Here is a 72,089-nt window from a genome sequence, read left to right on the forward strand (position 1 = left end):
TCAGAATGTGATAAAACCATTTCCAGCCACTAAAAAGCATTTTCTTTTTGTTTTAGACAACATTTCATGCACTGTTAAACATGTTAAAGCAAGTTGCAAGTGAAAATCTATGTCTCTGACTGAGTTTGCATTACTGCTTATTTTGACCTCTGCTGGCTCTGAAAAGCTAATTTTCAACGTTCAATTCAGAATGTGATAAAACCAGTTCCAGCATCTAAAAAGCAATTTCTTTTTGTTTTAGACAACATTTCATGCACTGTTAAATATGTTTAAGAAAGTTGCAAGTGAAAATCTATGTCTATGACTGAGTTTGCATCACTGCTTATTTTGACCTCTGCTGGCTCTGAAAAGCTCATTTTCAACGTTCAATTCAGAATGTGATAAAACCATTTCCAGCCACTAAAAAGCATTTTCTTTTTGTTTTAGACAACAATTCATGCACTGTTAAACATGTTAAAGCAAGTTGCAAGTGAAAATCTATGTCTCTGACTGAGTTTGCATTACTGCTTATTTTGACCTCTGCTGGCTGAGAACAGCTCATTTTCAACGTTGAATTCAGAAAGTGATAAAACCAGATCCAGCCACTAAAATGCATTATTCTTTTTGTTTTAGATAACATTTCATGCACTGTTAAACATGTTAAAGCAAGTTGCAAGTGAAAATCTATGTCTATGACTGAGTTTGCATTACTGCTTATTTTGACCTCTGCTGGCTCTGAAAAGCTCATTTTCAACGTTCAATTCAGAATGTGATAAAACCAGATCCAGCCACTAAAAAGCATTTTCTTTTTGTTTTAGACAACATTTCATGCACTGTTAAACATGTTAAAGCAAGTTGCAAGTGAAAATCTTTGTCTCTGACTGAGTTTGCATTACTGCTTATTTTGACCTCTGCTGGCTCTGAAAAGCTCATTTTCAACGTTCAATTCAGAATGTGATAAAACCAGTTCCAGCCACTAAAAAGCATTTTCTTTTTGTTTTAGACAACATTTCATGCACTGTTAAACATGTTAAAGCAAGTTGCAAGTGAAAATCTATGTCTATGACTGAGTTTGCATTACTGCTTATTTTGACCTCTGCTGGCTCTGAAAAGCTCATTTTCAACGTTTAATTCAGAATGTGATAAAACCAGTTCCAGCCACTAAAAAGCATTATCTTTTTGTTCTAGACAACATTTCATGCACTCTTAAACATGTTAAAGCAAGTTGCAAGTGAAAATCTATGTCTCTGACTGAGTATGCATTACTGCTTATTTTGACCTCTGCTGGCTCTGAAAAGCTAATTTTCAACGTTCAATTCAGAATGTGATAAAACCAGTTCCAGCCACTAAAAAGCATTTTCTTTTTGTTTTAGACAACATTTCATGCACTGTTAAATATGTTTAAGAAAGTTGCAAGTGAAAATCTATGTCTATGACTGAGTTTGCATCACTGCTTATTTTGACCTCTGCTGGCTCTGAAAAGCTCATTTTCAACATTCAATTCAGAATGTTATAAAACCAGTTCCAGCCACTAAAAAGCATTTTCTTTTTGTTTTAGACAATAATTCATGCACTGTTAAACATGTTAAAGCAAGTTGCAAGTGAAAATCTATGACTCTGACTGAGTTTGCATTACTGCTTATTTTGACCTCTGCTGGCTGAGAACAGCTCATTTTCAACGTTGAATTCAGAAAGTGATAAAACCAGATCCAGCCACTAAAAAGCATTTTCTTTTTGTTTTAGACAACATTTCATGCACTGTTAAATATGTTTAAGAAAGTTGCAAGTGAAAATCTATGTCTATGACTGAGTTTGCATCACTGCTTATTTTGACCTCTGCTGGCTCTGAAAAGCTCATTTTCAACGTTCAATTCAGAATGTGATAAAACCATTTCCAGCCACTAAAAAGCATTTTCTTTTTGTTTTAGACAACAATTCATGCACTTTTAAACATGTTAAAGCAAGTTGCAAGTGAAAATCTATGTCTACGACTGAGTTGGCATTACTGCTTATTTTGACCTCTGCTGGCTCTGAAAAGCTCATTTTCAACGTTCAATTCAGAATGTGATAAAACCAGATCCAGCCACTAAAATGCATCATTCTTTTTGTTTTAGACAACAATTCATGCACTGTTAAACATGTTAAAGCAAGTTGCAAGTGAAAATCTATGTCTCTGACTGAGTTTGCATCACTGCTTATTTTGACCTCTGCTGGCTGAGAACAGCTCATTTTCAACGTTGACTTCAGAAAGTGATAAAACCAGATCCAGCCACTAAAATGCATCATTCTTTTTGTTTTAGACAACATTTCATGCACTGTTAAACATGTTAAAGCAAGTTGCAAGTGAAAATCTATGTCTATGACTGAGTTTGCATTACTGCTTATTTTGACCTCTGCTGGCTCTGAAAAGCTCATTTTCAACGTTCAATTCAGAATGTGATAAAACCAGATCCAGCCACTAAAATGCATTATTCTTTTTGTTTTAGATAACATTTCATTCACTGTTAAACATGTTAAAGCAAGTTGCAAGTGAAAATCTATGTCTATGACTGAGTTTGCATTACTGCTTATTTTGACCTCTGCTGGCTCTGAAAAGCTCATTTTCAACGTTCAATTCAGAATGTGATAAAACCAGATCCAGCCACTAAAAAGCATTTTCTTTTTGTTTTAGACAACATTTCATGCACTGTTAAACATGTTAAAGCAAGTTGCAAATGAAAATCTTTGTCTCTGACTGAGTTTGCATTACTGCTTATTTTGACCTCTGCTGGCTCTGAAAAGCTCATTTTCAACGTTCAATTCAGAATGTGATAAAACCAGATCCAGCCACTAAAAAGCATTTTCTTTTTGTTTTAGACAACATTTCATGCACTGTTAAACATGTTAAAGCAAGTTGCAAGTGAAAATCTTTGTCTCTGACTAAGTTTGCATTACTGCTTATTTTGACCTCTGCTGGCTCTGAAAAGCTCATTTTCAACGTTCAATTCAGAATGTGATAAAACCAGTTCCAGCCACTAAAAAGCATTTTCTTTTTGTTTTAGACAACATTTCATGCACTGTTAAACATGTTAAAGCAAGTTGCAAGTGAAAATCTATGTCTATGACTGAGTTTGCATTACTGCTTATTTTGACCTCTGCTGGCTCTGAAAAGCTCATTTTCAACGTTCAATTTAGAATGTGATAAAACCAGTTCCAGCCACTAAAAAGCATTATCTTTTTGTTTTAGACAACATTTCATGCACTGTTAAACATGTTAAAGCAAGTTGCAAGTGAAAATCTATGTCTCTGACTGAGTTTGCATTACTGCTTATTTTGACCTCTGCTGGCTCTGAAAAGCTCATTTTCAACGTTCAATTCAGAATGTGATAAAACCAGTCCCAGCCACTAAAAAGCATTTTCTTTTTGTTTTAGACAACATTTCATGCACTGTTAAATATGTTTAAGAAAGTTGCAAGTGAAAATCTATGTCTCTGACTGAGTTTGCATTACTGCTTATTTTGACCTCTGCTGGCTCTGAAAAGCTCATTTTCAACGCTCAATTCAGAATGTGATAAAACCAGTTCCAGCCACTAGAAAGCATTTTCTTTTTGTTTTAGACAACATTTCATGCACTGTTAAATATGTTTAAGAAAGTTGCAAATGAAAATCTATGTCTCTGACTGAGTTTGCATTACTGCTTATTTTGACCTCTGCTGGCTCTGAAAAGCTCATTTTCAACGTTCAATTCAGAATGTGATAAAACCAGATCCAGCCACTAAAAAGCATTTTCTTTTTGTTTTAGACAACATTTCATGCACTGTTAAACATGTTAAAGCAAGTTGCAAGTGAAAATCTATGTCTATGACTGAGTTTGCATTACTGCTTATTTTGACCTCTGCTGGCTCTGAAAAGCTCATTTTCAAAGTTGAATTCAGAATGTGATAAAACCAGATCCAGCCACTAAAAAGCATTTTCTTTTTGTTTTAGACAACATTTCATGCACTGTTAAACATGTTAAAGCAAGTTGCAAATGAAAATCTTTGTCTCTGACTGAGTTTGCATTACTGCTTATTTTGACCTCTGCTGGCTCTGAAAAGCTCATTTTCAACGTTCAATTCAGAATGTGATAAAACCAGATCCAGCCACTAAAAAGCATTTTCTTTTTGTTTTAGACAACATTTCATGCACTGTTAAATATGTTAAAGCAAGTTGCAAGTGAAAATCTATGTCTATGACTGAGTTTGCATTACTACTTATTTTGACCTCTGCTGGCTGAGAACAGCTCATTTTCAACGTTGAATTCAGAAAGTGATAAAACCAGATCCAGCCACTAAAATGCATTATTCTTTTTGTTTTAGATAACATTTCATGCACTGTTAAACATGTTAAAGCAAGTTGCAAGTGAAAATCTATGTCTATGACTGAGTTTGCATTACTGCTTATTTTGACCTCTGCTGGCTCTGAAAAGCTCATTTTCAACGTTCAATTCAGAATGTGATAAAACCAGATCCAGCCACTAAAAAGCATTTTCTTTTTGTTTTAGACAACATTTCATGCACTGTTAAACATGTTAAAGCAAGTTGCAAATGAAAATCTTTGTCTCTGACTGAGTTTGCATTACTGCTTATTTTGACCTCTGCTGGCTCTGAAAAGCTCATTTTCAACGTTCAATTCAGAATGTGATAAAACCAGATCCAGCCACTAAAAAGCATTTTCTTTTTGTTTTAGACAACATTTCATGCACTGTTAAACATGTTAAAGCAAGTTGCAAGTGAAAATCTTTGTCTCTGACTGAGTTTGCATTACTGCTTATTTTGACCTCTGCTGGCTCTGAAAAGCTCATTTTCAAAGTTCAATTCAGAATGTGATAAAACCAGATCCAGCCACTAAAATGCATCATTCTTTTTGTTTTAGACAACATTTCATGCACTGTTAAATATGTTTAAGAAAGTTGCAAGTGAAAATCTATGTCTATGACTGAGTTTGCATTACTGCTTATTTTGACCTCTGCTGGGGCTCTGAAAAGCTCATTTTCAACGTTCAATTCAGAATGTGATAAAACCAGATCCAGCCACTAAAATGCATCATTCTTTTTGTTTTAGACAACATTTCATGCACTGTTAAATATGTTTAAGAAAGTTGCAAGTGAAAATCTATGTCTATGACTGAGTTTGCATTACTGCTTATTTTGACCTCTGCTGGCTCTGAAAAGCTCATTTTCAACGTTCAATTCAGAATGTGATAAAACCAGATCCAGCCACTAAAAAGCATTTTCTTTTTGTTTTAGACAACATTTCATGCACTGTTAAACATGTTAAAGAAAGTTGCAAGTGAAAATCTATGTCTCTGACTGAGTTTGCATTACTGCTTATTTTGACCTCTGCTGGCTCTGAAAAGCTCATTTTCAACGTTCAATTCAGAATGTGATAAAACCAGATCCAGCCACTAAAATGCATCATTCTTTTTGTTTTAGACAACATTTCATGCACTGTTAAATATGTTTAAAAAAGTTGCAAGTGAAAATCTATGTCTATGACTGAGTTTGCATTACTGCTTATTTTGACCTCTGCTGGCTCTGAAAAGCTCATTTTCAACGTTCAATTCAGAATGTGATAAAACCAGATCCAGCCACTAAAAAGCATTTTCTTTTTGTTTTAGACAACATTTCATGCACTGTTAAACATGTTAAAGCAAGTTGCAAGTGAAAATCTTTGTCTCTGACTGAGTTTGCATTACTGCTTATTTTGACCTCTGCTGGCTCTGAAAAGCTCATTTTCAACGTTCAATTCAGAATGTGATAAAACCAGATCCAGCCACTAAAAAGCATTTTCTTTTTGTTTTAGACAACATTTCATGCACTGTTAAACATGTTAAAGCAAGTTGCAAGTGAAAATCTATGTCTCTGACTGAGTTTGCATTACTGCTTATTTTGACCTCTGCTGGCTCTGAAAAGCTCATTTTCAACGTTCAATTCAGAATGTGATAAAACCAGTCCCAGCCACTAAAAAGCATTTTCTTTTTGTTTTAGACAACATTTCATGCACTGTTAAATATGTTTAAGAAAGTTGCAAGTGAAAATCTATGTCTCTGACTGAGTTTGCATTACTGCTTATTTTGACCTCTGCTGGCTCTGAAAAGCTCATTTTCAACGCTCAATTCAGAATGTGATAAAACCAGTTCCAGCCACTAGAAAGCATTTTCTTTTTGTTTTAGACAACATTTCATGCACTGTTAAATATGTTTAAGAAAGTTGCAAATGAAAATCTATGTCTCTGACTGAGTTTGCATTACTGCTTATTTTGACCTCTGCTGGCTCTGAAAAGCTCATTTTCAACGTTCAATTCAGAATGTGATAAAACCAGATCCAGCCACTAAAATGCATTATTCTTTTTGTTTTAGATAACATTTCATTCACTGTTAAACATGTTAAAGCAAGTTGCAAGTGAAAATCTATGTCTATGACTGAGTTTGCATTACTGCTTATTTTGACCTCTGCTGGCTCTGAAAAGCTCATTTTCAACGTTCAATTCAGAATGTGATAAAACCAGATCCAGCCACTAAAAAGCATTTTCTTTTTGTTTTAGACAACATTTCATGCACTGTTAAACATGTTAAAGCAAGTTGCAAATGAAAATCTTTGTCTCTGACTGAGTTTGCATTACTGCTTATTTTGACCTCTGCTGGCTCTGAAAAGCTCATTTTCAACGTTCAATTCAGAATGTGATAAAACCAGATCCAGCCACTAAAAAGCATTTTCTTTTTGTTTTAGACAACATTTCATGCACTGTTAAACATGTTAAAGCAAGTTGCAAGTGAAAATCTTTGTCTCTGACTAAGTTTGCATTACTGCTTATTTTGACCTCTGCTGGCTCTGAAAAGCTCATTTTCAACGTTCAATTCAGAATGTGATAAAACCAGTTCCAGCCACTAAAAAGCATTTTCTTTTTGTTTTAGACAACATTTCATGCACTGTTAAACATGTTAAAGCAAGTTGCAAGTGAAAATCTATGTCTATGACTGAGTTTGCATTACTGCTTATTTTGACCTCTGCTGGCTCTGAAAAGCTCATTTTCAACGTTCAATTTAGAATGTGATAAAACCAGTTCCAGCCACTAAAAAGCATTATCTTTTTGTTTTAGACAACATTTCATGCACTGTTAAACATGTTAAAGCAAGTTGCAAGTGAAAATCTATGTCTCTGACTGAGTTTGCATTACTGCTTATTTTGACCTCTGCTGGCTCTGAAAAGCTCATTTTCAACGTTCAATTCAGAATGTGATAAAACCAGTTCCAGCCACTAAAAAGCATTTTCTTTTTGTTTTAGACAACATTTCATGCACTGTTAAATATGTTTAAGAAAGTTGCAAGTGAAAATCTATGTCTATGACTGAGTTTGCATTAATGCTTATTTTGACCTCTGCTGGCTCTGAAAAGCTCATTTTCAACGTTCAATTCAGAATGTGATAAAACCAGATCCAGCCACTAAAAAGCATTTTCTTTTTGTTTTAGACAACATTTCATGCACTGTTAAACATGTTAAAGCAAGTTGCAAGTGAAAATCTTTGTCTCTGACTGAGTTTGCATTACTGCTTATTTTGACCTCTGCTGGCTCTGAAAAGCTCATTTTCAACGTTCAATTCAGAATGTGATAAAACCAGATCCAGCCACTAAAAAGCATTTTCTTTTTGTTTTAGACAACATTTCATGCACTGTTAAACATGTTAAAGCAAGTTGCAAGTGAAAATCTATGTCTCTGACTGAGTTTGCATTACTGCTTATTTTGACCTCTGCTGGCTCTGAAAAGCTCATTTTCAACGTTCAATTCAGAATGTGATAAAACCAGTCCCAGCCACTAAAAAGCATTTTCTTTTTGTTTTAGACAACATTTCATGCACTGTTAAATATGTTTAAGAAAGTTGCAAGTGAAAATCTATGTCTCTGACTGAGTTTGCATTACTGCTTATTTTGACCTCTGCTGGCTCTGAAAAGCTCATTTTCAACGCTCAATTCAGAATGTGATAAAACCAGTTCCAGCCACTAGAAAGCATTTTCTTTTTGTTTTAGACAACATTTCATGCACTGTTAAATATGTTTAAGAAAGTTGCAAATGAAAATCTATGTCTCTGACTGAGTTTGCATTACTGCTTATTTTGACCTCTGCTGGCTCTGAAAAGCTCATTTTCAACGTTCAATTCAGAATGTGATAAAACCAGATCCAGCCACTAAAAAGCATTTTCTTTTTGTTTTAGACAACATTTCATGCACTGTTAAACATGTTAAAGCAAGTTGCAAGTGAAAATCTATGTCTATGACTGAGTTTGCATTACTGCTTATTTTGACCTCTGCTGGCTCTGAAAAGCTCATTTTCAAAGTTGAATTCAGAATGTGATAAAACCAGATCCAGCCACTAAAAAGCATTTTCTTTTTGTTTTAGACAACATTTCATGCACTGTTAAACATGTTAAAGCAAGTTGCAAATGAAAATCTTTGTCTCTGACTGAGTTTGCATTACTGCTTATTTTGACCTCTGCTGGCTCTGAAAAGCTCATTTTCAACGTTCAATTCAGAATGTGATAAAACCAGATCCAGCCACTAAAAAGCATTTTCTTTTTGTTTTAGACAACATTTCATGCACTGTTAAATATGTTAAAGCAAGTTGCAAGTGAAAATCTATGTCTATGACTGAGTTTGCATTACTACTTATTTTGACCTCTGCTGGCTGAGAACAGCTCATTTTCAACGTTGAATTCAGAAAGTGATAAAACCAGATCCAGCCACTAAAATGCATTATTCTTTTTGTTTTAGACAACATTTCATGCACTGTTAAACATGTTAAAGCAAGTTGCAAATGAAAATCTTTGTCTCTGACTGAGTTTGCATTACTGCTTATTTTGACCTCTGCTGGCTCTGAAAAGCTCATTTTCAACGTTCAATTCAGAATGTGATAAAACCAGATCCAGCCACTAAAAAGCATTTTCTTTTTGTTTTAGACAACATTTCATGCACTGTTAAACATGTTAAAGCAAGTTGCAAGTGAAAATCTTTGTCTCTGACTGAGTTTGCATTACTGCTTATTTTGACCTCTGCTGGCTCTGAAAAGCTCATTTTCAACGTTCAATTCAGAATGTGATAAAACCAGATCCAGCCACTAAAATGCATCATTCTTTTTGTTTTAGACAACATTTCATGCACTGTTAAATATGTTTAAGAAAGTTGCAAGTGAAAATCTATGTCTATGACTGAGTTTGCATTACTGCTTATTTTGACCTCTGCTGGGGCTCTGAAAAGCTCATTTTCAACGTTCAATTCAGAATGTGATAAAACCAGATCCAGCCACTAAAATGCATCATTCTTTTTGTTTTAGACAACATTTCATGCACTGTTAAATATGTTTAAGAAAGTTGCAAGTGAAAATCTATGTCTATGACTGAGTTTGCATTACTGCTTATTTTGACCTCTGCTGGCTCTGAAAAGCTCATTTTCAACGTTCAATTCAGAATGTGATAAAACCAGATCCAGCCACTAAAAAGCATTTTCTTTTTGTTTTAGACAACATTTCATGCACTGTTAAACATGTTAAAGAAAGTTGCAAGTGAAAATCTATGTCTCTGACTGAGTTTGCATTACTGCTTATTTTGACCTCTGCTGGCTCTGAAAAGCTCATTTTCAACGTTCAATTCAGAATGTGATAAAACCAGATCCAGCCACTAAAATGCATCATTCTTTTTGTTTTAGACAACATTTCATGCACTGTTAAATATGTTTAAAAAAGTTGCAAGTGAAAATCTATGTCTATGACTGAGTTTGCATTACTGCTTATTTTGACCTCTGCTGGCTCTGAAAAGCTCATTTTCAACGTTCAATTCAGAATGTGATAAAACCAGATCCAGCCACTAAAAAGCATTTTCTTTTTGTTTTAGACAACATTTCATGCACTGTTAAACATGTTAAAGCAAGTTGCAAGTGAAAATCTTTGTCTCTGACTGAGTTTGCATTACTGCTTATTTTGACCTCTGCTGGCTCTGAAAAGCTCATTTTCAACGTTCAATTCAGAATGTGATAAAACCAGATCCAGCCACTAAAAAGCATTTTCTTTTTGTTTTAGACAACATTTCATGCACTGTTAAACATGTTAAAGCAAGTTGCAAGTGAAAATCTATGTCTCTGACTGAGTTTGCATTACTGCTTATTTTGACCTCTGCTGGCTCTGAAAAGCTCATTTTCAACGTTCAATTCAGAATGTGATAAAACCAGTCCCAGCCACTAAAAAGCATTTTCTTTTTGTTTTAGACAACATTTCATGCACTGTTAAATATGTTTAAGAAAGTTGCAAGTGAAAATCTATGTCTCTGACTGAGTTTGCATTACTGCTTATTTTGACCTCTGCTGGCTCTGAAAAGCTCATTTTCAACGCTCAATTCAGAATGTGATAAAACCAGTTCCAGCCACTAGAAAGCATTTTCTTTTTGTTTTAGACAACATTTCATGCACTGTTAAATATGTTTAAGAAAGTTGCAAATGAAAATCTATGTCTCTGACTGAGTTTGCATTACTGCTTATTTTGACCTCTGCTGGCTCTGAAAAGCTCATTTTCAACGTTCAATTCAGAATGTGATAAAACCAGATCCAGCCACTAAAAAGCATTTTCTTTTTGTTTTAGACAACATTTCATGCACTGTTAAACATGTTAAAGCAAGTTGCAAGTGAAAATCTATGTCTATGACTGAGTTTGCATTACTGCTTATTTTGACCTCTGCTGGCTCTGAAAAGCTCATTTTCAACGTTGAATTCAGAATGTGATAAAACCAGATCCAGCCACTAAAAAGCATTTTCTTTTTGTTTTAGACAACATTTCATGCACTGTTAAACATGTTAAAGCAAGTTGCAAATGAAAATCTTTGTCTCTGACTGAGTTTGCATTACTGCTTATTTTGACCTCTGCTGGCTCTGAAAAGCTCATTTTCAACGTTCAATTCAGAATGTGATAAAACCAGATCCAGCCACTAAAAAGCATTTTCTTTTTGTTTTAGACAACATTTCATGCACTGTTAAATATGTTAAAGCAAGTTGCAAGTGAAAATCTATGTCTATGACTGAGTTTGCATTACTACTTATTTTGACCTCTGCTGGCTCTGAACAGCTCATTTTCAACGTTGAATTCAGAAAGTGATAAAACCAGATCCAGCCACTAAAATGCATTATTCTTTTTGTTTTAGATAACATTTCATGCACTGTTAAACATGTTAAAGCAAGTTGCAAGTGAAAATCTATGTCTATGACTGAGTTTGCATTACTGCTTATTTTGACCTCTGCTGGCTCTGAAAAGCTCATTTTCAACGTTCAATTCAGAATGTGATAAAACCAGATCCAGCCACTAAAAAGCATTTTCTTTTTGTTTTAGACAACATTTCATGCACTGTTAAACATGTTAAAGCAAGTTGCAAATGAAAATCTTTGTCTCTGACTGAGTTTGCATTACTGCTTATTTTGACCTCTGCTGGCTCTGAAAAGCTCATTTTCAACGTTCAATTCAGAATGTGATAAAACCAGATCCAGCCACTAAAAAGCATTTTCTTTTTGTTTTAGACAACATTTCATGCACTGTTAAACATGTTAAAGCAAGTTGCAAGTGAAAATCTTTGTCTCTGACTGAGTTTGCATTACTGCTTATTTTGACCTCTGCTGGCTCTGAAAAGCTCATTTTCAACGTTCAATTCAGAATGTGATAAAACCAGTTCCAGCCACTAAAAAGCATTTTCTTTTTGTTTTAGACAACATTTCATGCACTGTTAAACATGTTAAAGCAAGTTGCAAGTGAAAATCTATGTCTATGACTGAGTTTGCATTACTGCTTATTTTGACCTCTGCTGGCTCTGAAAAGCTCATTTTCAACGTTCAATTTAGAATGTGATAAAACCAGTTCCAGCCACTAAAAAGCATTATCTTTTTGTTTTAGACAACATTTCATGCACTGTTAAACATGTTAAAGCAAGTTGCAAGTGAAAATCTATGTCTCTGACTGAGTTTGCATTACTGCTTATTTTGACCTCTGCTGGCTCTGAAAAGCTCATTTTCAACGTTCAATTCAGAATGTGATAAAACCAGTTCCAGCCACTAAAAAGCATTTTCTTTTTGTTTTAGACAACATTTCATGCACTGTTAAATATGTTTAAGAAAGTTGCAAGTGAAAATCTATGTCTATGACTGAGTTTGCATTACTGCTTATTTTGACCTCTGCTGGCTCTGAAAAGCTCATTTTCAACGTTCAATTCAGAATGTGATAAAACCAGATCCAGCCACTAAAAAGCAATTTCTTTTTGTTTTAGACAACATTTCATGCACTGTTAAACATGTTAAAGCAAGTTGCAAGTGAAAATCTTTGTCTCTGACTGAGTTTGCATTACTGCTTATTTTGACCTCTGCTGGCTCTGAAAAGCTCATTTTCAACGTTCAATTCAGAATGTGATAAAACCAGATCCAGCCACTAAAAAGCATTTTCTTTTTGTTTTAGACAACATTTCATGCACTGTTAAACATGTTAAAGCAAGTTGCAAGTGAAAATCTATGTCTCTGACTGAGTTTGCATTACTGCTTATTTTGACCTCTGCTGGCTCTGAAAAGCTCATTTTCAACGTTCAATTCAGAATGTGATAAAACCAGTCCCAGCCACTAAAAAGCATTTTCTTTTTGTTTTAGACAACATTTCATGCACTGTTAAATATGTTTAAGAAAGTTGCAAGTGAAAATCTATGTCTCTGACTGAGTTTGCATTACTGCTTATTTTGACCTCTGCTGGCTCTGAAAAGCTCATTTTCAACGCTCAATTCAGAATGTGATAAAACCAGTTCCAGCCACTAGAAAGCATTTTCTTTTTGTTTTAGACAACATTTCATGCACTGTTAAATATGTTTAAGAAAGTTGCAAATGAAAATCTATGTCTCTGACTGAGTTTGCATTACTGCTTATTTTGACCTCTGCTGGCTCTGAAAAGCTCATTTTCAACGTTCAATTCAGAATGTGATAAAACCAGATCCAGCCACTAAAAAGCATTTTCTTTTTGTTTTAGACAACATTTCATGCACTGTTAAACATGTTAAAGCAAGTTGTAAGTGAAAATCTATGTCTCTGACTGAGTTTGCATTACTGCTTATTTTGACCTCTGCTGGCTGAGAACAGCTCATTTTCAACGTTGAATTCAGAAAGTGATAAAACCAGATCCAGCCACTAAAATGCATTATTCTTTTTGTTTTAGATAACATTTCATGCACTGTTAAACATGTTAAAGCAAGTTGCAAGTGAAAATCTATGTCTATGACTGAGTTTGCATTACTGCTTATTTTGACCTCTGCTGGCTCTGAAAAGCTCATTTTCAACGTTCAATTCAGAATGTGATAAAACCAGTTCCAGCCACTAAAAAGCATTATCTTTTTGTTTTAGACAAAATTTCATGCACTGTTAAACATGTTAAAGCAAGTTGCAAGTGAAAATCTATGTCTCTGACTGAGTTTGCATTACTGCTTATTTTGACCTCTGCTGGCTCTGAAAAGCTCATTTTCAACGTTCAATTCAGAATGTGATAAAACCAGTTCCAGCCACTAAAAAGCATTTTCTTTTTGTTTTAGACAACATTTCATGCACTGTTAAACATGTTAAAGCAAGTTGCAAGTGAAAATCTATGTCTATGAATGAGTTTGCATTAGTGCTTATTTTGACCTCTGCTGGCTCTGAAAAGCTCATTTTCAACGTTCAATTCAGAATGTGATAAAACCAGATCCAGCCACTAAAAAGCATTTTCTTTTTGTTTTAGACAACATTTCATGCACTGTTAAACTTGTTAAAGCAAGTTGCAAGTGAAAATCTTTGTCTCTGACTGAGTTTGCATAACTGCTTATTTTGACCTCTGCTGGCTCTGAAAAGCTCATTTTCAACGTTCAATTCAGAATGTGATAAAACCAGTTCCAGCCACTAAAAAGCATTTTCTTTTTGTTTTAGACAACATTTCATGCACTGTTAAACATGTTAAAGCAAGTTGCAAGTGAAAATCTATGTCTATGACTGAGTTTGTATTACTGCTTATTTTGACCTCTGCTGGCTCTGAAAAGCTCATTTTCAACGTTCAATTTAGAATGTGATAAAACCAGTTCCAGCCACTAAAAAGCATTATCTTTTTGTTTTAGACAACATTTCATGCACTGTTAAACATGTTAAAGCAAGTTGCAAGTGAAAATCTATGTCTCTGACTGAGTTTGCATTACTGCTTATTTTGACCTCTGCTGGCTCTGAAAAGCTCATTTTCAACGTTCAATTCAGAATGTGATAAAACCAGTTCCAGCCACTAATAAGCATTTTCTTTTTGTTTTAGACAACATTTCATGCACTGTTAAATATGTTTAAGAAAGTTGCAAGTGAAAATCTATGTCTATGACTGAGTTTGCATCACTGCTTATTTTGACCTCTGCTGGCTCTGAAAAGCTCATTTTCAACGTTCAATTCAGAATGTGATAAAACCAGTTCCAGCCACTAAAAAGCATTTTCTTTTTGTTTTAGACAACAATTCATGCACTGTTAAACATGTTAAAGCAAGTTGCAAGTGAAAATCTATGTCTCTGACTGAGTTTGCATTACTGCTTATTTTGACCTCTGCTGGCTGAGAACAGCTCATTTTCAACGTTGAATTCAGAAAGTGATAAAACCAGATCCAGCCACTAAAATGCATTATTCTTTTTGTTTTAGATAACATTTCATGCACTGTTAAACATGTTAAAGCAAGTTGCAAGTGAAAATCTATGTCTATGACTGAGTTTGCATTACTGCTTATTTTGACCTCTGCTGGCTCTGAAAAGCTCATTTTCAACGTTCAATTCAGAATGTGATAAAACCAGATCCAGCCACTAAAAAGCATTTTCTTTTTGTTTTAGACAACATTTCATGCACTGTAAAACATGTTAAAGCAAGTTGCAAGTGAAAATCTTTGTCTCTGACTGAGTTTGCATTACTGCTTATTTTGACCTCTGCTGGCTCTGAAAAGCTCATTTTCAACGTTCAATTCAGAATGTGATAAAAACAGTTCCAGCCACTAAAAAGCATTTTCTTTTTGTTTTAGACAACAATTCATGCACTGTTAAACATGTTAAAGCAAGTTGCAAGTGAAAATCTATGTCTCTGACTGAGTTTGCATTACTGCTTATTTTGACCTCTGCTGGCTGAGAACAGCTCATTTTCAACGTTCAATTCAGAATGTGATAAAACCAGTTCCAGCCACTAAAAAGCATTTTCTTTTTGTTTTAGACAACATTTCATGCACTGTTAAATATGTTTAAGAAAGTTGCAAGTGAAAATCTATGTCTATGACTGAGTTTGCATCACTGCTTATTTTGACCTCTGCTGGCTCTGAAAAGCTCATTTTCAACGTTCAATTCAGAATGTGATAAAACCAGTTCCAGCCACTAAAAAGCATTTTCTTTTTGTTTTAGACAACATTTCATGCACTGTTAAATATGTTTAAGAAAGTTGCAAGTGAAAATCTATGTCTATGACTGAGTTTGCATCACTGCTTATTTTGACCTCTGCTGGCTCTGAAAAGCTCATTTTCAACGTTCAATTCAGAATGTGATAAAACCATTTCCAGCCACTAAAAAGCATTTTCTTTTTGTTTTAGACAACATTTCATGCACTGTTAAACATGTTAAAGCAAGTTGCAAGTGAAAATCTATGTCTCTGACTGAGTTTGCATTACTGCTTATTTTGACCTCTGCTGGCTCTGAAAAGCTAATTTTCAACGTTCAATTCAGAATGTGATAAAACAAGTTCCAGCATCTAAAAAGCAATTTCTTTTTGTTTTAGACAACATTTCATGCACTGTTAAATATGTTTAAGAAAGTTGCAAGTGAAAATCTATGTCTATGACTGAGTTTGCATCACTGCTTATTTTGACCTCTGCTGGCTCTGAAAAGCTCATTTTCAACGTTCAATTCAGAATGTGATAAAACCATTTCCAGCCACTAAAAAGCATTTTCTTTTTGTTTTAGACAACAATTCATGCACTGTTAAACATGTTAAAGCAAGTTGCAAGTGAAAATCTATGTCTCTGACTGAGTTTGCATTACTGCTTATTTTGACCTCTGCTGGCTCTGAAAAGCTCATTTTCAACGTTCAATTCAGAATGTGATAAAACCAGTCCCAGCCACTAAAAAGCATCATTCTTTTTGTTTTAGACAACATTTCATGCACTGTTAAACATGTTAAAGCAAGTTGCAAGTGAAAATCTATGTCTATGACTGAGTTTGCATTACTGCTTATTTTGACCTCTGCTGGCTCTGAAAAGCTCATTTTCAACGTTGAATTCAGACTGTGATAAAACCAGATCCAGCCACTAAAAAGCATTTTCTTTTTGTTTTAGACAACATTTCATGCACTGTTAAACATGTTAAAGCAAGTTGCAAATGAAAATCTTTGTCTCTGACTGAGTTTGCATTACTGCTTATTTTGACCTCTGCTGGCTCTGAAAAGCTCATTTTCAACGTTCAATTCAGAATGTGATAAAACCAGATCCAGCCACTAAAAAGCATTTTCTTTTTGTTTTAGACAACATTTCATGCACTGTTAAATATGTTAAAGCAAGTTGCAAGTGAAAATCTATGTCTATGACTGAGTTTGCATTACTACTTATTTTGACCTCTGCTGGCTGAGAACAGCTCATTTTCAACGTTGAATTCAGAAAGTGATAAAACCAGATCCAGCCACTAAAATGCATTATTCTTTTTGTTTTAGATAACATTTCATGCACTGTTAAACATGTTAAAGCAAGTTGCAAGTGAAAATCTATGTCTATGACTGAGTTTGCATTACTGCTTATTTTGACCTCTGCTGGCTCTGAAAAGCTCATTTTCAACGTTCAATTCAGAATGTGATAAAACCAGATCCAGCCACTAAAAAGCATTTTCTTTTTGTTTTAGACAACATTTCATGCACTGTTAAACATGTTAAAGCAAGTTGCAAATGAAAATCTTTGTCTCTGACTGAGTTTGCATTACTGCTTATTTTGACCTCTGCTGGCTCTGAAAAGCTCATTTTCAACGTTCAATTCAGAATGTGATAAAACCAGATCCAGCCACTAAAAAGCATTTTCTTTTTGTTTTAGACAACATTTCATGCACTGTTAAACATGTTAAAGCAAGTTGCAAGTGAAAATCTTTGTCTCTGACTGAGTTTGCATTACTGCTTATTTTGACCTCTGCTGGCTCTGAAAAGCTCATTTTCAACGTTCAATTCAGAATGTGATAAAACCAGTTCCAGCCACTAAAAAGCATTTTCTTTTTGTTTTAGACAACATTTCATGCACTGTTAAACATGTTAAAGCAAGTTGCAAGTGAAAATCTATGTCTATGACTGAGTTTGCATTACTGCTTATTTTGACCTCTGCTGGCTCTGAAAAGCTCATTTTCAACGTTCAATTTAGAATGTGATAAAACCAGTTCCAGCCACTAAAAAGCATTATCTTTTTGTTTTAGACAACATTTCATGCACTGTTAAACATGTTAAAGCAAGTTGCAAGTGAAAATCTATGTCTCTGACTGAGTTTGCATTACTGCTTATTTTGACCTCTGCTGGCTCTGAAAAGCTCATTTTCAACGTTCAATTCAGAATGTGATAAAACCAGTTCCAGCCACTAAAAAGCATTTTCTTTTTGTTTTAGACAACATTTCATGCACTGTTAAATATGTTTAAGAAAGTTGCAAGTGAAAATCTATGTCTATGACTGAGTTTGCATTACTGCTTATTTTGACCTCTGCTGGCTCTGAAAAGCTCATTTTCAACGTTCAATTCAGAATGTGATAAAACCAGATCCAGCCACTAAAAAGCATTTTCTTTTTGTTTTAGACAACATTTCATGCACTGTTAAACATGTTAAAGCAAGTTGCAAGTGAAAATCTTTGTCTCTGACTGAGTTTGCATTACTGCTTATTTTGACCTCTGCTGGCTCTGAAAAGCTCATTTTCAACGTTCAATTCAGAATGTGATAAAACCAGTTCCAGCCACTAAAAAGCATTTTCTTTTTGTTTTAGACAACATTTCATGCACTGTTAAACATGTTAAAGCAAGTTGCAAGTGAAAATCTATGTCTATGACTGAGTTTGCATTACTGCTTATTTTGACCTCTGCTGGCTCTGAAAAGCTCATTTTCAACGTTCAATTCAGAATGTGATAAAACCAGTTCCAGCCACTAAAAAGCATTATCTTTTTGTTTTAGACAACATTTCATGCACTGTTAAACATGTTAAAGCAAGTTGCAAGTGAAAATCTATGTCTCTGACTGAGTTTGCATTACTGCTTATTTTGACCTCTGCTGGCTCTGAAAAGCTCATTTTCAACGTTCAATTCAGAATGTGATAAAACCAGTTCCAGCCACTAAAAAGCATTTTCTTTTTGTTTTAGACACCATTTCATGCACTGTTAAACATGTTAAAGCAAGTTGCAAGTGAAAATCTATGTCTATGAATGAGTTTGCATTAGTGCTTATTTTGACCTCTGCTGGCTCTGAAAAGCTCATTTTCAACGTTCAATTCAGAATGTGATAAAACCAGATCCAGCCACTAAAAAGCATTTTCTTTTTGTTTTAGACAACATTTCATGCACTGTTAAACTTGTTAAAGCAAGTTGCAAGTGAAAATCTTTGTCTCTGACTGAGTTTGCATTACTGCTTATTTTGACCTCTGCTGGCTCTGAAAAGCTCATTTTCAACGTTCAATTCAGAATGTGATAAAACCAGTTCCAGCCACTAAAAAGCATTTTCTTTTTGTTTTAGACAACATTTCATGCACTGTTAAACATGTTAAAGCAAGTTGCAAGTGAAAATCTATGTCTATGACTGAGTTTGTATTACTGCTTATTTTGACCTCTGCTGGCTCTGAAAAGCTCATTTTCAACGTTCAATTTAGAATGTGATAAAACCAGTTCCAGCCACTAAAAAGCATTATCTTTTTGTTTTAGACAACATTTCATGCACTGTTAAACATGTTAAAGCAAGTTGCAAGTGAAAATCTATGTCTCTGACTGAGTTTGCATTACTGCTTATTTTGACCTCTGCTGGCTCTGAAAAGCTCATTTTCAACGTTCAATTCAGAATGTGATAAAACCAGTTCCAGCCACTAATAAGCATTTTCTTTTTGTTTTAGACAACATTTCATGCACTGTTAAATATGTTTAAGAAAGTTGCAAGTGAAAATCTATGTCTATGACTGAGTTTGCATTACTGCTTATTTTGACCTCTGCTGGCTGAGAACAGCTCATTTTCAACGTTGAATTCAGAAAGTGATAAAACCAGATCCAGCCACTAAAATGCATTATTCTTTTTGTTTTAGATAACATTTCATGCACTGTTAAACATGTTAAAGCAAGTTGCAAGTGAAAATCTTTGTCTATGACTGAGTTTGCATTACTGCTTATTTTGACCTCTGCTGGCTCTGAAAAGCTCATTTTCAACGTTCAATTCAGAATGTGATAAAACCAGTTCCAGCCACTAAAAAGCATTTTCTTTTTGTTTTAGACAACATTTCATGCACTGTTAAATATGTTTAAGAAAGTTGCAAGTGAAAATCTATGTCTATGACTGAGTTTGCATCACTGCTTATTTTGACCTCTGCTGGCTCTGAAAAGCTCATTTTCAACGTTCAATTCAGAATCTGATAAAACCAGTTCCAGCCACTAAAATGCATTATTCTTTTTGTTTTAGATAACATTTCATGCACTGTTAAACATGTTAAAGCAAGTTGCAAGTGAAAATCTATGTCTATGACTGAGTTTGCATTACTGCTTATTTTGACCTCTGCTGGCTCTGAAAAGCTCATTTTCAACGTTCAATTCAGAATGTGATAAAACCAGTTCCAGCCACTAAAAAGCATTTTCTTTTTGTTTTAGACAACAATTCATGCACTGTTAAACATGTTAAAGCAAGTTGCAAGTGAAAATCTATGTCTCTGACTGAGTTTGCATTACTGCTTATTTTGACCTCTGCTGGCTGAGAACAGCTCATTTTCAACGTTGAATTCAGAAAGTGATAAAACCAGATCCAGCCACTAAAATGCATTATTCTTTTTGTTTTAGATAACATTTCATGCACTGTTAAACATGTTAAAGCAAGTTGCAAGTGAAAATCTATGTCTATGACTGAGTTTGCATTACTGCTTATTTTGACCTCTGCTGGCTCTGAAAAGCTCATTTTCAACGTTCAATTCAGAATGTGATAAAACCAGATCCAGCCACTAAAAAGCATTTTCTTTTTGTTTTAGACAACATTTCATGCACTGTAAAACATGTTAAAGCAAGTTGCAAGTGAAAATCTTTGTCTCTGACTGAGTTTGCATTACTGCTTATTTTGACCTCTGCTGGCTCTGAAAAGCTCATTTTCAACGTTCAATTCAGAATGTGATAAAAACAGTTCCAGCCACTAAAAAGCATTTTCTTTTTGTTTTAGACAACAATTCATGCACTGTTAAACATGTTAAAGCAAGTTGCAAGTGAAAATCTATGTCTCTGACTGAGTTTGCATTACTGCTTATTTTGACCTCTGCTGGCTGAGAACAGCTCATTTTCAACGTTCAATTCAGAATGTGATAAAACCAGTTCCAGCCACTAAAAAGCATTTTCTTTTTGTTTTAGACAACATTTCATGCACTGTTAAATATGTTTAAGAAAGTTGCAAGTGAAAATCTATGTCTATGACTGAGTTTGCATCACTGCTTATTTTGACCTCTGCTGGCTCTGAAAAGCTCATTTTCAACGTTCAATTCAGAATGTGATAAAACCAGTTCCAGCCACTAAAAAGCATTTTCTTTTTGTTTTAGACAACATTTCATGCACTGTTAAATATGTTTAAGAAAGTTGCAAGTGAAAATCTATGTCTATGACTGAGTTTGCATCACTGCTTATTTTGACCTCTGCTGGCTCTGAAAAGCTCATTTTCAACGTTCAATTCAGAATGTGATAAAACCATTTCCAGCCACTAAAAAGCATTTTCTTTTTGTTTTAGACAACATTTCATGCACTGTTAAACATGTTAAAGCAAGTTGCAAGTGAAAATCTATGTCTCTGACTGAGTTTGCATTACTGCTTATTTTGACCTCTGCTGGCTCTGAAAAGCTAATTTTCAACGTTCAATTCAGAATGTGATAAAACAAGTTCCAGCATCTAAAAAGCAATTTCTTTTTGTTTTAGACAACATTTCATGCACTGTTAAATATGTTTAAGAAAGTTGCAAGTGAAAATCTATGTCTATGACTGAGTTTGCATCACTGCTTATTTTGACCTCTGCTGGCTCTGAAAAGCTCATTTTCAACGTTCAATTCAGAATGTGATAAAACCATTTCCAGCCACTAAAAAGCATTTTCTTTTTGTTTTAGACAACAATTCATGCACTGTTAAACATGTTAAAGCAAGTTGCAAGTGAAAATCTATGTCTCTGACTGAGTTTGCATTACTGCTTATTTTGACCTCTGCTGGCTCTGAAAAGCTCATTTTCAACGTTCAATTCAGAATGTGATAAAACCAGTCCCAGCCACTAAAAAGCATCATTCTTTTTGTTTTAGACAACATTTCATGCACTGTTAAACATGTTAAAGCAAGTTGCAAGTGAAAATCTATGTCTATGACTGAGTTTGCATTACTGCTTATTTTGACCTCTGCTGGCTCTGAAAAGCTCATTTTCAACGTTGAATTCAGAATGTGATAAAACCAGATCCAGCCACTAAAAAGCATTTTCTTTTTGTTTTAGACAACATTTCATGCACTGTTAAACATGTTAAAGCAAGTTGCAAATGAAAATCTTTGTCTCTGACTGAGTTTGCATTACTGCTTATTTTGACCTCTGCTGGCTCTGAAAAGCTCATTTTCAACGTTCAATTCAGAATGTGATAAAACCAGATCCAGCCACTAAAAAGCATTTTCTTTTTGTTTTAGACAACATTTCATGCACTGTTAAATATGTTAAAGCAAGTTGCAAGTGAAAATCTATGTCTATGACTGAGTTTGCATTACTACTTATTTTGACCTCTGCTGGCTGAGAACAGCTCATTTTCAACGTTGAATTCAGAAAGTGATAAAACCAGATCCAGCCACTAAAATGCATTATTCTTTTTGTTTTAGATAACATTTCATGCACTGTTAAACATGTAAAAGCAAGTTGCAAGTGAAAATCTATGTCTATGACTGAGTTTGCATTACTGCTTATTTTGACCTCTGCTGGCTCTGAAAAGCTCATTTTCAACGTTCAATTCAGAATGTGATAAAACCAGATCCAGCCACTAAAAAGCATTTTCTTTTTGTTTTAGACAACATTTCATGCACTGTTAAACATGTTAAAGCAAGTTGCAAATGAAAATCTTTGTCTCTGACTGAGTTTGCATTACTGCTTATTTTGACCTCTGCTGGCTCTGAAAAGCGCATTTTCAACGTTCAATTCAGAATGTGATAAAACCAGATCCAGCCACTAAAAAGCATTTTCTTTTTGTTTTAGACAACATTTCATGCACTGTTAAACATGTTAAAGCAAGTTGCAAGTGAAAATCTTTGTCTCTGACTGAGTTTGCATTACTGCTTATTTTGACCTCTGCTGGCTCTGAAAAGCTCATTTTCAACGTTCAATTCAGAATGTGATAAAACCAGTTCCAGCCACTAAAAAGCATTTTCTTTTTGTTTTAGACAACATTTCATGCACTGTTAAACATGTTAAAGCAAGTTGCAAGTGAAAATCTATGTCTATGACTGAGTTTGCATTACTGCTTATTTTGACCTCTGCTGGCTCTGAAAAGCTCATTTTCAACGTTCAATTTAGAATGTGATAAAACCAGTTCCAGCCACTAAAAAGCATTATCTTTTTGTTTTAGACAACATTTCATGCACTGTTAAACATGTTAAAGCAAGTTGCAAGTGAAAATCTATGTCTCTGACTGAGTTTGCATTACTGCTTATTTTGACCTCTGCTGGCTCTGAAAAGCTCATTTTCAACGTTCAATTCAGAATGTGATAAAACCAGTTCCAGCCACTAAAAAGCATTTTCTTTTTGTTTTAGACAACATTTCATGCACTGTTAAATATGTTTAAGAAAGTTGCAAGTGAAAATCTATGTCTATGACTGAGTTTGCATTACTGCTTATTTTGACCTCTGCTGGCTCTGAAAAGCTCATTTTCAACGTTCAATTCAGAATGTGATAAAACCAGATCCAGCCACTAAAAAGCATTTTCTTTTTGTTTTAGACAACATTTCATGCACTGTTAAACATGTTAAAGCAAGTTGCAAGTGAAAATCTTTGTCTCTGACTGAGTTTGCATTACTGCTTATTTTGACCTCTGCTGGCTCTGAAAAGCTCATTTTCAACGTTCAATTCAGAATGTGATAAAACCAGTTCCAGCCACTAAAAAGCATTTTCTTTTTGTTTTAGACAATAATTCATGCACTGTTAAACATGTTAAAGCAAGTTGCAAGTGAAAATCTATGACTCTGACTGAGTTTGCATTACTGCTTATTTTGACCTCTGCTGGCTGAGAACAGCTCATTTTAAACGTTGAATTCAGAAAGTGATAAAACCAGATCCAGCCACTAAAATGCATTATTCTTTTTGTTTTAGATAACATTTCATGCACTGTTAAACATGTTAAAGCAAGTTGCAAGTGAAAATCTATGTCTATGACTGAGTTTGCATTACTGCTTATTTTGACCTCTGCTGGCTCTGAAAAGCTCATTTTCAACGTTCAATTCAGAATGTGATAAAACCAGATCCAGCCACTAAAAAGCATTTTCTTTTTGTTTTAGACAACATTTCATGCACTGTTAAACATGTTAAAGCAAGTTGCAAGTGAAAATCTTTGTCTCTGACTGAGTTTGCATTACTGCTTATTTTGACCTCTGCTGGCTCTGAAAAGCACATTTTCAACGTTCAATTCAGAATGTGATAAAACCAGTTCCAGCCACTAAAAAGCATTTTCTTTTTGTTTTAGACAACATTTCATGCACTGTTAAATATGTTTAAGAAAGTTGCAAGTGAAAATCTATGTCTATGACTGAGTTTGCATCACTGCTTATTTTGACCTCTGCTGGCTCTGAAAAGCTCATTTTCAACGTTCAATTCAGAATGTGATAAAACCATTTCCAGCCACTAAAAAGCATTTTCTTTTTGTTTTAGACAACAATTCATGCACTGTTAAACATGTTAAAGCAAGTTGCAAGTGAAAATCTATGTCTACGACTGAGTTTGCATTACTGCTTATTTTGACCTCTGCTGGCTCTGAAAAGCTCATTTTCAACGTTCAATTCAGAATGTGATAAAACCAGATCCAGCCACTAAAATGCATCATTCTTTTTGTTTTAGACAACAATTCATGCACTGTTAAACATGTTAAAGCAAGTTGCAAGTGAAAATCTATGTCTCTGACTGAGTTTGCATCACTGCTTATTTTGACCTCTGCTGGCTGAGAACAGCTCATTTTCAACGTTGACTTCAGAAAGTGATAAAACCAGATCCAGCCACTAAAATGCATCATTCTTTTTGTTTTAGACAACATTTCATGCACTGTTAAACATGTTAAAGCAAGTTGCAAGTGAAAATCTATGTCTATGACTGAGTTTGCATTACTGCTTATTTTGACCTCTGCTGGCTCTGAAAAGCTCATTTTCAACGTTCAATTCAGAATGTGATAAAACCAGATCCAGCCACTAAAAAGCATTTTCTTTTTGTTTTAGACAACATTTCATGCACTGTTAAACATGTTAAAGCAAGTTGCAAGTGAAAATCTATGTCTCTGACTGAGTTTGCATTACTGCTTATTTTGACCTCTGCTGGCTCTTAAAAGCTCATTTTCAACGTTCAATTCAGAATGTGATAAAACCAGTCCCAGCCACTAAAAAGCATTTTCTTTTTGTTTTAGACAACATTTCATGCACTGTTAAATATGTTTAAGAAAGTTGCAAGTGAAAATCTATGTCTCTGACTGAGTTTGCATTACTGCTTATTTTGACCTCTGCTGGCTCTGAAAAGCTCATTTTCAACGCTCAATTCAGAATGTGATAAAACCAGTTCCAGCCACTAGAAAGCATTTTCTTTTTGTTTTAGACAACATTTCATGCACTGTTAAATATGTTTAAGAAAGTTGCAAATGAAAATCTATGTCTCTGACTGAGTTTGCATTACTGCTTATTTTGACCTCTGCTGGCTCTGAAAAGCTCATTTTCAACGTTCACTTCAGAATGTGATAAAACCAGATCCAGCCACTAAAAAGCATTTTCTTTTTGTTTTAGACAACATTTCATGCACTGTTAAACATGTTAAAGCAAGTTGCAAGTGAAAATCTATGTCTATGACTGAGTTTGCATTACTGCTTATTTTGACCTCTGCTGGCTCTGAAAAGCTCATTTTCAACGTTGAATTCAGAATGTGATAAAACCAGATCCAGCCACTAAAAAGTATTTTCTTTTTGTTTTAGACAACATTTCATGCACTGTTAAACATGTTAAAGCAAGTTGCAAATGAAAATCTTTGTCTCTGACTGAGTTTGCATTACTGCTTATTTTGACCTCTGCTGGCTCTGAAAAGCTCATTTTCAACGTTCAATTCAGAATGTGATAAAACCAGATCCAGCCACTAAAAAGCATTTTCTTTTTGTTTTAGACAACATTTCATGCACTGTTAAATATGTTAAAGCAAGTTGCAAGTGAAAATCTATGTCTATGACTGAGTTTGCATTACTACTTATTTTGACCTCTGCTGGCTGAGAACAGCTCATTTTCAACGTTGAATTCAGAAAGTGATAAAACCAGATCCAGCCACTAAAATGCATTATTCTTTTTGTTTTAGATAACATTTCATGCACTGTTAAACATGTTAAAGCAAGTTGCAAGTGAAAATCTATGTCTATGACTGAGTTTGCATTACTGCTTATTTTGACCTCTGCTGGCTCTGAAAAGCTCATTTTCAACGTTGAATTCAGAAAGTGATAAAACCAGATCCAGCCACTAAAATGCATTATTCTTTTTGTTTTAGATAACATTTCATGCACTGTTAAACATGTTAAAGCAAGTTGCAAGTGAAAATCTATGTCTATGACTGAGTTTGCATTACTGTGATTTGACCCTTCTGCTGGCTGAGATAAGCTCATTTTCAACGTTCAATTTAGAATGTGATAAAACCAGTTCCACCCACTAAAAAGCATTATCTTTTTGTTTTAGACAACATTTCATGCACTGTTAAACATGTTAAAGCAAGTTGCAAGTGAAAATCTATGTCTCTGACTGAGTTCGCATTACTGCTTATTTTGACCTCTGCTGGCTCTGAAAAGCTCATTTTCAACGTTCAATTCAGAATGTGATAAAACCAGTTCCAGCCACAAAAAAGCATTTTCTTTTTGTTTTAGACAACATTTCATGCACTGTTAAATATGTTTAAGAAAGTTGCAAGTGAAAATCTATGTCTATGACTGAGTTTGCATCACTGCTTATTTTGACCTCTGCTGGCTCTGAAAAGCTCATTTTCAACGTTCAATTCAGAATGTGATAAAACCATTTCCAGCCACTAAAAAGCATTTTCTTTTTGTTTTAGACAACAATTCATGCACTGTTAAACATGTTAAAGCAAGTTGCAAGTGAAAATCTATGTCTCTGACTGAGTTTGCATTACTGCTTATTTTGACCTCTGCTGGCTCTGAAAAGCTCATTTTCAACGCTCAATTCAGAATGTGATAAAACCAGTTCCAGCCACTAGAAAGCATTTTCTTTTTGTTTTAGACAACATTTCATGCACTGTTAAATATGTTTAAGAAAGTTGCAAATGAAAATCTATGTCTGTGACTGAGTTTGCATTACTGCTTATTTTGACCTCTGCTGGCTCTGAAAAGCTCATTTTCAACGTTCACTTCAGAATGTGATAAAACCAGATCCAGCCACTAAAAAGCATTTTCTTTTTGTTTTAGACAACATTTCATGCACTGTTAAACATGTTAAAGCAAGTTGCAAGTGAAAATCTATGTCTATGACTGAGTTTGCATTACTGCTTATTTTGACCTCTGCTGGCTCTGAAAAGCTCATTTTCAACGTTCAATTCAGAAAGTGATAAAACCAGATCCAGCCACTAAAAAGCATTTTCTTTTTGTTTTAGACAACATTTCATGCACTGTTAAACATGTTAAAGCAAGTTGCAAATGAAAATCTTTGTCTCTGACTGAGTTTGCATTACTGCTTATTTTGACCTCTGCTGGCTCTGAAAAGCTCATTTTCAACGTTCAATTCAGAATGTGATAAAACCAGATCCAGCCACTAAAAAGCATTTTCTTTTTGTTTTAGACAACATTTCATGCACTGTTAAATATGTTAAAGCAAGTTGCAAGTGAAAATCTATGTCTATGACTGAGTTTGCATTGCTACTTATTTTGACCTCTGCTGGCTGAGAACAGCTCATTTTCAACGTTGAATTCAGAAAGTGATAAAACCAGATCCAGCCACTAAAATGCATTATTCTTTTTGTTTTAGATAACATTTCATGCACTGTTAAACATGTTAAAGCAAGTTGCAAGTGAAAATCTATGTCTATGACTGAGTTTGCATTACTGCTTATTTTGACCTCTGCTGGCTCTGAAAAGCTCATTTTCAACGTTCAATTCAGAATGTGATAAAACCAGATCCAGCCACTAAAAAGCATTTTCTTTTTGTTTTAGACAACATTTCATGCACTGTTAAACATGTTAAAGCAAGTTGCAAATGAAAATCTTTGTCTCTGACTGAGTTTGCATTACTGCGTATTTTGACCTCTGCTGGCTCTGAAAAGCTCATTTTCAACGTTCAATTCAGAATGTGATAAAACCAGATCCAGCCACTAAAAAGCATTTTCTTTTTGTTTTAGACAACATTTCATGCACTGTTAAACATGTTAAAGCAAGTTGCAAGTGAAAATCTTTGTCTCTGACTGAGTTTGCATTACTGCTTATTTTGACCTCTGCTGGCTGAGAACAGCTCATTTTCAACGTTGAATTCAGAAAGTGATAAAACCAGATCCAGCCACTAAAATGCATTATTCTTTTTGTTTTAGATAACATTTCATGCACTGTTAAACATGTTAAAGCAAGTTGCAAGTGAAAATCTATGTCTATGACTGAGTTTGCATTACTGCTTATTTTGACCTCTGCTGGCTCTGAAAAGCTCATTTTCAACGTTCAATTCAGAATGTGATAAAACCATTTCCAGCCACTAAAAAGCATTTTCTTTTTGTTTTAGACAACAATTCATGCACTGTTAAACATGTTAAAGCAAGTTGCAAGTGAAAATCTATGTCTCTGACTGAGTTTGCATTACTGCTTATTTTGACCTCTGCTGGCTCTGAAAAGCTCATTTTCAACGCTCAATTCAGAATGTGATAAAACCAGTTCCAGCCACTAGAAAGCATTTTCTTTTTGTTTTAGACAACATTTCATGCACTGTTAAATATGTTTAAGAAAGTTGCAAATGAAAATCTATGTCTCTGACTGAGTTTGCATTACTGCTTATTTTGACCTCTGCTGGCTCTGAAAAGCTCATTTTCAACGCTCAATTCAGAATGTGATAAAACCAGTTCCAGCCACTAAAAAGCATTTTCTTTTTGTTTTAGACAACATTTCATGCACTGTTAAACATGTTAAAGCAAGTTGCAAGTGAAAATCTATGTCTATGACTGAGTTTGCATTACTGCTTATTTTGACCTCTGCTGGCTCTGAAAAGCTCATTTTCAACGTTTAATTCAGAATGTGATAAAACCAGATCCAGCCACTAAAAAGCATTTTCTTTTTGTTTTAGACAACATTTCATGCACTGTTAAACATGTTAAAGCAAGTTGCAAATGAAAATCTTTGTCTCTGACTGAGTTTGCATTACTGCTTATTTTGACCTCTGCTGGCTCTGAAAAGCTCATTTTCAACGTTCAATTCAGAATGTGATAAAACCAGATCCAGCCACTAAAAAGCATTTTCTTTTTGTTTTAGACAACATTTCATGCACTGTTAAATATGTTAAAGCAAGTTGCAAGTGAAAATCTATGTCTATGACTGAGTTTGCATTGCTACTTATTTTGACCTCTGCTGGCTGAGAACAGCTCATTTTCAACGTTGAATTCAGAAAGTGATAAAACCAGATCCAGCCACTAAAATGCATTATTCTTTTTGTTTTAGATAACATTTCATGCACTGTTAAACATGTTAAAGCAAGTTGCAAGTGAAAATCTATGTCTATGACTGAGTTTGCATTACTGCTTATTTTGACCTCTGCTGGCTCTGAAAAGCTCATTTTCAACGTTCAATTCAGAATGTGATAAAACCAGATCCAGCCACTAAAAAGCATTTTCTTTTTGTTTTAGACAACATTTCATGCACTGTTAAACATGTTAAAGCAAGTTGCAAATGAAAATCTTTGTCTCTGACTGAGTTTGCATTACTGCGTATTTTGACCTCTGCTGGCTCTGAAAAGCTCATTTTCAACGTTCAATTCAGAATGTGATAAAACCAGATCCAGCCACTAAAAAGCATTTTCTTTTTGTTTTAGACAACATTTCATGCACTGTTAAACATGTTAAAGCAAGTTGCAAGTGAAAATCTTTGTCTCTGACTGAGTTTGCATTACTGCTTATTTTGACCTCTGCTGGCTGAGAACAGCTCATTTTCAACGTTGAATTCAGAAAGTGATAAAACCAGATCCAGCCACTAAAATGCATTATTCTTTTTGTTTTAGATAACATTTCATGCACTGTTAAACATGTTAAAGCAAGTTGCAAGTGAAAATCTATGTCTATGACTGAGTTTGCATTACTGCTTATTTTGACCTCTGCTGGCTCTGAAAAGCTCATTTTCAACGTTCAATTCAGAATGTGATAAAACCATTTCCAGCCACTAAAAAGCATTTTCTTTTTGTTTTAGACAACAATTCATGCACTGTTAAACATGTTAAAGCAAGTTGCAAGTGAAAATCTATGTCTCTGACTGAGTTTGCATTACTGCTTATTTTGACCTCTGCTGGCTCTGAAAAGCTCATTTTCAACGCTCAATTCAGAATGTGATAAAACCAGTTCCAGCCACTAGAAAGCATTTTCTTTTTGTTTTAGACAACATTTCATGCACTGTTAAATATGTTTAAGAAAGTTGCAAATGAAAATCTATGTCTCTGACTGAGTTTGCATTACTGCTTATTTTGACCTCTGCTGGCTCTGAAAAGCTCATTTTCAACGCTCAATTCAGAATGTGATAAAACCAGTTCCAGCCACTAAAAAGCATTTTCTTTTTGTTTTAGACAACATTTCATGCACTGTTAAACATGTTAAAGCAAGTTGCAAGTGAAAATCTATGTCTATGACTGAGTTTGCATTACTGCTTATTTTGACCTCTGCTGGCTCTGAAAAGCTCATTTTCAACGTTTAATTCAGAATGTGATAAAACCAGATCCAGCCACTAAAAAGCATTTTCTTTTTGTTTTAGACAACATTTCATGCACTGTTAAACATGTTAAAGCAAGTTGCAAATGAAAATCTTTGTCTCTGACTGAGTTTGCATTACTGCTTATTTTGACCTCTGCTGGCTCTGAAAAGCTCATTTTCAACGTTCAATTCAGAATGTGATAAAACCAGATCCAGCCACTAAAAAGCATTTTCTTTTTGTTTTAGACAACATTTCATGCACTGTTAAATATGTTAAAGCAAGTTGCAAGTGAAAATCTATGTCTATGACTGAGTTTGCATTGCTACTTATTTTGACCTCTGCTGGCTGAGAACAGCTCATTTTCAACGTTGAATTCAGAAAGTGATAAAACCAGATCCAGCCACTAAAAAGCATTTTCTTTTTGTTTTAGACAACATTTCATGCACTGTTAAACATGTTAAAGCAAGTTGCAAGTGAAAATCTTTGTCTCTGACTGAGTTTGCATTACTGCTTATTTTGACCTCTGCTGGCTCTGAAAAGCTCATTTTCAACGTTCAATTCAGAATGTGATAAAACCAGTTCCAGCCACTAAAAAGCATTTTCTTTTTGTTTTAGACAACATTTCATGCACTGTTAAACATGTTAAAGCAAGTTGCAAGTGAAAATCTTTGTCTCTGACTGAGTTTGCATTACTGCTTATTTTGACCTCTGCTGGCTCTGAAAAGCTAATTTTCAACGTTCAATACAGAATGTGATAAAACCAGTTCCAGCCACTAAAAAGCATTATCTTTTTGTTTTAGACAACATTTCATGCACTGTTAAACATGTTAAAGCAAGTTGCAAGTGAAAATCTATGTCTCTGACTGAGTTTGCATTACTGCTTATTTTGACCTCTGCTGGCTCTGAAAAGCTCATTTTCAACGTTCAATTCAGAATGTGATAAAACCAGTTCCAGCCACTAAAAAGCATTTTCTTTTTGTTTTAGACAACATTTCATGCACTGTTAAATATGTTTAAGTAAGTTGCAAGTGAAAATCTATGTCTATGACTGAGTTTGCATCACTGCTTATTTTGACCTCTGCTGGCTCTGAAAAGCTCATTTTCAACGTTCAATTCAGAATGTGATAAAACCAGTTCCAGCCACTAAAAAGCATTTTCTTTTTGTTTTAGACAACAATTCATGCACTGTTAAACATGTTAAAGCAAGTTGCAAGTGAAAATCTATGTCTCTGACTGAGTTTGCATTACTGCTTATTTTGACCTCTGCTGGCTGAGAACAGCTCATTTTCAACGTTGAATTCAGAAAGTGATAAAACCAGATCCAGCCACTAAAATGCATTAATCTTTTTGTTTTAGATAACATTTCATGCACTGTTAAACATGTTAAAGCAAGTTGCAAGTGAAAATCTATGTCTATGACTGAGTTTGCATTACTGCTTATTTTGACCTCTGCTGGCTCTGAAAAGCTCATTTTCAACGTTCAATTCAGAATGTGATAAAACCAGATCCAGCCACTAAAAAGCATTTTCTTTTTGTTTTAGACAACATTTCATGCACTGTTAAACATGTTAAAGCAAGTTGCAAGTGAAAATCTTTGTCTCTGACTGAGTTTGCATTACTGCTTATTTTGACCTCTGCTGGCTCTGAAAAGCTCATTTTCAACGTTCAATTCAGAATGTGATAAAACCAGTTCCAGCCACTAAAAAGCATTTTCTTTTTGTTTTACACAACATTTCATGCACTGTTAAACATGTTAAAGCAAGTTGCAAGTGAAAATCTATGTCTATGACTGAGTTTGCATTGCTGCTTATTTTGACCTCTGCTGGCTCTGAAAAGCTCATTTTCAACGTTCAATTCAGAATGTGATAAAACCAGTTCCAGCCACTAAAAAGCATTATCTTTTTGTTTTAGACAACATTTCATGCACTGTTAAACATGTTAAAGCAAGTTGCAAGTGAAAATCTATGTCTCTGACTGAGTTTGCATTACTGCTTATTTTGACCTCTGCTGGCTCTGAAAAGCTCATTTTCAACGTTCAATTCAGAATGTGATAAAACCAGTTTCAGCCACTAAAAAGCATTTTCTTTTTGTTTTAGACAACATTTCATGCACTGTTAAATATGTTTAAGAAAGTTGCAAGTGAAAATCTATGTCTATGACTGAGTTTGCATTACTGCTTATTTTGATCTCTGCTGGCTCTGAAAAGCTCATTTTCAACGTCCATCACAGAATGTGATAAAACCAGATCCAGCTACTAAAATGCATCATTCTTTTTGTTTTAGACAACATTTCATGCACTGTTAAACATGTTAAAGCAAGTTGCAAGTGAAAATCTATGTCTCTGACTGAGTTTGCATTACTGTGATTTGACCCTTCTGCTGGCTGAGATAAGCTCATTTTCAACGTTCAATTTAGAATGTGATAAAACCAGTTCCAGCCACTAAAAAGCATTATCTTTTTGTTTTAGACAACATTTCATGCACTGTTAAACATGTTAAAGCAAGTTGCAAGTGAAAATCTATGTCTCTGACTGAGTTCGCATTACTGCTTATTTTGACCTCTGCTGGCTCTGAAAAGCTCATTTTCAACGTTCAATTCAGAATGTGATAAAACCAGTTCCAGCCACAAAAAAGCATTTTCTTTTTGTTTTAGACAACATTTCATGCACTGTTAAATATGTTTAAGAAAGTTGCAAGTGAAAATCTATGTCTATGACTGAGTTTGCATCACTGCTTATTTTGACCTCTGCTGGCTCTGAAAAGCTCATTTTCAACGTTCAATTCAGAATGTGATAAAACCATTTCCAGCCACTAAAAAGCATTTTCTTTTTGTTTTAGACAACAATTCATGCACTGTTAAACATGTTAAAGCAAGTTGCAAGTGAAAATCTATGTCTCTGACTGAGTTTGCATTACTGCTTATTTTGACCTCTGCTGGCTCTGAAAAGCTCATTTTCAACGTTCAATTCAGAATGTGATAAAACCAGTTCCAGCCACTAAAAAGCATTATCTTTTTGTTTTAGACAACATTTCATGCACTGTTAAACATGTTAAAGCAAGTTGCAAGTGAAAATCTATGTCTCTGACTGAGTTTGCATTACTGCTTATTTTGACCTCTGCTGGCTCTGAAAAGCTCATTTTCAACGTTCAATTCAGAATGTGATAAAACCAGTTCCAGCCACTAAAAAGCATTTTCTTTTTGTTTTAGACAACATTTCATGCACTGTTAAATATGTTTAAGAAAGTTGCAAGTGAAAATCTATGTCTATGACTGAGTTTGCATCACTGCTTATTTTGACCTCTGCTGGCTCTGAAAAGCTCATTTTCAACGTTCAATTCAGAATGTGATAAAACCAGTTCCAGCCACTAAAAAGCATTTTCTTTTTGTTTTAGACAACAATTCATGCACTGTTAAACATGTTAAAGCAAGTTGCAAGTGAAAATCTATGTCTCTGACTGAGTTTGCATTACTGCTTATTTTGACCTCTGCTGGCTGAGAACAGCTCATTTTCAACGTTCAATTCAGAATGTTATAAAACCAGTTCCAGCCACTAAAATGCATTAATCTTTTTGTTTTAGATAACATTTCATGCACTGTTAAATATGTTTAAGAAAGTTGCAAGTGAAAATCTATGTCTATGACTGAGTTTGCATCACTGCTTATTTTGACCTCTGCTGGCTCTGAAAAGCTCATTTTCAACGTTCAATTCAGAATGTGATAAAACCATTTCCAGCCACTAAAAAGCATTTTCTTTTTGTTTTAGACAACAATTCATGCACTGTTAAACATGTTAAAGCAAGTTGCAAGTGAAAATCTATGTCTCTGACTGAGTTTGCATTACTGCTTATTTTGACCTCTGCTGGCTCTGAAAAGCTCATTTTCAACGTTCAATTCAGAATGTGATAAAACCAGTTCCAGCCACTAAAAAGCTTTATCTTTTTGTTTTAGACAACATTTCATGCACTGTTAAACATGTTAAAGCAAGTTGCAAGTGAAAATCTATGTCTCTGACTGAGTTTGCATTACTGCTTATTTTGACCTCTGCTGGCTCTGAAAAGCTCATTTTCAACGTTCAATTCAGAATGTGATAAAACCAGTTCCAGCCACTAAAAAGCATTTTCTTTTTGTTTTAGACAACATTTCATGCACTGTTAAATATGTTTAAGAAAGTTGCAAGTGAAAATCTATGTCTATGACTGAGTTTGCATCACTGCTTATTTTGACCTCTGCTGGCTCTGAAAAGCTCATTTTCAACGTTCAATTCAGAATATGATAAAACCAGTTCCAGCCACTAAAAAGCATTTTCTTTTTGTTTTAGACAACAATTCATGCACTGTTAAACATGTTAAAGCAAGTTGCAAGTGAAAATCTATGTCTCTGACTGAGTTTGCATTACTGCTTATTTTGACCTCTGCTGGCTGAGAACAGCTCATTTTCAACGTTGAATTCAGAAAGTGATAAAACCAGATCCAGCCACTAAATTGCATTAATCTTTTTGTTTTAGATAACATTTCATGCACTGTTAAACATGTTAAAGCAAGTTGCAAGTGAAAATCTATGTCTATGACTGAGTTTGCATTACTGCTTATTTTGACCTCTGCTGGCTCTGAAAAGCTCATTTTCAACGTTCAATTCAGAATGTGATAAAACCAGATCCAGCCACTAAAAAGCATTTTCTTTTTGTTTTAGACAACATTTCATGCACTGTTAAACATGTTAAAGCAAGTTGCAAGTGAAAATCTTTGTCTCTGACTGAGTTTGCATTACTGCTTATTTTGACCTCTGCTGGCTCTGAAAAGCTCATTTTCAACGTTCAATTCAGAATGTGATAAAACCAGTTCCAGCCACTAAAAAGCATTTTCTTTTTGTTTTAGACAACATTTCATGCACTGTTAAACATGTTAAAGCAAGTTGCAAGTAAAAATCTATGTCTATGACTGAGTTTGCATTACTGCTTATTTTGACCTCTGCTGGCTCTGAAAAGCTCATTTTCAACGTTCAATTCAGAATGTGATAAAACCAGTTCCAGCCACTAAAAAGCATTTTCTTTTTGTTTTAGACAACATTTCATGCACTGTTAAACATGTTAAAGCAAGTTGCAAGTGAAAATCTATGTCTATGACTGAGTTTGCATTACTGCTTATTTTGACCTCTGCTGGCTCTGAAAAGCTCATTTTCAACGTTCAATTTAGAATGTGATAAAACCAGTTCCAGCCACTAAAAAGCATTATCTTTTTGTTTTAGACAACATTTCATGCACTGTTAAACATGTTAAAGCAAGTTGCAAGTGAAAATCTATGTCTCTGACTGAGTTTGCATTACTGCTTATTTTGACCTCTGCTGGCTCTGAAAAGCTCATTTTCAACGTTCAATTCAGAATGTGATAAAACCAGTTCCAGCCACTAAAAAGCATTTACTTTTTGTTTTAGACAACATTTCATGCACTGTTAAATATGTTTAAGAAAGTTGCAAGTGAAACTCTATGTCTATGACTGAGTTTGCATCACTGCTTATTTTGACCTCTGCTGGCTCTGAAAAGCTCATTTTCAACGTTCAATTCAGAATGTGATAAAACCAGTTCCAGCCACTAAAAAGCATTTTCTTTTTGTTTTAGACAACAATTCATGCACTGTTAAACATGTTAAAGCAAGCTGCAAGTGAAAATCTATGTCTCTGACTGAGTTTGCATTACTGCTTATTTTGACCTCTGCTGGCTCTGAAAAGCTCATTTTCAACGTTCAATTCAGAATGTGATAAAACCAGTTCCAGCCACTAAAAAGCATTATCTTTTTGTTTTAGACAACATTTCATGCACTGTTAAACATGTTAAAGCAAGTTGCAAGTGAAAATCTATGTCTCTGACTGAGTTTGCATTACTGCTTATTTTGACCTCTGCTGGCTCCGAAAAGCTCATTTTCAACGTTCAATTCAGAATGTGATAAAACCAGTTCCAGCCACTAAAAAGCATTTTCTTTTTGTTTTAGACAACATTTCATGCACTGTTAAATATGTTTAAGAAAGTTGCAAGTGAAAATCTATGTCTATGACTGAGTTTGCATTACTGCTTATTTTGATCTCTGCTGGCTCTGAAAAGCTCATTTTCAACGTCCATCACAGAATGTGATAAAACCAGATCCAGCTACTAAAATGCATCATTCTTTTTGTTTTAGACAACATTTCATGCACTGTTAAACATGTTAAAGCAAGTTGCAAGTGAAAATCTATGTCTATGACTGAGTTTGCATTACTGTGATTTGACCCTTCTGCTGGCTGAGATAAGCTCATTTTCAACGTTCAATTTAGAATGTGATAAAACCAGTTCCAGCCACTAAAAAGCATTATCTTTTTGTTTTAGACAACATTTCATGCACTGTTAAACATGTTAAAGCAAGTTGCAAGTGAAAATCTATGTCTCTGACTGAGTTCGCATTACTGCTTATTTTGACCTCTGCTGGCTCTGAAAAGCTCATTTTCAACGTTCAATTCAGAATGTGATAAAACCAGTTCCAGCCACAAAAAAGCATTTTCTTTTTGTTTTAGACAACATTTCATGCACTGTTAAATATGTTTAAGAAAGTTGCAAGTGAAAATCTATGTCTATGACTGAGTTTGCATCACTGCTTATTTTGACCTCTGCTGGCTCTGAAAAGCTCATTTTCAACGTTCAATTCAGAATGTGATAAAACCATTTCCAGCCACTAAAAAGCATTTTCTTTTTGTTTTAGACAACAATTCATGCACTGTTAAACATGTTAAAGCAAGTTGCAAGTGAAAATCTATGTCTCTGACTGAGTTTGCATTACTGCTTATTTTGACCTCTGCTGGCTGAGAACAGCTCATTTTCAACGTTGAATTCAGAAAGTGATAAAACCAGATCCAGCCACTAAAATGCATTAATCTTTTTGTTTTAGATAACATTTCATGCACTGTTAAACATGTTAAAGCAAGTTGCAAGTGAAAATCTATGTCTATGACTGAGTTTGCATTACTGCTTATTTTGACCTCTGCTGGCTCTGAAAAGCTCATTTTCAACGTTCAATTCAGAATGTGATAAAACCAGATCCAGCCACTAAAAAGCATTTTCTTTTTGTTTTAGACAACATTTCATGCACTGTTAAACATGTTAAAGCAAGTTGCAAGTGAAAATCTTTGTCTCTGACTGAGTTTGCATTACTGCTTATTTTGACCTCTGCTGGCTCTGAAAAGCTCATTTTCAACGTTCAATTCAGAATGTGATAAAACCAGTTCCAACCACTAAAAAGCATTTTCTTTTTGTTTTAGACAACATTTCATGCACTGTTAAACATGTTAAAGCAAGTTGCAAGTGAAAATCTATGTCTATGACTGAGTTTGCATTACTGCTTATTTTGACCTCTGCTGGCTCTGAAAAGCTCATTTTCAACGTTCAATTCAGAATGTGATAAAACCAGTTCCAGCCACTAAAAAGCATTTTCTTTTTGTTTTAGACAACATTTCATGCACTGTTAAACATGTTAAAGCAAGTTGCAAGTGAAAATCTATGTCTATGACTGAGTTTGCATTACTGCTTATTTTGACCTCTGCTGGCTCTGAAAAGCTCATTTTCAACGTTCAATTTAGAATGTGATAAAACCAGTTCCAGCCACTAAAAAGCATTATCTTTTTGTTTTAGACAACATTTCATGCACTGTTAAACATGTTAAAGCAAGTTGCAAGTGAAAATCTATGTCTCTGACTGAGTTTGCATTACTGCTTATTTTGACCTCTGCTGGCTCTGAAAAGCTCATTTTCAACGTTCAATTCAGAATGTGATAAAACCAGTTCCAGCCACTAAAAAGCATTTTCTTTTTGTTTTAGACAACATTTCATGCACTGTTAAATATGTTTAAGAAAGTTGCAAGTGAAACTCTATGTCTATGACTGAGTTTGCATCACTGCTTATTTTGACCTCTGCTGGCTCTGAAAAGCTCATTTTCAACGTTCAATTCAGAATGTGATAAAACCAGTTCCAGCCACTAAAAAGCATTTTCTTTTTGTTTTAGACAACAATTCATGCACTGTTAAACATGTTAAAGCAAGTTGCAAGTGAAAATCTATGTCTCTGACTGAGTTTGCATTACTGCTTATTTTGACCTCTGCTGGCTCTGAAAAGCTCATTTTCAACGTTCAATTCAGAATGTGATAAAACCAGTTCCAGCCACTAAAAAGCATTATCTTTTTGTTTTAGACAACATTTCATGCACTGTTAAACATGTTAAAGCAAGTTGCAAGTGAAAATCTATGTCTCTGACTGAGTTTGCATTACTGCTTATTTTGACCTCTGCTGGCTCTGAAAAGCTCATTTTCAACGTTCAATTCAGAATGTGATAAAACCAGTTCCAGCCACTAAAAAGCATTTTCTTTTTGTTTTAGACAACATTTCATGCACTGTTAAATATGTTTAAGAAAGTTGCAAGTGAAAATCTATGTCTATGACTGAGTTTGCATTACTGCTTATTTTGATCTCTGCTGGCTCTGAAAAGCTCATTTTCAACGTCCAGCACAGAATGTGATAAAACCAGATCCAGCTACTAAAATGCATCATTCTTTTTGTTTTAAACAACATTTTATGCACTGTTAAACATGTTAAAGCAAGTTGCAAGTGAAAATCTATGTCTCTGACTGAGTTTGCATTACTGTGATTTGACCCTTCTGCTGGCTGAGATAAGCTCATTTTCAACGTTCAATTCAGAATGTGATAAAACCAGTTCCAGCCACTAAAAAGCATTTTCTTTTTGTTTTAGACAACATTTCATGCACTGTTAAACATGTTAAAGCAAGTTGCAAGTGAAAATCTATGTCTATGACTGAGTTTGCATTGCTGCTTATTTTGACCTCTGCTGGCTCTGAAAAGCTCATTTTCAACGTTCAATTCAGAATGTGATAAAACCTGTTCCAGCCACTAAAAAGCATTATCTTTTTGTTTTAGACAACATTTCATGCACTGTTAAACATGTTAAAGCAAGTTGCAAGTGAAAATCTATGTCTCTGACTGAGTTTGCATTACTGCTTATTTTGACCTCTGCTGGCTCTGAAAAGCTCATTTTCAACGTTCAATTCAGAATGTGATAAAACCAGTTCCAGCCACTAAAAAGCATTTTCTTTTTGTTTTAGACAACATTTCATGCACTGTTAAATATGTTTAAGAAAGTTTCAAGTGAAAATCTATGTCTATGACTGAGTTTGCATTACTGCTTATTTTGATCTCTGCTGGCTCTGAAAAGCTCATTTTCAACGTCCATCACAGAATGTGATAAAACCAGATCCAGCTACTAAAATGCATCATTCTTTTTGTTTTAGACAACATTTCATGCACTGTTAAACATGTTAAAGCAAGTTGCAAGTGAAAATCTATGTCTCTGACTGAGTTTGCATTACTGTGATTTGACCCTTCTGCTGGCTGAGATAAGCTCATTTTCAACGTTCAATTTAGAATGTGATAAAACCAGTTCCAGCCACTAAAAAGCATTATCTTTTTGTTTTAGACAACATTTCATGCACTGTTAAACATGTTAAAGCAAGTTGCAAGTGAAAATCTATGTCTCTGACTGAGTTCGCATTACTGCTTATTTTGACCTCTGCTGGCTCTGAAAAGCTCATTTTCAACGTTCAATTCAGAATGTGATAAAACCAGTTCCAGCCACTAAAAAGCATTTTCTTTTTGTTTTAGACAACATTTCATGCACTGTTAAATATGTTTAAGAAAGTTGCAAGTGAAAATCTATGTCTATGACTGAGTTTGCATCACTGCTTATTTTGACCTCTGCTGGCTCTGAAAAGGTCATTTTCAACGTTCAATTCAGAATGTGATAAAACCATTTCCAGCCACTAAAAAGCATTTTCTTTTTGTTTTAGACAACAATTCATGCACTGTTAAACATGTTAAAGCAAGTTGCAAGTGAAAATCTATGTCTCTGACTGAGTTTGCATTACTGCTTATTTTGACCTCTGCTGGCTGAGAACAGCTCATTTTCAACGTTGAATTCAGAAAGTGATAAAACCAGATCCAGCCACTAAAATGCATTATTCTTTTTGTTTTAGATAACATTTCATGCACTGTTAAACATGTTAAAGCAAGTTGCAAGTGAAAATCTATGTCTATGACTGAGTTTGCATTACTGCTTATTTTGACCTCTGCTGGCTCTGAAAAGCTCATTTTCAACGTTCAATTCAGAATGTGATAAAACCAGATCCAGCCACTAAAAAGCATTTTCTTTTTGTTTTAGACAACATTTCATGCACTGTTAAACATGTTAAAGCAAGTTGCAAGTGAAAATCTTTGTCTCTGACTGAGTTTGCATTACTGCTTATTTTGACCTCTGCTGGCTCTGAAAAGCTCATTTTCAACGTTCAATTTAGAATGTGATAAAACCAGTTCCAGCCACTAAAAAGCATTTTCTTTTTGTTTTAGACAACATTTCATGCACTGTTAAACATGTTAAAGCAAGTTGCAAGTGAAAATCTATGTCTATGACTGAGTTTGCATTACTGCTTATTTTGACCTCTGCTGGCTCTGAAAAGCTCATTTTCAACGTTCAATTCAGAATGTGATAAAACCAGATCCAGCCACTAAAAAGCATTTTCTTTTTGTTTTAGACAACATTTCATGCACTGTTAAACATGTTAAAGCAAGTTGCAAGTGAAAATCTTTGTCTCTGACTGAGTTTGCATTACTGCTTATTTTGACCTCTGCTGGCTCTGAAAAGCTCATTTTCAACGTTCAATTCAGAATGTGATAAAACCAGTTCCAGCCACTAAAAAGCATTTTCTTTTTGTTTTAGACAACATTTCATGCACTGTTAAACATGTTAAAGCAAGTTGCAAGTGAAAATCTATGTCTATGACTGAGTTTGCATTACTGCTTATTTTGACCTCTTCTGGCTCTGAAAAGCTCATTTTCAACGTTCAATTCAGAATGTGATAAAACCAGTTCCAGCCACTAAAAAGCATTTTCTTTTTGTTTTAGACAACAATTCATGCACTGTTAAACATGTTAAAGCAAGTTGCAAGTGAAAATCTATGTCTCTGACTGAGTTTGCATTACTGCTTATTTTGACCTCTGCTGGCTGAGAACAGCTCATTTTCAACGTTGAATTCAGAAAGTGATAAAACCAGATCCAGCCACTAAAATGCATTATTCTTTTTGTTTTAGATAACATTTCATGCATTGTTAAACATGTTAAAGCAAGTTGCAAGTGAAAATCTATGTCTATGACTGAGTTTGCATTACTGCTTATTTTGACCTCTGCTGGCTCTGAAAAGCTCATTTTCAACGTTCAATTCAGAATGTGATAAAACCAGATCCAGCCACTAAAAAGCATTTTCTTTTTGTTTTAGACAACATTTCATGCACTGTTAAATATGTTAAAGCAAGTTGCAAGTGAAAATCTATGTCTATGACTGAGTTTGCATTACTGCTTATTTTGACCTCTGCTGGCTGAGAACAGCTCATTTTCAACGTTGAATTCAGAAAGTGATAAAACCAGATCCAGCCACTAAAATGCATTATTCTTTTTGTTTTAGATAACATTTCATGCACTGTTAAACATGTTAAAGCAAGTTGCAAGTGAAAATCTATGTCTATGACTGAGTTTGCATTACTGCTTATTTTGACCTCTGCTGGCTCTGAAAAGCTCATTTTCAACGTTCAATTCAGAATGTGATAAAACCAGATCCAGCCACTAAAAAGCATTTTCTTTTTGTTTTAGACAACATTTCATGCACTGTTAAACATGTTAAAGCAAGTTGCAAGTGAAAATCTTTGTCTCTGACTGAGTTTGCATTACTGCTTATTTTGACCTCTGCTGGCTCTGAAAAGCTCATTTTCAACGTTCAATTCAGAATGTGATAAAACCAGTTCCAGCCACTAAAAAGCATTTTCTTTTTGTTTTAGACAACATTTCATGCACTGTTAAACATGTTAAAGCAAGTTGCAAGTAAAAATCTATGTCTATGACTGAGTTTGCATTACTGCTTATTTTGACCTCTGCTGGCTCTGAAAAGCTCATTTTCAACGTTCAATTCAGAATGTGATAAAACCAGTTCCAGCCACTAAAAAGCATTATCTTTTTGTTTTAGACAACATTTCATGCACTGTTAAACATGTTAAAGCAAGTTGCAAGTGAAAATCTATGTCTCTGACTGAGTTTGCATTACTGCTTATTTTGACCTCTGCTGGCTCTGAAAAGCTCATTTTCAACGTTCAATTCAGAATGTGATAAAACCAGTTCCAGCCACTAAAAAGCATTTTCTTTTTGTTTTAGACAACATTTCATGCACTGTTAAATATGTTAAAGCAAGTTGCAAGTGAAAATCTATGTCTATGACTGAGTTTGCATTACTGCTTATTTTGACCTCTGCTGGCTGAGAACAGCTCATTTTCAACGTTGAATTCAGAAAGTGATAAAACCAGATCCAGCCACTAAAATGCATTATTCTTTTTGTTTTAGATAACATTTCATGCACTGTTAAACATGTTAAAGCAAGTTGCAAGTGAAAATCTATGTCTATGACTGAGTTTGCATTACTGTGATTTGACCTCTCTGCTGGCTGAGATAAGCTCATTTTCAACGTCCAATTCAGAAAGTGATAAAAACAGATCCAGCCATAAAATGCATCATTCTTTTTTGTTTTAGACAACAATTCGTGCACTGTTAAACATGTTAAAGCAAGTTGCAAGTGAAAATCTATGTCTATGACTGAGTTTGCATTACTGCTTATTTTGACCTCTGCTGGCTCTGAAAAGCTCATTTTCAACGTTCAATTCAGAATGTAATAAAACCAGATCCAGCTACTAAAAAGCATTTTCTTTTTGTTTTAGACAACATTTCATGCACTGTTAAATATGTTTAAGAAAGTTGCAAGTAAAAATCTATGTCTCTGACTGAGTTTGCATTACTGCTTATTTAAGACCTCTGCTGGCTCTGAAAAGCTCATTTTCACCGTTCAATTCAGAAAGTGATAAAACCAGATCCAGCCACTAAAAAGCATTTTCTTTTTGTTTTAGACAACAATTCATGCACTGTTAAATATGTTTAAGAAAGTTGCAAGTGAAAATCTATGTCTCTGACTGAGTTTGCATTACTGCTTATTTTGACCTCTTTTGGCTCTGAAAAGCTCATTTTCAACGTCCAATACAGAATGTGATAAAACCAGATCCAGCTACTAAAATGCATCATTCTTTTTGTTTTAGACAACAATTCATGCACTGTTAAACATGTTAAAGCAAGTTGCAAGTGAAAATCTATGTCTATGACTGAGTTTGCATTACTGCTTATTTTGACCTCTGCTGGCTCTGAAAAGCTCATTTTCAACGTTCAATTCAGAATGTGATAAAACCAGATCCAGCCACTAAAATGCATCATTCTTTTTGTTTTAGACAACAATTTATGCACTGTTAAACATGTTAAAGCAAGTTGCAAGTGAAAATCTATGTCTCTGACTGAGTTTGCATTACTGCTTATTTTGACCTCAGCTGGCTGAGAACAGCTCATTTTCAACGTTGAATTCAGAAAGTGATAAAACCAGATCCAGCCACTAAAATGCATTATTCTTTTTGTTTTAGATAACATTTCATGCACTGTTAAACATGTTAAAGCAAGTTGCAAGTGAAAATCTATGTCTATGACTGAGTTTGCATTACTGCTTATTTTGACCTCTGCTGGCTCTGAAAAGCTCATTTTCAACGTTCAATTCAGAATGTGATAAAACCAGATCCAGCCACTAAAAAGCATTTTCTTTTTGTTTTAGACAACATTTCATGCACTGTTAAACATGTTAAAGCAAGTTGCAAGTGAAAATCTTTGTCTCTGACTGAGTTTGCATTACTGCTTATTTTGACCTCTGCTGGCTCTGAAAAGCTCATTTTCAACGTTCAATTCAGAATGTGATAAAACCAGTTCCAGCCACTAAAAAGCATTTTCTTTTTGTTTTAGACAACATTTCATGCACTGTTAAACATGTTAAAGCAAGTTGCAAGTAAAAATCTATGTCTATGACTGAGTTTGCATTACTGCTTATTTTGACCTCTGCTGGCTCTGAAAAGCTCATTTTCAACGTTCAATTCAGAATGTGATAAAACCAGTTCCAGCCACTAAAAAGCATTATCTTTTTGTTTTAGACAACATTTCATGCACTGTTAAACATGTTAAAGCAAGTTGCAAGTGAAAATCTATGTCTCTGACTGAGTTTGCATTACTGCTTATTTTGACCTCTGCTGGCTCTGAAAAGCTCATTTTCAACGTTCAATTCAGAATGTGATAAAACCAGTTCCAGCCACTAAAAAGCATTTTCTTTTTGTTTTAGACAACATTTCATGCACTGTTAAATATGTTAAAGCAAGTTGCAAGTGAAAATCTATGTCTATGACTGAGTTTGCATTACTGCTTATTTTGACCTCTGCTGGCTGAGAACAGCTCATTTTCAACGTTGAATTCAGAAAGTGATAAAACCAGATCCAGCCACTAAAATGCATTATTCTTTTTGTTTTAGATAACATTTCATGCACTGTTAAACATGTTAAAGCAAGTTGCAAGTGAAAATCTATGTCTATGACTGAGTTTGCATTACTGTGATTTGACCTCTCTGCTGGCTGAGATAAGCTCATTTTCAACGTCCAATTCAGAAAGTGATAAAAACAGATCCAGCCATAAAATGCATCATTCTTTTTTGTTTTAGACAACAATTCGTGCACTGTTAAACATGTTAAAGCAAGTTGCAAGTGAAAATCTATGTCTATGACTGAGTTTGCATTACTGCTTATTTTGACCTCTGCTGGCTCTGAAAAGCTCATTTTCAACGTTCAATTCAGAATGTAATAAAACCAGATCCAGCTACTAAAAAGCATTTTCTTTTTGTTTTAGACAACAATTCATGCACTGTTAAATATGTTTAAGAAAGTTGCAAGTGAAAATCTATGTCTCTGACTGAGTTTGCATTACTGCTTATTTTGACCTCTTTTGGCTCTGAAAAGCTCATTTTCAACGTCCAATACAGAATGTGATAAAACCAGATCCAGCTACTAAAATGCATCATTCTTTTTGTTTTAGACAACATTTCATGCACTGTTAAACATGTTAAAGCAAGTTGCAAGTGAAAATCTATGTCTATGACTGAGTTTGCATTACTGCTTATTTTGACCTCTGCTGGCTCTGAAAAGCTCATTTTCAACGTTCAATTCAGAATGTGATAAAACCAGATCCAGCCACTAAAATGCATCATTCTTTTTGTTTTAGACAACAATTTATGCACTGTTAAACATGTTAAAGCAAGTTGCAAGTGAAAATCTATGTCTCTGACTGAGTTTGCATTACTGCTTATTTTGACCTCAGCTGGCTGAGAACAGCTCATTTTCAACGTTGAATTCAGAAAGTGATAAAACCAGATCCAGCCACTAAAATGCATCATTCTTTTTGTTTTAGACAACATTTCATGCACTGTTAAACATGTTAAAGCAAGTTGCAAGTGAAAATCTATGTCTATGACTGAGTTTGCATTACTGCTTATTTTGACCTCTGCTGGCTCTGAAAAGGTCATTTTCAACGTTCAATTCAGAATGTGATAAAACCAGATCCAGCCACTAAAAAACATTTTCTTTTTGTTTTAGACAACATTTCATGCACTGTTAAACATGTTAAAGCAAGTTGCAAGTGAAAATCTTTGTCTCTGACTGAGTTTGCATTACTGCTTATTTTGACCTCTGCTGGCTCTGAAAAGCTCACTTTCAACGTTCAATTCAGAATGTGATAAAACCAGTTCCAGCCACTAAAAAGCATTTTCTTTTTGTTTTAGACAACATTTCATGCACTGTTAATTATGTTAAAGCAAGTTGCAAGTGAAAATCTATGTCTATGACTGAGTTTGCATTACTGCTTATTTTGACCTCTGCTGGCTCTGAAAAGCTTATTTTCAACGTTCAATTCAGAATGTGATAAAACCAATTCCAGACACTAAAAAGAATTTTCTTTTTGTTTTAGACAACATTTCATGCACTGTTAATTATGTTAAAGCAAGTTGCAAGTGAAAATCTATGTCTATGACTGAGTTTGCATTACTGCTTATTTTGACCTCTGCTGGCTCTGAAAAGCTCATTTTCAACGTTCAATTCAGAATGTGATAAAACCAGTTCCAGCCACTAAAAAGCATTTTAATTTTGTTTTAGACAACATTTCATGCACTGTTAAATATGTTTAAGAAAGTTGCAAGTGAAAATCTATGTTTATGACTGAGTTTGCATCACTGCTTATTTTGACCTCTGCTGGCTCTGAAAAGCTCATTTTCAACGTTCAATTCAGAATGTGATAAAACCATTTCCAGCCACTAAAAAGCATTTTCTTTTTGTTTTAGACAACATTTCATGCACTGTTAAACATGTTAAAGCAAGTTGCAAGTGAAAATCTATGTCTCTGACTGAGTTTGCATTACTGTGATTTGACCCTTCTGTTGGCTGAGATAAGCTCATTTTCAACGTCCAATTCAGAAAGTGATAAAAACAGATCCAGCCATAAAATGCATCATTCTTTTTTGTTTTAGACAACAATTCATGCACTGTTAAACATGTTAAAGCAAGTTGCAAGTGAAAATCTATGTCTATGACTGAGTTTGCATTACTGCTTATTTTGACCTCTGCTGGCTCTGAAAAGCTCATTTTCAACGTTCAATTCAGAATGTGATAAAACCAGTTCCAGCCACTAAAAAGCATTTTCTTTTTGTTTTAGACAACATTTCATGCACTGTTAAATATGTTTAAGAAAGTTGCAAGTGAAAATCTATGTCTATGACTGAGTTTGCATCACTGCTTATTTTGACCTCTGCTGGCTCTGAAAAGCTCATTTTCAACGTTCAATTCAGAATGTGATAAAACCATTTCCAGCCACTAAAAAGCATTTTCTTTTTGTTTTAGACAACAATTCATGCACTGTTAAACATGTTAAAGCAAGTTGCAAGTGAAAATCTATGTCTCTGACTGAGTTTGCATTACTGCTTATTTTGACCTCTGCTGGCTGAGAACAGCTCATTTTCAACGTTGAATTCAGAAAGTGATAAAACCAGATCCAGCCACTAAAATGCATTATTCTTTTTGTTTTAGATAACATTTCATGCACTGTTAAACATGTTAAAGCAAGTTGCAAGTGAAAATCTATGTCTATGACTGAGTTTGCATTACTGCTTATTTTGACCTCTGCTGGCTCTGAAAAGCTCATTTTCAACGTTCAATTCAGAATGTGATAAAACCAGTTCCAGCAACTAAAAAGCATTTTCTTTTTGTTTTAGACAACATTTCATGCACTGTTAAACATGTTAAAGCAAGTTGCAAGTGAAAATCTATGTCTATGACTGAGTTTGCATTACTACTTATTTTGACCTCTGCTGGCTCTGAAAAGCTCATTTTCAACGTTCAATTCAGAATGTGATAAAACCAGTTCCAGCCACTAAAAAGCATTATCTTTTTGTTTTAGACAACATTTCATGCACTGTTAAACATGTTAAAGCAAGTTGCAAGTGAAAATCTATGTCTCTGACTGAGTTTGCATTACTGCTTATTTTGACCTCTGCTGGCTCTGAAAAGCTCATTTTCAACGTTCAATTCAGAATATGATAAAACCAGTTCCAGCCACTAAAAAGCATTTTCTTTTTGTTTTAGACAACATTTCATGCACTGTTAAATATGTTTAAGAAAGTTGCAAGTGAAAATCTATGTCTATGACTGAGTTTGCATCACTACTTATTTTGACCTCTGCTGGCTCTGAAAAGCTCATTTTCAACGTTCAATTCAGAATGTGATAAAACCATTTACAGCCACTAAAAAGCATTTTCTTTTTGTTTTAGACAACAATTCATGCACTGTTAAACATGTTAAAGCAAGTTGCAAGTGAAAATCTATGTCTCTGACTGAGTTTGCATTACTGCTTATTTTGACCTCTGCTGGCTGAGAACAGCTCATTTTCAACGTTGAATTCAGAAAGTGATAAAACCAGATCCAGCCACTAAAATGCATTATTCTTTTTGTTTTAGATAACATTTCATGCACTGTTAAACATGTTAAAGCAAGTTGCAAGTGAAAATCTATGTCTATGACTGAGTTTGCATTACTGCTTATTTTGACCTCTGCTGGCTCTGAAAAGCTCATTTTCAACGTTCAATTCAGAATGTGATAAAACCAGTTCCAGCCACTAAAAAGCATTATCTTTTTGTTTTAGACAACATTTCATGCACTGTTAAACATGTTAAAGCAAGTTGCAAGTGAAAATCTATGTCTCTGACTGAGTTTGCATTACTGCTTATTTTGACCTCTGCTGGCTCTGAAAAGCTAATTTTCAACGTTCAATTCAGAATGTGATAAAACCAGTTCCAGCCACTAAAAAGCATTTTCTTTTTGTTTTAGATAACATTTCATGCACTGTTAAATATGTTTAAGAAAGTTGCAAGTGAAAATCTATGTCTATGACTGAGTTTGCATCACTGCTTATTTTGACCTCTGCTGGCTCTGAAAAGCTCATTTTCAACGTTCAATTCAGAATGTGATAAAACCAGTCCCAGCCACTAAAAAGCATTTTCTTTTTGTTTTAGACAACATTTCATGCACTGTTAAATATGTTTAAGAAAGTTGCAAGTGAAAATCTATGTCTCTGACTGAGTTTGCATTACTGCTTATTTTGACCTCTGCTGGCTCTGAAAAGCTCATTTTCAACGCTCAATTCAGAATGTGATAAAACCAGTTCCAGCCACTAGAAAGCATTTTCTTTTTGTTTTAGACAACATTTCATGCACTGTTAAATATGTTTAAGAAAGTTGCAAGTGAAAATCTATGTCTCTGACTGAGTTTGCATTACTGCTTATTTTGACCTCTGCTGGCTCTGAAAAGCTCATTTTCAACGTCCAATACAGAATGTGATAAAACCAGATCCAGCTACTAAAATGCATCATTCTTTTTGTTTTAGACAACATTTCATGCACTGTTAAACATGTTAAAGCAAGTTGCAAGTGAAAATCTATGTCTATGACTGAGTTTGCATTACTGCTTATTTTGACCTCTGCTGGCTCTGAAAAGCTCATTTTCAACGTTCAATTCAGAATGTGATAAAACCAGATCCAGCCACTAAAATGCATCATTCTTTTTGTTTTAGACAACAATTCATGCACTGTTAAACATGTTAAAGCAAGTTGCAAGTGAAAATCTATGTCTCTGACTGAGTTTGCATTACTGCTTATTTTGACCTCAGCTGGCTGAGAACAGCTCATTTTCAACGTTGAATTCAGAAAGTGATAAAACCAGATCCAGCCACTAAAATGCATCATTCTTTTTGTTTTAGACAACATTTCATGCACTGTTAAACATGTTAAAGCAAGTTGCAAGTGAAAATCTATGTCTATGACTGAGTTTGCATTACTGCTTATTTTGACCTCTGCTGGCTCTGAAAAGCTCATTTTCAACGTTCAATTCAGAATGTGATAAAACCAGATCCAGCCACTAAAAAGCATTTTCTTTTTGTTTTAGACAACATTTCATGCACTGTTAAACATGTTAAAGCAAGTTGCAAGTGAAAATCTTTGTCACTGACTGAGTTTGCATTACTGCTTATTTTGACCTCTGCTGGCTCTGAAAAGCTCATTTTCAACGTTCAATTCAGAATGTGATAAAACCAGTTCCAGCCACTAAAAAGCATTTTCTTTTTGTTTTAGACAACATTTCATGCACTGTTAATTATGTTAAAGCAAGTTGCAAGTGAAAATCTATGTCTATGACTGAGTTTGCATTACTACTTATTTTGACCTCTGCTGGCTCTGAAAAGCTCATTTTCAACGTTCAATTCAGAATGTGATAAAACCAGTTCCAGCCACTAAAAAGCATTATCTTTTTGTTTTAGACAACATTTCATGCACTGTTAAACATGTTAAAGCAAGTTGCAAGTGAAAATCTATGTCTCTGACTGAGTTTGCATTACTGCTTATTTTGACCTCTGCTGCTTCTCAAAAGCTCATTTTCAACGTTCAATTCAGAATGTGATAAAACCAGTTCCAGCCACTAAAAAGCATTTTCTTTTTGTTTTAGACAAAATTTCATGCACTGTTAAATATGTTTAAGAAAGTTGCAAGTGAAAATCTATGTCTATGACTGAGTTTGCATCACTGCTTATTTTGACCTCTGCTGGCTCTAAAAAACTCATTTTCAACGTTCAATTCAGAATGTGATAAAACCATTTACAGCCACTAAAAAGCATTTTCTTTTTGTTTTAGACAACAATTCATGCACTGTTAAACATGTTAAAGCAAGTTGCAAGTGAAAATCTATGTCTCTGACTGAGTTTGCATTACTGCTTATTTTGACCTCTGCTGGCTGAGAACAGCTCATTTTCAACGTTGAATTCAGAAAGTGATAAAACCAGATCCAGCCACTAAAATGCATTATTCTTTTTGTTTTAGATAACATTTCATGCACTGTTAAACATGTTAAAGCAAGTTGCAAGTGAAAATCTATGTCTATGACTGAGTTTGCATTACTGCTTATTTTGACCTCTGCTGGCTCTGAAAAGCTCATTTTCAACGTTCAATTCAGAATGTGATAAAACCAGTTCCAGCCACTAAAAAGCATTATCTTTTTGTTTTAGACAACATTTCATGCACTGTTAAACATGTTAAAGCAAGTTGCAAGTGAAAATCTATGTCTCTGACTGAGTTTGCACTACTGCTTATTTTGACCTCTGCTGGCTCTGAAAAGCTCATTTTCAACGTTCAATTCAGAATGTGATAAAACCAGTTCCAGCCACTAAAAAGCATTTTCTTTTTGTTTTAGACAACATTTCATGCACTGTTAAATATGTTTAAGAAAGTTGCAAGTGAAAATCTATGTCTATGACTGAGTTTGCATCACTGCTTATTTTGACCTCTGCTGGCTCTGAAAAGCTCATTTTCAACGTTCAATTCAGAATGTGATAAAACCAGTTCCAGCCACTAAAAAGCATTTTCTTTTTGTTTTAGACAACATTTCATGCACTGTTAAACATGTTAAAGCAAGTTGCAAGTGAAAATCTATGTCTATGAATGAGTTTGCATTAGTGCTTATTTTGACCTCTGCTGGCTCTGAAAAGCTCATTTTCAACGTTCAATTCAGAATGTGATAAAACCAGATCCAGCCACTAAAAAGCATTTTCTTTTTGTTTTAGACAACATTTCATGCACTGTTAAACTTGTTAAAGCAAGTTGCAAGTGAAAATCTTTGTCTCTGACTGAGTTTGCATTACTGCTTATTTTGACCTCTGCTGGCTCTGAAAAGCTCATTTTCAACGTTCAATTCAGAATATGATAAAACCAGTTCCAGCCACTAAAAAGCATTTTCTTTTTGTTTTAGACAACATTTCATGCACTGTTAAACATGTTAAAGCAAGTTGCAAGTGAAAATCTATGTCTATGACTGAGTTTGCATTACTGCTTATTTTGACCTCTGCTGGCTCTGAAAAGCTCATTTTCAACGTTCAATTTAGAATGTGATAAAACCAGTTCCAGCCACTAAAAAGCATTATCTTTTTGTTTTAGACAACATTTCATGCACTGTTAAACATGTTAAAGCAAGTTGCAAGTGAAAATCTATGTCTCTGACTGAGTTTGCATTACTGCTTATTTTGACCTCTGCTGGCTCTGAAAAGCTCATTTTCAACGTTCAATTCAGAATGTGATAAAACCAGTTCCAGCCACTAATAAGCATTTTCTTTTTGTTTTAGACAACATTTCATGCACTGTTAAATATGTTTAAGAAAGTTGCAAGTGAAAATCTATGTCTATGACTGAGTTTGCATCACTGCTTATTTTGACCTCTGCTGGCTCTGAAAAGCTCATTTTCAACGTTCAATTCAGAATGTGATAAAACCAGTTCCAGCCACTAAAAAGCATTTTCTTTTTGTTTTAGACAACAATTCATGCACTGTTAAACATGTTAAAGCAAGTTGCAAGTGAAAATCTATGTCTCTGACTGAGTTTGCATTACTGCTTATTTTGACCTCTGCTGGCTGAGAACAGCTCATTTTCAACGTTGAATTCAGAAAGTGATAAAACCAGATCCAGCCACTAAAATGCATTATTCTTTTTGTTTTAGATAACATTTCATGCACTGTTAAACATGTTAAAGCAAGTTGCAAGTGAAAATCTATGTCTATGACTGAGTTTGCATTACTGCTTATTTTGACCTCTGCTGGCTCTGAAAAGCTCATTTTCAACGTTCAATTCAGAATGTGATAAAACCAGTTCCAGCCACTAAAAAGCATTTTCTTTTTGTTTTAGACAACATTTCATGCACTGTTAAATATGTTTAAGAAAGTTGTAAGTGAAAATCTGTCTATGACTGAGTTTGCATCACTGCTTATTTTGACCTCTGCTGGCTCTGAAAAGCTCATTTTCAACGTTCAATTCAGAATGTGATAAAACCATTTCCAGCCACTAAAAAGCATTTTCTTTTTGTTTTAAACAACATTTCATGCACTGTTAAACATGTTAAAGCAAGTTGCAAGTGAAAATCTATGTCTCTGACTGAGTTTGCATTACTGCTTATTTTGACCTCTGCTGGCTCTGAAAAGCTAATTTTCAACGTTCAATTCAGAATGTGATAAAACAAGTTCCAGCATCTAAAAAGCAATTTCTTTTTGTTTTAGACAACATTTCATGCACTGCTAAATATGTTTAAGAAAGTTGCAAGTGAAAATCTATGTCTATGACTGAGTTTGCATCACTGCTTATTTTGACCTCTGCTGGCTCTGAAAAGCTCATTTTCAACGTTCAATTCAGAATGTGATAAAACCATTTCCAGCCACTAAAAAGCATTTTCTTTTTGTTTTAGACAACAATTCATGCACTGTTAAACATGTTAAAGCAAGTTGCAAGTGAAAATCTATGTCTCTGACTGAGTTTGCATTACTGCTTATTTTGACCTCTGCTGGCTGAGAACAGCTCATTTTCAACGTTGAATTCAGAAAGTGATAAAACCAGATCCAGCCACTAAAATGCATTATTCTTTTTGTTTTAGATAACATTTCATGCACTGTTAAACATGTTAAAGCAAGTTGCAAGTGAAAATCTATGTCTATGACTGAGTTTGCATTACTGCTTATTTTGACCTCTGCTGGCTCTGAAAAGCTAATTTTCAACGTTCAATTCAGAATGTGATAAAACCAGATCCAGCCACTAAAAAGCATTTTCTTTTTGTTTTAGACAACATTTCATGCACTGTTAAACATGTTAAAGCAAGTTGCAAGTGAAAATCTTTGTCTCTGACTGAGTTTGCATTACTGCTTATTTTGACCTCTGCTGGCTCTGAAAAGTTCATTTTCAACGTTCAATTCAGAATGTGATAAAACCAGTTCCAGCCACTAAAAAGCATTTTCTTTTTGTTTTAGACAACATTTCATGCACTGTTAAACATGTTAAAGCAAGTTGCAAGTGAAAATCTATGTCTATGACTGAGTTTGCATTACTGCTTATTTTGACCTCTGCTGGCTCTGAAAAGCTCATTTTCAACGTTCAATTCAGAATGTGATAAAACCAGTTCCAGCCACTAAAAAGCATTATCTTTTTGTTTTAGACAACATTTCATGCACTGTTAAACATGTTAAAGCAAGTTGCAAGTGAAAATCTATGTCTCTGACTGAGTTTGCATTACTGCTTATTTTGACCTCTGCTGGCTCTGAAAAGCTAATTTTCAACGTTCAATTCAGAATGTGATAAAACCAGTTCCAGCCACTAAAAAGCATTTTCTTTTTGTTTTAGACAACATTTCATGCACTGTTAAATATGTTTAAGAAAGTTGCAAGTGAAAATCTATGTCTATGACTGAGTTTGCATCACTGCTTATTTTGACCTCTGCTGGCTCTGAAAAGCTCATTTTCAACATTCAATTTAGAATGTTATAAAACCAGTTCCAGCCACTAAAAAGCATTTTCTTTTTGTTTTAGACAATAATTCATGCACTGTTAAACATGTTAAAGCAAGTTGCAAGTGAAAATCTATGACTCTGACTGAGTTTGCATTACTGCTTATTTTGACCTCTGCTGGCTGAGAACAGCTCATTTTCAACGTTGAATTCAGAAAGTGATAAAACCAGATCCAGCCACTAAAATGCATTATTCTTTTTGTTTTAGATAACATTTCATGCACTGTTAAACATGTTAAAGCAAGTTGCAAGTGAAAATCTATGTCTATGACTGAGTTTGCATTACTGCTTATTTTGACCTCTGCTGGCTCTGAAAAGCTCATTTTCAACGTTCAATTCAGAATGTGATAAAACCAGATCCAGCCACTAAAAAGCATTTTCTTTTTGTTTTAGACAACATTTCATGCACTGTTAAACATGTTAAAGCAAGTTGCAAGTGAAAATCTATGTCTCTGACTGAGTTTGCATTACTGCTTATTTTGACCTCTGCTGGCTCTGAAAAGCACATTTTCAACGTTCAATTCAGAATGTGATAAAACCAGTTCCAGCCACTAAAAAGCATTTTCTTTTTGTTTTAGACAACATTTCATGCACTGTTAAATATGTTTAAGAAAGTTGCAAGTGAAAATCTATGTCTATGACTGAGTTTGCATCACTGCTTATTTTGACCTCTGCTGGCTCTGAAAAGCTCATTTTCAATGTTCAATTCAGAATGTGATAAAACCATTTCCAGCCACTAAAAAGCATTTTCTTTTTGTTTTAGACAACAATTCATGCACTGTTAAACATTTTAAAGCAAGTTGCAAGTGAAAATCTATGTCTACGACTGAGTTTGCATTACTGCTTATTTTGACCTCTGCTGGCTCTGAAAAGCTCATTTTCAACGTTCAATTCAGAATGTGATAAAACCAGATCCAGCCACTAAAATGCATCATTCTTTTTGTTTTAGACAACAATTCATGCACTGTTAAACATGTTAAAGCAAGTTGCAAGTGAAAATCTATGTCTCTGACTGAGTTTGCATCACTGCTTATTTTGACCTCTGCTGGCTGAGAACAGCTCATTTTCAACGTTGACTTCAGAAAGTGATAAAACCAGATCCAGCCACTAAAATGCATCATTCTTTTTGTTTTAGACAACATTTCATGCACTGTTAAACATGTTAAAGCAAGTTGCAAGTGAAAATCTATGTCTATGACTGAGTTTGCATTACTGCTTATTTTGACCTCTGCTGGCTCTGAAAAGCTCATTTTCAACGTTCAATTCAGAATGTGATAAAACCAGATCCAGCCACTAAAAAGCATTTTCTTTTTGTTTTAGACAACATTTCATGCACTGTTAAACATGTTAAAGCAAGTTGCAAGTGAAAATCTATGTCTCTGACTGAGTTTGCATTACTGCTTATTTTGACCTCTGCTGGCTCTGAAAAGCTCATTTTCAACGTTCAATTCAGAATGTGATAAAACCAGTCCCAGCCACTAAAAAGCATTTTCTTTTTGTTTTAGACAACATTTCATGCACTGTTAAATATGTTTAAGAAAGTTGCAAGTGAAAATCTATGTCTCTGACTGAGTTTGCATTACTGCTTATTTTGACCTCTGCTGGCTCTGAAAAGCTCATTTTCAACGCTCAATTCAGAATGTGATAAAACCAGTTCCAGCCACTAGAAAGCATTTTCTTTTTGTTTTAGACAACATTTCATGCATTGTTAAATATGTTTAAGAAAGTTGCAAATGAAAATCTATGTCTCTGACTGAGTTTGCATTACTGCTTATTTTGACCTCTGCTGGCTCTGAAAAGCTCATTTTCAACGTTCACTTCAGAATGTGATAAAACCAGATCCAGCCACTAAAAAGCATTTTCTTTTTGTTTTAGACAACATTTCATGCACTGTTAAACATGTTAAAGCAAGTTGCAAGTGAAAATCTATGTCTATGACTGAGTTTGCATTACTGCTTATTTTGACCTCTGCTGGCTCTGAAAAGCTCATTTTCAACGTTCAATTCAGAATGTGATAAAACCAGATCCAGCCACTAAAAAGCATTTTCTTTTTGTTTTAGACAACATTTCATGCACTGTTAAATATGTTAAAGCAAGTTGCAAGTGAAAATCTTTGTCTCTGACTGAGTTTGCATTACTGCTTATTTTGACCTCTGCTGGCTCTGAAAAGCTCATTTTCAACGTTCAATTCAGAATGTGATAAAACCAGATCCAGCCACTAAAATGCATTATTCTTTTTGTTTTAGATAACATTTCATGCACTGTTAAACATGTTAAAGCAAGTTGCAAGTGAAAATCTATGTCTATGACTGAGTTTGCATTACTGCTTATTTTGACCTCTGCTGGCTCTGAAAAGCTCATTTTCAACGTTCAATTCAGAATGTGATAAAACCAGATCCAGCCACTAAAAAGCATTTTCTTTTTGTTTTAGACAACATTTCATGCACTGTTAAACATGTTAAAGCAAGTTGCAAATGAAAATCTTTGTCTCTGACTGAGTTTGCATTACTGCTTATTTTGACCTCTGCTGGCTCTGAAAAGCTCATTTTCAACGTTCAATTCAGAATGTGATAAAACCAGATCCAGCCACTAAAAAGCATTTTCTTTTTGTTTTAGACAACATTTCATGCACTGTTAAACATGTTAAAGCAAGTTGCAAGTGAAAATCTTTGTCTCTGACTGAGTTTGCATTACTGCTTATTTTGACCTCTGCTGGCTCTGAAAAGCTCATTTTCAACGTTCAATTCAGAATGTGATAAAACCAGTTCCAGCCACTAAAAAGCATTTTCTATTTGTTGTAGACAACATTTCATGCACTGTTAAACATGTTAAAGCAAGTTGCAAGTGAAAATCTATGTCTATGACTGAGTTTGCATTACTGCTTATTTTGACCTCTGCTGGCTCTGAAAAGCTCATTTTCAACGTTCAATTCAGAATGTGATAAAACCAGATCCAGCCACTAAAAAGCATTTTCTTTTTGTTTTATACAACATTTCATGCACTGTTAAACATGTTAAAGCAAGTTGCAAGTGAAAATCTTTGTCTCTGACTGAGTTTGCATTACTGCTTATTTTGACCTCTGCTGGCTCTGAAAAGCTCATTTTCAACGTTCAATTCAGAATGTGATAAAACCAGTTCCAGCCACTAAAAAGCATTTTCTTTTTGTTTTAGACAACATTTCATGCACTGTTAAACATGTTAAAGCAAGTTGCAAGTGAAAATCTATGTCTATGACTGAGTTTGCATTACTGCTTATTTTGACCTCTGCTGGCTCTGAAAAGCTCATTTTCAACGTTCAATTCAGAATGTGATAAAACCAGATCCAGCCACTAAAAAGCATTTTCTTTTTGTTTTAGACAACATTTCATGCACTGTTAAACATGTTAAAGCAAGTTGCAAATGAAAATCTTTGTCTCTGACTGAGTTTGCATTACTGCTTATTTTGACCTCTGCTGGCTCTGAAAAGCTCATTTTCAACGTTCAATTCAGAATGTGATAAAACCAGATCCAGCCACTAAAAAGCATTTTCTTTTTGTTTTAGACAACATTTCATGCACTGTTAAACATGTTAAAGCAAGTTGCAAGTGAAAATCTATGTCTCTGACTGAGTTTGCATTACTGCTTATTTTGACCTCTGCTGGCTCTGAAAAGCTCATTTTCAACGTTCAATTCAGAATGTGATAAAACCAGTCCCAGCCACTAAAAAGCATTTTCTTTTTGTTTTAGACAACATTTCATGCACTGTTAAATATGTTTAAGAAAGTTGCAAGTGAAAATCTATGTCTCTGACTGAGTTTGCATTACTGCTTATTTTGACCTCTGCTGGCTCTGAAAAGCTCATTTTCAACGCTCAATTCAGAATGTGATAAAACCAGTTCCAGCCACTAGAAAGCATTTTCTTTTTGTTTTAGACAACATTTCATGCACTGTTAAATATGTTTAAGAAAGTTGCAAATGAAAATCTATGTCTCTGACTGAGTTTGCATTACTGCTTATTTTGACCTCTGCTGGCTCTGAAAAGCTCATTTTCAACGTTCACTTCAGAATGTGATAAAACCAGATCCAGCCACTAAAAAGCATTTTCTTTTTGTTTTAGACAACATTTCATGCACTGTTAAACATGTTAAAGCAAGTTGCAAGTGAAAATCTATGTCTATGACTGAGTTTGCATTACTGCTTATTTTGACCTCTGCTGGCTCTGAAAAGCTCATTTTCAACGTTCAATTCAGAATGTGATAAAACCAGATCCAGCCACTAAAAAGCATTTTCTTTTTGTTTTAGACAACATTTCATGCACTGTTAAACATGTTAAAGCAAGTTGCAAATGAAAATCTTTGTCTCTGACTGAGTTTGCATTACTGCTTATTTTGACCTCTGCTGGCTCTGAAAAGCTCATTTTCAACGTTCAATTCAGAATGTGATAAAACCAGATCCAGCCACTAAAAAGCATTTTCTTTTTGTTTTAGACAACATTTCATGCACTGTTAAATATGTTAAAGCAAGTTGCAAGTGAAAATCTATGTCTATGACTGAGTTTGCATTACTACTTATTTTGACCTCTGCTGGCTGAGAACAGCTCATTTTCAACGTTGAATTCAGAAAGTGATAAAACCAGATCCAGCCACTAAAATGCATTATTCTTTTTGTTTTAGATAACATTTCATGCACTGTTAAACATGTTAAAGCAAGTTGCAAGTGAAAATCTATGTCTATGACTGAGTTTGCATTACTGCTTATTTTGACCTCTGCTGGCTCTGAAAAGCTCATTTTCAACGTTCAATTCAGAATGTGATAAAACCAGATCCAGCCACTAAAAAGCATTTTCTTTTTGTTTTAGACAACATTTCATGCACTGTTAAACATGTTAAAGCAAGTTGCAAATGAAAATCTTTGTCTCTGACTGAGTTTGCATTACTGCTTATTTTGACCTCTGCTGGCTCTGAAAAGCTCATTTTCAACGTTCAATTCAGAATGTGATAAAACCAGATCCAGCCACTAAAAAGCATTTTCTTTTTGTTTTAGACAACATTTCATGCACTGTTAAACATGTTAAAGCAAGTTGCAAGTGAAAATCTTTGTCTCTGACTGAGTTTGCATTACTGCTTATTTTGACCTCTGCTGGCTCTGAAAAGCTCATTTTCAACGTTCAATTCAGAATGTGATAAAACCAGTTCCAGCCACTAAAAAGCATTTTCTATTTGTTGTAGACAACATTTCATGCACTGTTAAACATGTTAAAGCAAGTTGCAAGTGAAAATCTATGTCTATGACTGAGTTTGCATTACTGCTTATTTTGACCTCTGCTGGCTCTGAAAAGCTCATTTTCAACGTTCAATTCAGAATGTGATAAAACCAGATCCAGCCACTAAAAAGCATTTTCTTTTTGTTTTATACAACATTTCATGCACTGTTAAACATGTTAAAGCAAGTTGCAAGTGAAAATCTTTGTCTCTGACTGAGTTTGCATTACTGCTTATTTTGACCTCTGCTGGCTCTGAAAAGCTCATTTTCAACGTTCAATTCAGAATGTGATAAAACCAGTTCCAGCCACTAAAAAGCATTTTCTTTTTGTTTTAGACAACATTTCATGCACTGTTAAACATGTTAAAGCAAGTTGCAAGTGAAAATCTATGTCTATGACTGAGTTTGCATTACTGCTTATTTTGACCTCTGCTGGCTCTGAAAAGCTCATTTTCAACGTTCAATTCAGAATGTGATAAAACCAGATCCAGCCACTAAAAAGCATTTTCTTTTTGTTTTAGACAACATTTCATGCACTGTTAAACATGTTAAAGCAAGTTGCAAATGAAAATCTTTGTCTCTGACTGAGTTTGCATTACTGCTTATTTTGACCTCTGCTGGCTCTGAAAAGCTCATTTTCAACGTTCAATTCAGAATGTGATAAAACCAGATCCAGCCACTAAAAAGCATTTTCTTTTTGTTTTAGACAACATTTCATGCACTGTTAAATATGTTAAAGCAAGTTGCAAGTGAAAATCTATGTCTATGACTGAGTTTGCATTACTACTTATTTTGACCTCTGCTGGCTGAGAACAGCTCATTTTCAACGTTGAATTCAGAAAGTGATAAAACCAGATCCAGCCACTAAAATGCATTATTCTTTTTGTTTTAGATAACATTTCATGCACTGTTAAACATGTTAAAGCAAGTTGCAAGTGAAAATCTATGTCTATGACTGAGTTTGCATTACTGCTTATTTTGACCTCTGCTGGCTCTGAAAAGCTCATTTTCAACGTTCAATTCAGAATGTGATAAAACCAGATCCAGCCACTAAAAAGCATTTTCTTTTTGTTTTAGACAACATTTCATGCACTGTTAAACATGTTAAAGCAAGTTGCAAATGAAAATCTTTGTCTCTGACTGAGTTTGCATTACTGCTTATTTTGACCTCTGCTGGCTCTGAAAAGCTCATTTTCAACGTTCAATTCAGAATGTGATAAAACCAGATCCAGCCACTAAAAAGCATTTTCTTTTTGTTTTAGACAACATTTCATGCACTGTTAAACATGTTAAAGCAAGTTGCAAGTGAAAATCTTTGTCTCTGACTGAGTTTGCATTACTGCTTATTTTGACCTCTGCTTGCTCTGAAAAGCTCATTTTCAACGTTCAATTCAGAATGTGATAAAACCAGTTCCAGCCACTAAAAAGCATTTTCTTTTTGTTTTAGACAACATTTCATGCACTGTTAAACATGTTAAAGCAAGTTGCAAGTGAAAATCTATGTCTATGACTGAGTTTGCATTACTGCTTATTTTGACCTCTGCTGGCTCTGAAAAGCTCATTTTCAACGTTCAATTTAGAATGTGATAAAACCAGTTCCAGCCACTAAAAAGCATTATCTTTTTGTTTTAGACAACATTTCATGCACTGTTAAACATGTTAAAGCAAGTTGCAAGTGAAAATCTATGTCTCTGACTGAGTTTGCATTACTGCTTATTTTGACCTCTGCTGGCTCTGAAAAGCTCATTTTCAACGTTCAATTCAGAATGTGATAAAACCAGTTCCAGACACTAAAAAGCATTTTCTTTTTGTTTTAGACAACATTTCATGCACTGTTAAATATGTTTAAGAAAGTTGCAAGTGAAAATCTATGTCTATGACTGAGTTTGCATTACTGCTTATTTTGACCTCTGCTGGCTCTGAAAAGCTCATTTTCAACGTTCAATTCAGAATGTGATAAAACCAGATCCAGCCACTAAAAAGCATTTTCTTTTTGTTTTAGACAACATTTCATGCACTGTTAAACATGTTAAAGCAAGTTGCAAGTGAAAATCTTTGTCTCTGACTGAGTTTGCATTACTGCTTATTTTGACCTCTGCTGGCTGAGAACAGCTCATTTTCAACGTTGAATTCAGAAAGTGATAAAACCAGATCTAGCCACTAAAATGCATTATTCTTTTTGTTTTAGATAACATTTCATGCACTGTTAAACATGTTAAAGCAAGTTGCAAGTGAAAATCTATGTCTATGACTGAGTTTGCATTACTGCTTATTTTGACCTCTGCTGGCTCTGAAAAGCTCATTTTCAACGTTCAATTCAGAATGTGATAAAACCAGATCCAGCCACTAAAAAGCATTTTCTTTTTGTTTTAGACAACATTTCATGCACTGTTAAACATGTTAAAGCAAGTTGCAAGTGAAAATCTTTGTCTCTGACTGAGTTTGCATTACTGCTTATTTTGACCTCTGCTGGCTCTGAAAAGCACATTTTCAACGTTCAATTCAGAATGTGATAAAACCAGTTCCAGCCACTAAAAAGCATTTTCTTTTTGTTTTAGACAACATTTCATGCACTGTTAAATATGTTTAAGAAAGTTGCAAGTGAAAATCTATGTCTATGACTGAGTTTGCATCACTGCTTATTTTGACCTCTGCTGGCTCTGAAAAGCTCATTTTCAACGTTCAATTCAGAATGTGATGAAACCATTTCCAGCCACTAAAAAGCATTTTCTTTTTGTTTTAGACAACAATTCATGCACTGTTAAACATGTTAAAGCAAGTTGCAAGTGAAAATCTATGTCTACGACTGAGTTTGCATTACTGCTTATTTTGACCTCTGCTGGCTCTGAAAAGCTCATTTTCAACGTTCAATTCAGAATGTGATAAAACCAGATCTAGCCACTAAAATGCATCATTCTTTTTGTTTTAGACAACAATTCATGCACTGTTAAACATGTTAAAGCAAGTTGCAAGTGAAAATCTATGTCTCTGACTGAGTTTGCATCACTGCTTATTTTGACCTCTGCTGGCTGAGAACAGCTCATTTTCAACGTTGACTTCAGAAAGTGATAAAACCAGATGCAGCCACTAAAATGCATCATTCTTTTTGTTTTAGACAACATTTCATGCACTGTTAAACATGTTAAAGCAAGTTGCAAGTGAAAATCTATGTCTATGACTGAGTTTGCATTACTGCTTATTTTGACCTCTGCTGGCTCTGAAAAGCTCATTTTCAACGTTTAATTCAGAATGTGATAAAACCAGATCCAGCCACTAAAAAGCATTTTCTTTTTGTTTTAGACAACATTTCATGCACTGTTAAACATGTTAAAGCAAGTTGCAAGTGAAAATCTATGTCTCTGACTGAGTTTGCATTACTGCTTATTTTGACCTCTGCTGGCTCTGAAAAGCTCATTTTCAACGTTCAATTCAGAATGTGATAAAACCAGTCCCAGCCACTAAAAAGCATTTTCTTTTTGTTTTAGACAACATTTCATGCACTGTTAAATATGTTTAAGAAAGTTGCAAGTGAAAATCTATGTCTCTGACTGAGTTTGCATTACTGCTTATTTTGACCTCTGCTGGCTCTGAAAAGCTCATTTTCAACGCTCAATTCAGAATGTGATAAAACCAGTTCCAGCCACTAGAAAGCATTTTCTTTTTGTTTTAGACAACATTTCATGCACTGTTAAATATGTTTAAGAAAGTTGCAAATGAAAATCTATGTCTCTGACTGAGTTTGCATTACTGCTTATTTTGACCTCTGCTGGCTCTGAAAAGCTCATTTTCAACGTTCACTTCAGAATGTGATAAAACCAGATCCAGCCACTAAAAAGCATTTTCTTTTTGTTTTAGACAACATTTCATGCACTGTTAAACATGTTAAAGCAAGTTGCAAGTGAAAATCTATGTCTATGACTGAGTTTGCATTACTGCTTATTTTGACCTCTGCTGGCTCTGAAAAGCTCATTTTCAACGTTCAATTCAGAATGTGATAAAACCAGATCCAGCCACTAAAAAGCATTTTCTTTTTGTTTTAGACAACATTTCATGCACTGTTAAACATGTTAAAGCAAGTTGCAAATGAAAATCTTTGTCTCTGACTGAGTTTGCATTACTGCTTATTTTGACCTCTGCTGGCTCTGAAAAGCTCATTTTCAACGTTCAATTCAGAATGTGATAAAACCAGATCCAGCCACTAAAAAGCATTTTCTTTTTGTTTTAGACAACATTTCATGCACTGTTAAACATGTTAAAGCAAGTTGCAAGTGAAAATCTTTGTCTCTGACTGAGTTTGCATTACTGCTTATTTTGACCTCTGCTGGCTGAGAACAGCTCATTTTCAACGTTGAATTCAGAAAGTGATAAAACCAGATCCAGCCACTAAAATGCATTATTCTTTTTGTTTTAGATAACATTTCATGCACTGTTAAACATGTTAAAGCAAGTTGCAAGTGAAAATATATGTCTATGACTGAGTTTGCATTACTGCTTATTTTGACCTCTGCTGGCTCTGAAAAGCTCATTTTCAACGTTCAATTCAGAATGTGATAAAACCAGATCCAGCCACTAAAAAGCATTTTCTTTTTGTTTTAGACAACATTTCATGCACTGTTAAACATGTTAAAGCAAGTTGCAAATGAAAATCTTTGTCTCTGACTGAGTTTGCATTACTGCTTATTTTGACCTCTGCTGGCTCTGAAAAGCTCATTTTCAACGTTCAATTCAGAATGTGATAAAACCAGATCCAGCCACTAAAAAGCATTTTCTTTTTGTTTTAGACAACATTTCATGCACTGTTAAACATGTTAAAGCAAGTTGCAAGTGAAAATCTATGTCTATGACTGAGTTTGCATCACTGCTTATTTTGACCTCTGCTGGCTCTGAAAAGCTCATTTTCAACGTTCAATTCAGAATGTGATAAAACCATTTCCAGCCACTAAAAAGCATTTTCTTTTTGTTTTAAACAACATTTCATGCACTGTTAAACATGTTAAAGCAAGTTGCAAGTGAAAATCTATGTCTCTGACTGAGTTTGCATTACTGCTTATTTTGACCTCTGCTGGCTCTGAAAAGCTAATTTTCAACGTTCAATTCAGAATGTGATAAAACAAGTTCCAGCATCTAAAAAGCAATTTCTTTTTGTTTTAGACAACATTTCATGCACTGCTAAATATGTTTAAGAAAGTTGCAAGTGAAAATCTATGTCTATGACTGAGTTTGCATCACTGCTTATTTTGACCTCTGCTGGCTCTGAAAAGCTCATTTTCAACGTTCAATTCAGAATGTGATAAAACCATTTCCAGCCACTAAAAAGCATTTTCTTTTTGTTTTAGACAACAATTCATGCACTGTTAAACATGTTAAAGCAAGTTGCAAGTGAAAATCTATGTCTCTGACTGAGTTTGCATTACTGCTTATTTTGACCTCTGCTGGCTGAGAACAGCTCATTTTCAACGTTGAATTCAGAAAGTGATAAAACCAGATCCAGCCACTAAAATGCATTATTCTTTTTGTTTTAGATAACATTTCATGCACTGTTAAACATGTTAAAGCAAGTTGCAAGTGAAAATCTATGTCTATGACTGAGTTTGCATTACTGCTTATTTTGACCTCTGCTGGCTCTGAAAAGCTAATTTTCAACGTTCAATTCAGAATGTGATAAAACCAGATCCAGCCACTAAAAAGCATTTTCTTTTTGTTTTAGACAACATTTCATGCACTGTTAAACATGTTAAAGCAAGTTGCAAGTGAAAATCTTTGTCTCTGACTGAGTTTGCATTACTGCTTATTTTGACCTCTGCTGGCTCTGAAAAGTTCATTTTCAACGTTCAATTCAGAATGTGATAAAACCAGTTCCAGCCACTAAAAAGCATTTTCTTTTTGTTTTAGACAACATTTCATGCACTGTTAAACATGTTAAAGCAAGTTGCAAGTGAAAATCTATGTCTATGACTGAGTTTGCATTACTGCTTATTTTGACCTCTGCTGGCTCTGAAAAGCTCATTTTCAACGTTCAATTCAGAATGTGATAAAACCAGTTCCAGCCACTAAAAAGCATTATCTTTTTGTTTTAGACAACATTTCATGCACTGTTAAACATGTTAAAGCAAGTTGCAAGTGAAAATCTATGTCTCTGACTGAGTTTGCATTACTGCTTATTTTGACCTCTGCTGGCTCTGAAAAGCTAATTTTCAACGTTCAATTCAGAATGTGATAAAACCAGTTCCAGCCACTAAAAAGCATTTTCTTTTTGTTTTAGACAACATTTCATGCACTGTTAAATATGTTTAAGAAAGTTGCAAGTGAAAATCTATGTCTATGACTGAGTTTGCATCACTGCTTATTTTGACCTCTGCTGGCTCTGAAAAGCTCATTTTCAACATTCAATTTAGAATGTTATAAAACCAGTTCCAGCCACTAAAAAGCATTTTCTTTTTGTTTTAGACAATAATTCATGCACTGTTAAACATGTTAAAGCAAGTTGCAAGTGAAAATCTATGACTCTGACTGAGTTTGCATTACTGCTTATTTTGACCTCTGCTGGCTGAGAACAGCTCATTTTCAACGTTGAATTCAGAAAGTGATAAAACCAGATCCAGCCACTAAAATGCATTATTCTTTTTGTTTTAGATAACATTTCATGCACTGTTAAACATGTTAAAGCAAGTTGCAAGTGAAAATCTATGTCTATGACTGAGTTTGCATTACTGCTTATTTTGACCTCTGCTGGCTCTGAAAAGCTCATTTTCAACGTTCAATTCAGAATGTGATAAAACCAGATCCAGCCACTAAAAAGCATTTTCTTTTTGTTTTAGACAACATTTCATGCACTGTTAAACATGTTAAAGCAAGTTGCAAGTGAAAATCTATGTCTCTGACTGAGTTTGCATTACTGCTTATTTTGACCTCTGCTGGCTCTGAAAAGCACATTTTCAACGTTCAATTCAGAATGTGATAAAACCAGTTCCAGCCACTAAAAAGCATTTTCTTTTTGTTTTAGACAACATTTCATGCACTGTTAAATATGTTTAAGAAAGTTGCAAGTGAAAATCTATGTCTATGACTGAGTTTGCATCACTGCTTATTTTGACCTCTGCTGGCTCTGAAAAGCTCATTTTCAATGTTCAATTCAGAATGTGATAAAACCATTTCCAGCCACTAAAAAGCATTTTCTTTTTGTTTTAGACAACAATTCATGCACTGTTAAACATTTTAAAGCAAGTTGCAAGTGAAAATCTATGTCTACGACTGAGTTTGCATTACTGCTTATTTTGACCTCTGCTGGCTCTGAAAAGCTCATTTTCAACGTTCAATTCAGAATGTGATAAAACCAGATCCAGCCACTAAAATGCATCATTCTTTTTGTTTTAGACAACAATTCATGCACTGTTAAACATGTTAAAGCAAGTTGCAAGTGAAAATCTATGTCTCTGACTGAGTTTGCATCACTGCTTATTTTGACCTCTGCTGGCTGAGAACAGCTCATTTTCAACGTTGACTTCAGAAAGTGATAAAACCAGATCCAGCCACTAAAATGCATCATTCTTTTTGTTTTAGACAACATTTCATGCACTGTTAAACATGTTAAAGCAAGTTGCAAGTGAAAATCTATGTCTATGACTGAGTTTGCATTACTGCTTATTTTGACCTCTGCTGGCTCTGAAAAGCTCATTTTCAACGTTCAATTCAGAATGTGATAAAACCAGATCCAGCCACTAAAAAGCATTTTCTTTTTGTTTTAGACAACATTTCATGCACTGTTAAACATGTTAAAGCAAGTTGCAAGTGAAAATCTATGTCTCTGACTGAGTTTGCATTACTGCTTATTTTGACCTCTGCTGGCTCTGAAAAGCTCATTTTCAACGTTCAATTCAGAATGTGATAAAACCAGTCCCAGCCACTAAAAAGCATTTTCTTTTTGTTTTAGACAACATTTCATGCACTGTTAAATATGTTTAAGAAAGTTGCAAGTGAAAATCTATGTCTCTGACTGAGTTTGCATTACTGCTTATTTTGACCTCTGCTGGCTCTGAAAAGCTCATTTTCAACGCTCAATTCAGAATGTGATAAAACCAGTTCCAGCCACTAGAAAGCATTTTCTTTTTGTTTTAGACAACATTTCATGCACTGTTAAATATGTTTAAGAAAGTTGCAAATGAAAATCTATGTCTCTGACTGAGTTTGCATTACTGCTTATTTTGACCTCTGCTGGCTCTGAAAAGCTCATTTTCAACGTTCACTTCAGAATGTGATAAAACCAGATCCAGCCACTAAAAAGCATTTTCTTTTTGTTTTAGACAACATTTCATGCACTGTTAAACATGTTAAAGCAAGTTGCAAGTGAAAATCTATGTCTATGACTGAGTTTGCATTACTGCTTATTTTGACCTCTGCTGGCTCTGAAAAGCTCATTTTCAACGTTCAATTCAGAATGTGATAAAACCAGATCCAGCCACTAAAAAGCATTTTCTTTTTGTTTTAGACAACATTTCATGCACTGTTAAACATGTTAAAGCAAGTTGCAAATGAAAATCTTTGTCTCTGACTGAGTTTGCATTACTGCTTATTTTGACCTCTGCTGGCTCTGAAAAGCTCATTTTCAACGTTCAATTCAGAATGTGATAAAACCAGATCCAGCCACTAAAAAGCATTTTCTTTTTGTTTTAGACAACATTTCATGCACTGTTAAATATGTTAAAGCAAGTTGCAAGTGAAAATCTATGTCTATGACTGAGTTTGCATTACTACTTATTTTGACCTCTGCTGGCTGAGAACAGCTCATTTTCAACGTTGAATTCAGAAAGTGATAAAACCAGATCCAGCCACTAAAATGCATTATTCTTTTTGTTTTAGATAACATTTCATGCACTGTTAAACATGTTAAAGCAAGTTGCAAGTGAAAATCTATGTCTATGACTGAGTTTGCATTACTGCTTATTTTGACCTCTGCTGGCTCTGAAAAGCTCATTTTCAACGTTCAATTCAGAATGTGATAAAACCAGATCCAGCCACTAAAAAGCATTTTCTTTTTGTTTTAGACAACATTTCATGCACTGTTAAACATGTTAAAGCAAGTTGCAAATGAAAATCTTTGTCTCTGACTGAGTTTGCATTACTGCTTATTTTGACCTCTGCTGGCTCTGAAAAGCTCATTTTCAACGTTCAATTCAGAATGTGATAAAACCAGATCCAGCCACTAAAAAGCATTTTCTTTTTGTTTTAGACAACATTTCATGCACTGTTAAACATGTTAAAGCAAGTTGCAAGTGAAAATCTTTGTCTCTGACTGAGTTTGCATCACTGCTTATTTTGACCTCTGCTGGCTCTGAAAAGCTCATTTTCAACGTTCAATTCAGAATGTGATAAAACCAGTTCCAGCCACTAAAAAGCATTTTCTATTTGTTGTAGACAACATTTCATGCACTGTTAAACATGTTAAAGCAAGTTGCAAGTGAAAATCTATGTCTATGACTGAGTTTGCATTACTGCTTATTTTGACCTCTGCTGGCTCTGAAAAGCTCATTTTCAACGTTCAATTCAGAATGTGATAAAACCAGATCCAGCCACTAAAAAGCATTTTCTTTTTGTTTTATACAACATTTCATGCACTGTTAAACATGTTAAAGCAAGTTGCAAGTGAAAATCTTTGTCTCTGACTGAGTTTGCATTACTGCTTATTTTGACCTCTGCTGGCTCTGAAAAGCTCATTTTCAACGTTCAATTCAGAATGTGATAAAACCAGTTCCAGCCACTAAAAAGCATTTTCTTTTTGTTTTAGACAACATTTCATGCACTGTTAAACATGTTAAAGCAAGTTGCAAGTGAAAATCTATGTCTATGACTGAGTTTGCATTACTGCTTATTTTGACCTCTGCTGGCTCTGAAAAGCTCATTTTCAACGTTCAATTCAGAATGTGATAAAACCAGTTCCAGCCACTAAAAAGCATTTTCTTTTTGTTTTAGACAACATTTCATGCACTGTTAAATATGTTTAAGAAAGTTGCAAGTGAAAATCTATGTCTATGACTGAGTTTGCATTACTGCTTATTTTGACCTCTGCTGGCTCTGAAAAGCTCATTTTCAACGTTCAATTCAGAATGTGATAAAACCAGATCCAGCCACTAAAAAGCATTTTCTTTTTGTTTTAGACAACATTTCATGCACTGTTAAACATGTTAAAGCAAGTTGCAAGTGAAAATCTTTGTCTCTGACTGAGTTTGCATTACTGCTTATTTTGACCTCTGCTGGCTCTGAAAAGCTCATTTTCAACGTTCAATTCAGAATGTGATAAAACCAGTTCCAGCCACTAAAAAGCATTTTCTTTTTGTTTTAGACAACATTTCATGCACTGTTAAACATGTTAAAGCAAGTTGCAAGTGAAAATCTATGTCTATGACTGAGTTTGCATTACTGCTTATTTTGACCTCTGCTGGCTCTGAAAAGCTCATTTTCAACGTTCAATTCAGAATGTGATAAAACCAGTTCCAGCCACTAAAAAGCATTATCTTTTTGTTTTAGACAACATTTCATGCACTGTTAAACATGTTAAAGCAAGTTGCAAGTGAAAATCTATGTCTCTGACTGAGTTTGCATTACTGCTTATTTTGACCTCTGCTGGCTCTGAAAAGCTAATTTTCAACGTTCAATTCAGAATGTGATAAAACCAGTTCCAGCCACTAAAAAGCATTTTCTTTTTGTTTTAGACAACATTTCATGCACTGTTAAATATGTTTAAGAAAGTTGCAAGTGAAAATCTATGTCTATGACTGAGTTTGCATCACTGCTTATTTTGACCTCTGCTGGCTCTGAAAAGCTCATTTTCAACATTCAATTCAGAATGTTATAAAACCAGTTCCAGCCACTAAAAAGCATTTTCTTTTTGTTTTAGACAATAATTCATGCACTGTTAAACATGTTAAAGCAAGTTGCAAGTGAAAATCTATGACTCTGACTGAGTTTGCATTACTGCTTATTTTGACCTCTGCTGGCTGAGAACAGCTCATTTTCAACGTTGAATTCAGAAAGTGATAAAACCAGATCCAGCCACTAAAATGCATTATTCTTTTTGTTTTAGATAACATTTCATGCACTGTTAAACATGTTAAAGCAAGTTGCAAGTGAAAATCTATGTCTATGACTGAGTTTGCATTACTGCTTATTTTGACCTCTGCTGGCTCTGAAAAGCTCATTTTCAACGTTCAATTCAGAATGTGATAAAACCAGATCCAGCCACTAAAAAGCATTTTCTTTTTGTTTTAGACAACATTTCATGCACTGTTAAACATGTTAAAGCAAGTTGCAAGTGAAAATCTATGTCTCTGACTGAGTTTGCATTACTGCTTATTTTGACCTCTGCTGGCTCTGAAAAGCACATTTTCAACGTTCAATTCAGAATGTGATAAAACCAGTTCCAGCCACTAAAAAGCATTTTCTTTTTGTTTTAGACAACATTTCATGCACTGTTAAATATGTTTAAGAAAGTTGCAAGTGAAAATCTATGTCTATGACTGAGTTTGCATCACTGCTTATTTTGACCTCTGCTGGCTCTGAAAAGCTCATTTTCAACGTTCAATTCAGAATGTGATAAAACCATTTCCAGCCACTAAAAAGCATTTTCTTTTTGTTTTAGACAACAATTCATGCACTGTTAAACATTTTAAAGCAAGTTGCAAGTGAAAATCTATGTCTACGACTGAGTTTGCATTACTGCTTATTTTGACCTCTGCTGGCTCTGAAAAGCTCATTTTCAACGTTCAATTCAGAATGTGATAAAACCAGATCCAGCCACTAAAATGCATCATTCTTTTTGTTTTAGACAACAATTCATGCACTGTTAAACATGTTAAAGCAAGTTGCAAGTGAAAATCTATGTCTCTGACTGAGTTTGCATCACTGCTTATTTTGACCTCTGCTGGCTGAGAACAGCTCATTTTCAACGTTGACTTCAGAAAGTGATAAAACCAGATCCAGCCACTAAAATGCATCATTCTTTTTGTTTTAGACAACATTTCATGCACTGTTAAACATGTTAAAGCAAGTTGCAAGTGAAAATCTATGTCTATGACTGAGTTTGCATTACTGCTTATTTTGACCTCTGCTGGCTCTGAAAAGCTCATTTTCAACGTTCAATTCAGAATGTGATAAAACCAGATCCAGCCACTAAAAAGCATTTTCTTTTTGTTTTAGACAACATTTCATGCACTGTTAAACATGTTAAAGCAAGTTGCAAGTGAAAATCTATGTCTCTGACTGAGTTTGCATTACTGCTTATTTTGACCTCTGCTGGCTCTGAAAAGCTCATTTTCAACGTTCAATTCAGAATGTGATAAAACCAGTTCCAGCCACTAGAAAGCATTTTCTTTTTGTTTTAGACAACATTTCATGCACTGTTAAATATGTTTAAGAAAGTTGCAAATGAAAATCTATGTCTCTGACTGAGTTTGCATTACTGCTTATTTTGACCTCTGCTGGCTCTGAAAAGCTCATTTTCAACGTTCACTTCAGAATGTGATAAAACCAGATCCAGCCACTAAAAAGCATT

Source organism: Danio rerio, chromosome 16 (genome assembly GCF_052040795.2).
Source record: "Danio rerio strain M-AB ecotype USA chromosome 16, GRCz13ab, whole genome shotgun sequence".
Classification (NCBI taxonomy): Eukaryota; Metazoa; Chordata; class Actinopteri; order Cypriniformes; family Danionidae; genus Danio; species Danio rerio.